The sequence below is a fragment of the Coenobita brevimanus genome, chromosome 96, assembly GCF_032717465.1.
Source record: "Coenobita brevimanus isolate Jiangsu-jjx chromosome 96, ASM3271746v2, whole genome shotgun sequence".
Classification (NCBI taxonomy): domain Eukaryota; kingdom Metazoa; phylum Arthropoda; class Malacostraca; order Decapoda; family Coenobitidae; genus Coenobita; species Coenobita brevimanus.
Window position 1 is genome coordinate 18,642,509 of NC_137049.1, and position 61,542 is coordinate 18,704,050.

Consider the following 61,542-nt stretch of genomic DNA (forward strand, 5'->3'; position numbering starts at 1 on the left):
ATCTATTTATTTATTTATTTGTTTACTTTGAAAGTGTTTGGTCCATTTTCTTGGAACGATATTTCAGGTACTCTCTCTCTCTCTCTCTCTCTCTCTCTCTCTCTCTCTCTCTCTCTGTAATTTCCTGGATCCTATTCTACCCATGTATAAGTGGGAAGAGTGGTGGTAATGGTTTCTCTCTCTCTCTCTCTCTCTCTCTCTCGAAACCCCACAAACACACAGCAGACCATCAAAGTAACTGTGAATTGATGCAGCTGCTTAACAGGCGGTGGAAGCTGCTGTTTGCTAGTGAAAAAGAACGTTACCCAAATTTACTCGCATCTACATACCATTAAAAGTCAATGAGCAGTAAAATCTATATCACACTGGACAAATTTTCTGATCATCCCTTTTCACTGACCTTATTATGAAAATCAACTGAAACAGAGTTAATTTTTACCGTGCACCCAGGCCACATCAATGGTACACCACTCCGGATGTGCAAATATTTTTATGGCAGACAGTGACACATTTCAAATACATCTCTCTCTCTCTCTCTCTCTCTCTCTCTCTCTCTCACACACATACACACACACACACACACACAGAAAAAAAAAGATGAAGATATTAAAATCTGAAACAGTTCAAGATTACATCAGAGTGAAGGAAGAGGCAGATAATGAATAATAACAAGATGAAAAGATTTATTTCGCAGACACGACGGGCTGGAATGGAAAATCTAACAAGGAATATAGCAGAGTGGAGAAAGATGGGAAAGGCCCTGGAGGTGAGGTGGGCCATCTCAAGCTGATGATAATGATGAGAAACCCTTCCTTGTTGTATTAAGCTCCCTGTCAATATCTTTAATAAACCCACTCCTCTTCCTCCGCTCTTCCCCTGGCAATATTCCTCTCTCTCCTCCTCTCCCTCCACTTCACTACTGGCCTTGCAGCTATTCCTCAAGATGACAGTCAACAAAAAGTTGATAATAATAACATATGGAAGAATTAGGCTCACTTTTTTTATGGGGACGTACAAGAATTTCGCTCTAACTTGTCCTGAAACAGCTCTCTCTCTCTCTCTCTCTCTCTCTCTCTCTCTTCTCTCCAAACACAACCCCACCAACCATTCCATCGACACACGGACGCATTTGCAAACACCCAATGGAACCACAATCACACCGCAGTACTTTATGGCACATCGATAAAAGATTTCTCATAAATAGTATCCAGTCCCAACCATTAACGTACGTGAAAGGTGTTTGGCCTGCTTGTATTGAGTGGCCTTGTTGCATACGTTATGAAGAGAGAGAGAGAGAGAGAGAGAGAGAGAGAGAGAGAGTCGTACTGCATTAAGGTAGATCAGATTAGGTTTGGTTAGCCCACGTTTGTTTAGATTACATCAAATTACCTTTGATCAGGTTTAATCGAGTAGGATTAATATAGGCCCAGTCAGATTTGGCAAGGTAAGACCCCATTCAAGTAAGGTGGGCTGGGCCAGGTAAATTTAGGATACAGGTTAAGTTCGGTTAAGCAAGGATGGGTAAGGTTAGTTTACGAGAAGTTAGACAAGATTAGGTTAGGCTGAGTTAGGTTTGGCTTGGTTAGGTTAGGTTAGGTTAGATTAGGTCATATCAGGTTAGGTTAGGTTAGGTTACATAAAGTTAGGTCAGGTCACGTTAGGTTAGTTTAGGTTAGGGTAAGATGTCATTTGAAGTTAGAATAAGTCTGATCAGTTCAGATAAAGTTAGGCTACATTAAGTTATATCAAATTAAAGTCAGCTTCAGTAAAGTTTGGTGAGGCATCTGGAACAAACAAAAAAAACACACAAAAAAAAACGAGAAAATAAAACAGAAGAAAGAGTCTGAAGGACAAAGGAAACTATAAAAGGAAAATACGTCAAAATTTAGGAGGGTGAAGAGAGAAACTGATAAAATAAAATTCCGAAAAAGTTGACGTGAAAGAACTGCTAATCAAAAAGAAACCATTTTATTTTACTGGCTGTCCTTGAAGAATGGGACTGAGAGGTGGGAGAAAGAGGAGGAAAAAGGGGGGAAAAGAGAACAAAAGGGGGGCAGGAGAAAAAGGAAAAGATAGAAGAAAAGATGAAAGATGGATAAGAAGAAAAGATGAATGGTGAAGATAAAAAAAAAGGGGAACGGTAGGCAAGAAGGTACACCAAACGAGAGACATGAAAAAGATGTGGAAAAATGGAAGGCTGAGAAATATGAGAGAGAAATGAGGAAAGATGAAATAAAAGGAAGATGCAAACAGCAGAAGAACGAGAGGAGCGGCTGGAAAAGACAAAAAAAAAGAGTGAGAAATGAGTGAGAAGACTGATGGAGACAACAAAGAAAAAGAAAGAAAATAAATATACGAAAGCGGGGAAAGCAACATGAAGCTAATGACTGTGCAGACGTAGAGAAAAAAGAAGGAGACATATGACTGATGAGAAGTCGGATAAACTAAACAGTTGATCTATGAAAGAGGGAAAGAGAAATTTGGGAGATGATGGACGCGTAGAGAAAGAAAAGGGCTGAGAGAGAGAGAGAGAGAGAGAGAGAGAGAGAGAGAGAGAGAGAGAGAGACAAGGTTAATAAATGATCAAGAGGAGGACAAAGTTACGTGTACAGAAGAGGGGAATAAAGAATGATAACCCGTGACAATGAGACGAAGAGAAAACAAAGAGAGAAGACAGTTAATATACGAACGAGGGACGAGCAATTAGGGAGATGATGATGATAGATACGGAGAGGAAGGAAGGAAGGTCAGAGAAGACATGAGAAAAGGAAAACAGAGATGATTAATGGGAGGAAGACGGAGGAAAAAAAAAAAGGAAGAAGAATGAGTTAGTATTCGAACAAGGGAAGAGAGCAATTAGGAGGAACATGATAAAGGAGGAGGAGGAGGAGGAGGAAGAGGAGGAGGAGGAGGAGGAGGAGGAGGAGGAGGAGGAGGAACGAAAAACAGAAAAGAAAGGAAAAGATGATGATAATGACGACAGTGATAGTGATGATAATGATGATAATTTTTTGGTTTAAAATGTAGTGTCTTTGTTTACCTACAATTTGTTATTCTCTAGGAGGGGTAAAACATTTTAGTCTAAAATCGCCGTCAGCTTTAACCCTTCCCTCCCATCCATTATTACCATCCCAACACAATCCCTTCCTCGCTTCTCCTCTCCCCTCACTCACTCCCTCTCCCTTCCCTCACTCGCTCTCTATGTCTCCAACGCCCCCCACTACCTCTCTCTCTCTCTCTCTCTCTCTCTCTCTCTCTCTCTTTCTCTCTCTCTCTCCCTCTCTATTTTACCTACACCCAGTCTTGTCTCGAAATATTAACTTCTAGCCCACGCATCCATAAAATTCACACTGTTCTCTGTTACATAATCAACTCGATTTTTCTCTTTCTCCTTTCCTGTGATAATATTCTCTCTCTCTCTCTCTCTCTCTCTCTCTCTCTCTCTCTCTCTCTCTCTCTCTCTCTCATTATTATTATTATTATTAGTATTAGTATTATTATTATGGAACCTTTTGCCCTCAGGCCCATCACAAAGCTCATTGATCTCGATTACATAACCAACTCTACTAATGTACCGATTCCATAATGCCTACCCATTCTAATATTTTACCTATCTCATAGTATCCTTCCAGACTATCCATTCCCATTCCCATCTAATCCCTCATCATAATTTACAGTGCCCTTCATTACCATCTCCTCTCCATCCTTTCACCTCTTTTGTTCTCTTGCGATATACCTTTCACCCTCCCTATTCGACGTTAGTGCAGTTGTGGTTGGCGCCTGAGGGGTGCCTTCACGTGGTGGCACAGATATGACCAGGGGGTGGAGCTGCTCGGTTATATAAATGTCCCTCAATCCCCTCCATATCCCCCAAAAGAAGGATGGTGGACTGCTGTAAATGGGCAACTATGGCCTTTAGTCCAAGGGCTTCGCGTTCAGATAGGCTTAGAACTGCTACTACTACTACTACTACTACTACTACTACTACTATCACCACCTCCACCACCATCATCATGAACCACCACCACCATTATCATCACGAACCACAACCATCATTACGATTAATAATCCCATTACAGTCTCCAAATAGTGTCAACTCTTTATGAAATCTTCTTAAACAACCCAGTAATATCCAATTGAGCTGGAAACGGTTCTCTTGTCGCTTCATTAGTTCAGAATCCGAGAAGTGTAAAGGACATCATTACCTAACGAGATACTGCCACAGTTAATGGTAATATTCAGGCGAGTTGGAAGGGTCTGTACCGTCACATTATTTGTTGGCTATCCTCACGTGTAGGATTACTGATCTTAGGTTAGGCTGAGTTACATCAAGTTAGGTTAGGTTAGATTAGGTAAGGATCTGTACATCTCCTTATAAATGTAGGTCTATTGCTACTTTCATCTCAGATATTACGGTATTTCATTTTGATCCCAGGTTCTTTCTTCATAAAGTTTTTTTTTCTGCCTCGCTTTACACACACACACACACACTCTCCCTTTCTCTCTCTCTTTGTGTATATATATATATAGCTTCCAGCCTTATCCATTCTTCTATATATACGCATATATATTTTTTACCCATCCTCTCCACCCACTTCTATTCTCATCCTGCCATATACTATATTCTAACCCTGACCCCCTCATACAATTCTCACTGCCCACCTTTACGTAACTGTCTCTATTCTCTCCCTAAACTTCCACATTTTTACGGTAATTATTCTTCTGCACGAAAAGGTGTGTGTGTGTGTGTGTGTGTGTGTGTGTGTGTGTGTGTGTGTGTGTGTGTGTGTGTGTGTGTGTGTGTGTGTGTGTGTGTGTGTGTGTGTGTGTGTGTGTGTGTGTGTGTGTGTGTGTATGAAAGAGCCTCTCCTTTCCAAACGCCCTCATCTTCATACAATATCCATCTCTCTCCTTTCAGAAATTATCAGTATCTGTTTTATTTTCCTTTACAAGCTAATTCCCTCTGATATGTTTCCCTAGTCTATCCCTTTTCTCTCTACCTATCCTGCTTTTATCTACCTCTAGCCTCACCTAAGAATAGTAACCATTAGCTCTCTCCCTCATAATCAATTACCCCCATCGCTTCTTTTTACGTAACTTGTTCTACCCTCGGCCCTACCTTGCTGTTCTACCTATGATTGTCTATTCTTGTTTCACCTATCCCTATCTTAATGCCTCTTCTGCTCAATTAGCCACTGACTTTATAATAATAATTCATCTTCTCTCCTTTAGACACTTCAGTCAACTGTTTCCTTTCCTTCTCTCTCTCTCTCTCTCTCTCTCTCTCTCTCTCTCACGGTTTCATTTCCTCACCCATCTAATCTTCCTCTAATACCTCTCTTGCGTTCATTCCCCTATCTCATTTGCCTCTTTTCTTGTAACTTCTCCCAGCATAACTTAAGTTTATCAAAATCTAGCCCACGTCCTCCTTATACACTACCCTCTGATTTTTTTTAAGCAATCCATCTCCATCCTCTACTTAAATCAGATCAAAATCCTGACGATCTTCTCTCCCTGCCTCTTCTATCGTCTCTCCCCTATATTTGTACTCTTTTCCTATTCACTATCCTATATCCCTATAATATTATCACTTCTCTCATTTACACACTATCAGTTAATTTTTCCCTCTCCTGCAAGTGGTCCCCTACTAGCTCACTCTAATCTGTCGTCCCACTGTCTCACAGTTTAGACAGAAATTACATTCTCTTTCTAACTCCTCACATCTGTGGCCTCACCTATCCCCCTCCTCAGAGATGTACCCCTGTTCTCCGTTACGTAATCAGCTCTATCCTCTACCGTACCTAGATCATATTCCTGACAATTTTCTCTTCCATCTACTCTCTCAATGTGATCCCTTTCTATCCACTAGCCCTCATCCTTACAATATTGCTGTTGCTCTCCTTTTCAGCAATTACCTCAACTGTTAGGTCAACTTTACCTTGCTTCTCTTCCTCAAATACCTCTCTACCCATCACTTTATCAATTTTCCCTCTTTCTATCCTTTACATTTTATCTATCTGCGCCTGGTCACACCCAGGGATAGGCAATATTTAGCCTTGTCCTTCATTATGCATAACCCCAATACTTCCCTTTATGTAACCAGGTCTATCCTCTTCCCAGTGGTTCTAATCTCTTCACTATTTCTGCCTTATCTCAAAACTAACGATTCTCTTTGTCCTTTACTTCTATCCACTAGATCACCTAATTTTTCTGTTATTTTTCTATCCCTATCTTTCTATCGACTAACCTCTCTCTCTAAGACTCCCCTTCTATCCCTTAGCCTTCGTCTTCGTAACAATCCGTCGTCTCTCCTTTACGCAATAAAATTAATCATGTCCTCCATCTTACCTTTAAAGTATTTATGACTTTTCCGCCCTATTTACACTACCGCCTTTCCTGTTTCTTTGTGTTTGCCATGTAATCTTTATGACCTGATCGTTGTTTATGTGTTTGAGAGAGAGAGAGAGAGAGAGAGAGAGAGAGAGAGAGAGAGAGAGAGAGAGAGAGAAGGCTGGAGGGTTGAGGCAGTGATATTAATGTTGTAGAGCGAATGTGTTGCGGGGGAAGAGGGTGGTACTGGGAGGGACAGAGGAGAAGAGACAGGAGAAGAGAAATAGGGGAGGAGGAAGAAAGAGAGAGAGAGAGAGAGAGAGAGAGAAAGAGAGAGAGAGAATATCGTGGTACTAGCCATATCAAATCGTTAAACATGAGGTGTTACCGAAATCTATACCAACAATACTTCAGCCCACAGGTCCATCTTAAAGTGATGGTACTTAATGTTACAGCAGTATCGTAGAAGGGGGAGAGGCTTGTTAGGTATCGTAGAAGGGGGAGAGGCTTATATCGTAGCAGGGGGAAAGTCTTATATCGTAGAAGGGGGAGAGTCTCATATTGTACAGGGGTGAGGGACTTGTATCGTAGAATGGGGAGAGGCCTGTATCGTAGAAGCGGGAGAGGCTTGTAATTCGAGAATCCACTTGTTATTAAATGGGTCTTGTCATGTAGAAGGTGGACAGATTAACTCCAGAGATAATAGGTCATAGTGTACCCCCCCCCTCTCTCTCTCTCTCTCTCTCTCTCTCCACGTGTAGGTAAGAGAGAGGGGTTGGTGTTGGAGGCGCTAGGGGAAGGAAGATCCACCGAGACGTGAATAAGTAAAGGCACACACTCACCTACCAACTAAACATTTAATCACAACCTATCTCTCCATCTACCTACCTACCTATGTCTATCTACCTACCTATATATCTATCGTCTGTGTAAGTAGAGTCACAAGAACCTGCCCACTCTAACGTTTAATCACACGTTTATGTTGGGAGTTTCAAGGCTAGAGGATATAAATAAACCTTTCTACCTATCTCCCTGGCTATCTATTTGTCTATCTATCTAATAACAGCTAAAGAGTATACGTCTGTTATGCCGAAGTGTAGTAGCTTGCCCATCTACCAGTCTGGGTAATTATATCTATCTACCTATCCACCTGTCTACTTAATCTACTCCTGTTCAGTCACAGATTTATACCTAAGCTTAGTATCCAGTGGCTAGAATGCATAAAACAAAGGTACAGGGTGCAGTGGCTTGTCTATCTACTTTATCTATCTATCTATCTATCCATTATGTCCCTACTCGCCAACGACCCCCTTCTATGCTTATTCACCACTCGACAAGTAACCAGTGAACTATAGATCTGTAAGCTAAGTAGTTATACATTTTAGTCAACGTGTACCTGCCTCGCTATCTATCGCTTTGTCCGTCTATCTGTGTACTTACTTATCCTTCTCCATCAATCTATCGTTCTATTCATCTATCTACATATCTATCACCTATCTATCTACCTATCTAATATGTTCCCAGTCACTATGAACCCCCTTTAACAATTAGAGTACTTCAGGCCTGTGAGAGTGGAGGCCTGTCTACAAGTATATATTCATCCATCTATCACCTGTCTATCGATCTACCTATCCCGTCCCTACTCAGTAACAACTCCTGGCTCTTCTGACATCACCTACACACTACATAAGGGGAAAAAACAAATATTCTAGATAATTTTCGCTGTATATTAAAGAAGTAGACGAACTATCAAGCCTAATGTGTTCACTTATTATACTGGAGAGGTTCATTTTAGGCCCAATTTAACATGACAAGACTTTAATCTGAGTGACGAATAATATTAGGCGCGGATAATATGACGCGGCAGGTGCGTACACACACACACACACACACACACACACACACACACACACACACACACACACACACACACACACACACACACAACGTCCGAAAAGTCACTCAAAAACTAAGCAAAATCATTCGACGTTAGAAGCACTAGTAACAGTAGTTGTGTCAGGTTAATCTGTAATGTGAGCCCCGTGGACCACAGGCTGAAGATACCTTTCTCCGGCAGTCTAGCATCTTCCTTTAGGGTGACAGGGAGGGAGAGGAGGGACATTTGTATAACTGGGCAGTATCAAGAATAAATCAATTCCTCCTTTAGGGATAGGAAGGGAGAAGAGGGACATTCGTATAACTGGACAGAAACAAGAATAAATTATTTTTTTAAAATGCGTCATCTCATCATAGTGAAAGGCTTTGGAGCTTAACCAGAACCTAATTACAATATATTTTTTCCAGCTGGTTTTTAGTTTCATTCATGGAGTGCAAATTTTTTCAATGTTAGTGGACACAGCAAAATCCATTCCGCATTTGCATGAAAAAATCTAACTCGCCAGTACAAATATGTATTTTTAAATCAAATCAGTGAGAGAGAGAGAGAGAGAGAGAGAGAGAGAGAGAGAGAGAGAGAGAGAGAGAGATTTAGGGTATAAAGGTTAGACAGAAATAACAGGTGAATGAGACAGATAAAAAAACAGACATACAGAAAGATAAATATGTAGCCAGAGAGATAGAAAGATAGAGATAGTTACAGACAGACTGATATAGAGAATGACAGACACAGACAAACACATAAAGGAGTGGAAAAAAAGCATGAGGGTCGAAATGGTGTGTGTTAGGGGACAGAATTATCACCCCTCAGGGACCAAGTTCATAATCAGAGAGGGGGACGTGGGGAGGAGGGGAGAAGAGAGGGAGAGGTTGTGAGGGTAGGAAGAGAGAGAGAGAGAGAGAGAGAGAGAGAGAGAGAGAGAGAGAGAGAGAGAGATGGGGGGGAGGGACAGGATAAGAGCTTAAGAGGAGCCATCAGTCTTGAACACATTAAGGTGAAAAAGACTTTGTGGGAAAGAACGTAAAGTGGGGATGAATGATGAGAGAGAGAGAGAGAGAGAGAGAGAGAGAGAGGAGGGGGGGGAGTAAAATCCCGCAAATAAACTGCGGGTATCTCAGTCCATTTCCTGATCCCGAAACCTTGAGAGAGAGAGAGAGAGAGAGAGAGAGAGAGAGAGAGAAAGGGGGAACATCTACAGAATGCAAAACTAAAAAGGGTGCATGAAATAGAGGCCGACAAAAAAAAAAAAAAAAAAAAAAAAAAAAGAGGGGAAGATCGATGACGAGGCAAAATGATAAAGGAGTGGGAAGCTGAGATAAATGGGGGGTGGGGTGTGTTTTCTCGTGTGCTTAGGGGGCTGTCTGACATATTCCTTAATTCCTTCCATCCTGTGACTTATTCTTTACTTTCTCCTTGTTATCGGTGCCGGAGGAGGACGCCTTCACGTAGTGGCACCGATATACCCTGGCGGCTCCACTGCCCAATTACACAGTTACAAACGTCCCTCACTCCTTGATTCATATCAATATACCATCTACTTGCCTGTCCTTTTAATGTCTATCGTCCAATCCTCAGAGACGCAACATTAATGCCCCTACTCAGTAACGACTCATTCCTCTGACGAAAAACCATTTATTAAAACAATTTCCTACCACAGAAGAAATCCATGCTAAATCAAATGAACAAGCCAAAAAATAAAGAACGAGGTAGTTAAGAGTGTTAGCGAAAAAGTCCCTATTCGGTAACGACTCCCTCTTCGACGACACACCATTCCCAGAATTCCCTGTCCTACCACACACAAAAGACCCCTATTTATTCCCCCCAACACAGTCCCACCACAAAGACTCCCTCACCTGTTCCACAACAATGTCCATCCACAGAAAACACGTATGCTACACCCAACGAGCATGCAAAAGTGTGTCGGCCTGCTGCGTAAGGGTGGTGGTATTCCTATCCCTACTCACTAACGACTGTGTGTGTGTGTGTGTGTGTGTGTGTGTGTGTGTGTGTGTGTGTGTGTGTGTGTGTGTGTGTGTGTGTGTGTGTGTGTGTGTGTGTGTGTGTGTGTGTGTGTGCCCTCAACATTGTCCTACCACAGAAAACATCCAACGAGCAAGCAAAAATATAAGGGCCTGCTGAGTGCCGCGATGGAGGTGGTGGTTGAGGGGGTGGGGGGGATGAAAAACGCACTCCCGCCCTGACATTTATTTGGGAAAAAGTTAGTTGGGACAGAAATCAACTAGAGTGGGGTGTAATATGAATGTGTGTGTGTGTGTGTGTGTGTGTGTGTGTGTGTGTGTGTGTGTGTGTGTGTGTGTGTGTGTGTGTGTGTGTGTGTGTGTGTGTGTGTGTGTGTGTGAGAGAGAGAGAGAGAGAGAGAGAGAGAGAGAGAAATAGGAAATGCTCTGAAAAGGGGAGAAAACGCTGGAAACGGGGAAATGACATGCTTAAAATACAGAGTGAAACTGGCTGACACTCGGAGAGAGAACGCTGGAAACAGGGAAATGAAACGCCTAAAACAGAGAAAGTGCTTGGCATAGGGAAAGCGCCAGACAAAGGCAGACCTGCGTGGAGGGCTGAATGCAGTAACAGGTGAGCATCTGACGTGCCAATTTGGACCCAGAGAATGAAAGTGTAGTGGGAGTGTGCAATAGGAGGAGGTACAAAAATAACAATATGGATGGACAAGGATGAAGGCAGGTGTGGACAGCTACGAGCAAAACTTAGCAAGCATTTCGCCCTGCCTTCCATATTTTTTATTCCTCCTCAAACGACAGACAATATCCTTCCTTCTCATACTGCTGTTGTGTATAGTTCATCTAACATATTCCACGCTTATAGCCGGCAGAAAATTGTTGGCTAACTTTTGCTCATGACTGTAGGTAGGAGATTAAGTAGATTAAGTAGCTAGGTAGAAAGGCATGTAGGTAGGAAGCTAGGTTAGATTAGCAGGAAGGTAGGGTAAAAGAATAGTAGGAGAATTATACCCAAAGACTGATGTTGGATTTAATGAAATAATACATTAATTTCGGCATGACCACCCTTTGCAAGAATATGTAAGAGAATGATAAACCGTTTATAGAAGAAAATAGAACAACAGCCACACAATACTCGAGGCATATAACAGAAAATGTAGCGCCAAAGTTTTTTAAGAAGATATAATTCTGGGTGAGTTATGGTGAGTAGCGCCATGTTTAACTTAGAGAGAGAGAGAGAGAAGGTACGGTAGCGACAAAGTTTTTTAAGAAGGATAATTCTGGGTGTGTTAGGGGGAAGTAGCGCAACGCTAAACTTGACGTAAGGGAGAAGAGTGAGAAAGAAAACTGCCAGCCCAAAAGTTTCTCGCGACAATAAGAGAAGGGCATTGTGTGTGTGTGTGTGTGTGTGTGTGTGTGTGTGTGTGTGTGTGTGTGTGTGTGTGTGTGTGTGTGTGTGTGTGTGTGTGTGTGTGAGAGAGAGAGAGAGAGAGAGAGAGAGAGAGAGAGAAATGGATGAACTGAATAAAATATACGCCATGAAGAAGTTAATGGGGTCTGAGCAACCACATCAGTACCAGAAATTTTACCTAAGCTTCATATAACCGTCTGCAGTCCTTAGGAATAAACTAAAATAACGTGTCATGGCACTGAACGAGTCAAGATGGGTGAATCAGACGCATATACTAAAACTTGCGTGTGTTGTGGGAAAGTGTGTCGAAGTGAGCATACTGGAGTTCTGGAAAAAGGGGTGAATGACACTGCAACAGACACATAAATTACACCCACACCCTTGTCATAAAACTTGAATATACTGTGAGAAAGTGTATGTTGAAATGAATATAAACCAGTGCTTGAACTGAGCTGAAGAGTTGTGACTGCTGGGTTGGTTATACTGACATCATAACATTATTCCAGCTATTATTATTATTATTATTATTACTATTATTATTATTATTATTACTATTATTATTATTATTATCATCCCAACCCTACTTCTATATAATCCCTAACGCCACATCCAGTGAGGGGTGGCTTGGACACAAGGAACTTCAGCTGTTTCTGTCCCAATTCAGTAACGACTTTCATTCTACACACCCCCTTATCCGCCCTTACATAGAAGGAAATGGACGTTCAGTGCAGGTTACTGAAGTCTTAGATAAAAGCAATGACATACTGTTCCTGTGTATATATTCTGTCTACAGAGAGAGAGAGAGAGAGAGAGAGTGTCATATGTGATAAGAGATCTGATTAGACAGTACTACCTCAAATGCACTGATAAAAATTGCTTAAGAAATCTGACTGAAAAAATATCAATAACTCGGAGCAAAAACACAACACAATGCACTATGCTTTAAGAATATGTAAAAACACTAACTTGAATCTGGAATAATAATAATAATAATAATAATAATAAACACCAGGATGTATATAATTTATAAAGAAATTAATTGAATTTGAATAAATGTTTTTGTGAACGCCACTGAATTGTTGAACTTTAACTAGGAAAATTATTCTAGTTTTACTTTCCTTTTGGAGTACCTGAGAGCCTGGGAGTATGTACTGTACAATTTAAATCTCTCTCTCTCTCTCTCTCTCTCTCTCTGTATTTATATTCCCAGACCTTATCATCCCTGACTGCATGCAGGGTAAACACAACCAAAACGCCTCCAAACTCCTCCATTACCAGCATCACTTCCTGCCACCTTCCTTCATGCATTCCACTGTATCATTCCACCTCCCTGGCCAATGCTTCTTTTGTTAGAGTGCACAGTCATGGACAAGAGTTCATGACATATTCTACCACTTCTATTTCTCACTTTCCTGGCTAATCTTCCCATGTTAAGACAAGCTTGATATATTTCTATACTCAAAAATTACTCCGATTTTTATGGATCTGGGAGAAAAGTGATAAGCAAGTCATAAATGTGAAGACAACATGGTGGAATAATAAGGCAATTTATGTCCCTGACTGTACCTTTCCACTTTATCACTGCACCTCTCTTCGGGCAATGTATGGAGAGTAAATAGAAGGCAACAAGTGTGATATTGGGGCTGGGCAATACTTTATGTTATAAGAGGGTAAACATAAGGGGAAGAGGGAGGAAGGCTTTGTCCAGCACTGTGTAAATAGTGGTTTGTGGTGCAAAAGGAGAAATGTTATCTAAGGTATTAATATGGCTCACACACAAACATCACACCCACGGACACACGCTGTGACCGCAGGGTAGAACGTCAAGTGTCCTTAATAAACCACATACAAAGAAATCCATGTGTAAGGTCTGGTGATGTCGAGAAAATGTCAATAAAAGTTTTCTATCCTGTACTCTGGCCTTTCTCACTTTCTCCTGCTAATTTTGGCTGAAGGGCAAGAGGTGTGAAAAATGAAGGTAGGGTTGCAAGAAGCAGGCCAAAATTGACCTGGGATGGGGTCATAGTGTGTGACCTCAGGGATAAGGGACTGAATTCTGGCCTTTGGTTCCTTCTTCCTTAAAAGAAAAAAAATAAATACAGAGGCTGCTAGAGATGAGGAAATGTGGACAGCTCCCATTTGGCGACCAAGGCCAATGCATTCAAACCATGTTGGAGCCTTTATAAACAAAACAAAATGAAACGATTAACCTCATCTCGGAGTCAGAGAATAGATACCATAGTCATACCCTAAAAATAAAGAAATACAAAGCATTAAAGCAAAAGAACTATTGGACAGCCTGCCCAGTGAAGCAGGTCAAACATGTTACCCACATAATCTTGCCTTTGAAATCCTGGCTCCAACTCACAAACAAAACCATCTGCAAATGTTATGCTAATTTATCATTCTACCTATCTACCTATCTATTATGCAATCCTTTATTACCCCATCAGAAGTGAAGGCCCAGGGCTAAGCTACTTAGTCCAGACACTGTATTTACTTCAAGAGTAACCAGATGCTCTTCCCTCAGCAATATTAGCCTATGAGCACAAGAAATCCTGAACATCCTTCAGACATAAACCCTTGGGAGTCACAACTGGTTAGAGCATCCTGACCCACTAAACCTAAACCAACAATGCCAATATACCATAGACTCCACCACTAATAAAAAGCACCCACTTAAAAATTCCTTCCAAATAAAACACACACAAAAAACATAAAATAAACCCAACATCATCAAAACAACAATCCCTCATAATGGCCTCCACCAATACTAAAGATAACAGGAATAGGTAACTGAATCCCCAGACTAACTCCTCCCCCCCCCACACACACAAAAAAAGTAACACCAAAAGATTCCATAACAGAAAAAAAAGGACCTCTGAAAACAGAATCCCTAAAAGTAACAGAAATCCACTGAAAATACAACACACACACACACACACACACACACACACACACACACACACACACACACACACAAAACTAAAAGGAGAATATCATATAAAAATCCCATACAACTCTGCAAATAGTCACCTAAATGGAAAAAAATAATCCTCAGTGCAAAAAAGAATCCCTTAACACAATAATCTCCGTAGAAAAATCCTCAAAAGCAAAAGTTACTCAAAATACTTACAGAAAGTTTCAAAAATACATTTACATACCAGTAATATCTCCTACCATGAAAATCCATTTATCTAACTATTTATCTAAAGCCAGACATCTTAATCCCAGAAAGGGTGACCACAAACAAATCTCCTCCATGTTACCCTGCCCTCTGATCAGGTTGCCTTCCAGGCAACTCACATCCCCTTTCCCATATACCTCTGCATCTCATCTTCTAATCAGAAAAAATCACACCAGTAAGTTCCTAATTCTCCCGAACAACATAAAAACAAAAACAAAAAAAAAACATAAAAAACATCCCTCATAATGGTCTCCACCCTCAAGAAGCGACATAACGAACAGATAATTCAATACATCAACTCCCTCCCCCTTCCCCTGCCTCCCCCCAAAAAAGTCAACAGATCCTCTGGTAGAAAAAAAAAAAAAGGAAAAAAACTCAATTTAAAAAGTCCCCTTAAAAACAGCCCTGAAAGAAAAAAATCATATGCAAGAACACAATCCACCAAAAGCAATCTTTTGAAACGAGAAACTCCATTGAAATAATAAAAACACCTAGAAAACTAAGATATGCCACGAGAATAAAGATATCCTTTAATGCAAAAAATGCCCTAAAAGAAACATTCCTACAACAAAACTTTGAAATCAAAATACTGTACTTGCATAGTACAGTTAGGTCTTGTTATACATTTGTTCGGCATGTGATAAATCAACAGAACGATGAACTACAAGTTGTACCCAGTTTTCCAATAATGCTGGCAAAACTCACTTTTACTATAATTCTGGTGGCTGGGCATAACAATCCTGTGCATACATGATGCCTCTCATGAAAGCCGATCACCAGACATTTGAGCCAGGATGATTGCTCAGTGTTTACATTCCATTAATGTCTCCCTATCATTAAATTTTGTGCATACGCCGCCAAGACACCATTGCTATAACTAAATAATAGTGGAATGGCGTAACAAATAGTGCAGTGTGTGATATAAAGTTATATCTTTTGTTGTGTGCAATACTGAAACTTGTGTCTTGGAATCACATCTGGCAAGGATGTTCCCCCTAGTGGAGAGCATGGTGCAAATGAATGCACCTAGGGCAAGTCTAAAAGGGAAAGTTTTTTTTTTTTTTTTTTTTTTTTTTTTTAGGTTCTTGGTTCCCTCCCTATCCCCACTGAACCCATGTTATATCAAACTTGGTGTATGATAAACTGTTATGTGACGAGCTTTCACTTAACGCAATGCTATCACATACCAAGGGGTGACTATCCGTAAATGTTAAAAAACTATAACGAAACAAAAAAAGCTACAACAGGTTACAGTATTCCTAAAATATGACTCTACAAGCTTAACCCAGGCTCCTCCCCCCTCCATAATAAATAAATTAATAAAAAAAATAATGTGACAAGTACAGGTACCAGTACATTTCCTCGTATTGGCTTTCATCTGCAAGCACAACAAAATGGGCTTATTTTTTAATGCCTTGACTCACCCCCACCCCCTAAAAGAAAATTGTGAAAAGCAAGCTGTTTTTCTGAAAGCTTTGTTAATGTATGCACTTGATTAGTCAGATAGAAGAAATATATCAGAAGGTTGTGAGAGAGAGACTTGCTGGATAACATTTGGAAGCAAGGAGAGGAAAGCTGGTTCAGTGTGGCATGGTTCAGTTCAGTCGGACTGTTTCACTTTGAGGACTGTATTCTAGTTTGAACTGGAGGCTTTGTAACAGATTTATTTCTAATTAATTTGCTGTGCATATCGCATCTTGATATTATCTTATCTATATGCAATATTCACAGTACCAGTACTGACAGATCACAGCCTTTTCCAGTACTGTATAAGGATATAAACTAGTCTGTAATATGCAAAATACATTGCTAGATACAATATGCTATAAAGCCTCCTATGCCACCTAGACTGCAGCCATACATCAGGGAAATTAATGGGTAGCTACACACTACACAGCGTTTGTGGTGAACAGAGCTGGACCGATCCAAATATAGACTAGTTATTTCAAAACATGTCACATGTGCACAGTGTAGCCTAATGCTGCACCCCACACATCACTAACACTTTTCTCATCATCTTAAGAAACTCTCCAACAAGTATTCCTTACCAGCTTATTTCTCTATCTGGTACAGTATATAACATCTTCTTGCATGGTATTAATATAATTTACATTGATATAAAATACATATTTAAGACATAATAGAACAGTAAGCCATAATATGCAATACTGATTGTTAAAGGGTGCTCATTTCAGTAGCACAGCCAAAGAGGTTGCCAGAAAGGCACTGGCCATGCCTGAAATATGCCTCACCATCCGAACACCCACCTCTAATTTCAAAGAAATACCCCTGAACCCTTTCTAAAAAGTTCTAATTGGTCCACCTCATAATACGGCTGAGCCACCCCTGGGCAACCTCTATCTATCTATCTATCTATCTATAGCCCGACGCCCTAATCCCGCAAAGGGTGGCCGCAGACAAAACGCCTCCAAGTCACTCTGTCACCCACCATTTGACTCCCCTCCCCCCAACTCACCCCCCCCCTCCCTCATATACCTCTCAACTCCATCCCTCCACCTCATCCTCGGTCTACCCCTCCCTCTCCCTCCCTCCACCTCACCCACATACACCCTCTTAGTCAGTCTTTCACTCCCCCTCCTCTCCACATGTCCAAACCACCTCAGTGTATTTCTCCTAATCTTTTCAACCACATCCACATCTACCCCACAACGTTCCTTCACTTCTTCATTCGTCAACCTGTCCCTCCATGTCACTCCACATGCTCCTCTCAAGTAACTCATTTCCACTGCTCTCACTCTTGACTTGTTCCCCTCTTGCAACCTCATTTTTTAAATTCTCGCTAAGCTCCTGCTACCTATGTTAACAAGAATGTGGCTCAAAATGTCATAATGTCTGCCTGCCATTCACACAGCTAAGAAAATACCAGTATACAACATTCCAAAAGTGGTTCACCCCAACCCTCAAGTCTGTATATAATTTCCGTGCCACAAGTCTGCCTAACAACACTTTACGCTGCTACACCTTATTACGGGATATGATAATGTATCAGCATGACAGATGATGCAAATGGTAATTACCGTTATTCAGCTTCACTGGACTGCCAAATTTCAGGATATTAGGAAAATCTAACAAGACCTAACATAACCATGAAAACTTAAAAAGACCTAATTTTGCCACGAATGCCACATATATTTTTTCATATTTTCACAAAGCTTAAGGATAAAGGACGTCAAAGTTGGAATCGAAGTCCAGTAGACCCTAGGATGTCAAAGTTGGAATCAAAATCCAGTGGACCCTCAGTTAACAAAGCTACAACAAATCCTCACTTTACCATACCCCATCAGACTGGGCACTGGATTTCACAAATACTTTGAGGTCCCCCGGACAAACTGTCGTATGTATCAGATACCTAACAGTGAGTGGGACAAACCACATGAGCCTTCCGGACAACTCTGGGCCCACCAGACATTTTTTTGCATTTAACGTATACTATTCGTTACATGGGACATATGACGCAGGCCTACCGGATCGCTTCCCACACACAGAGTGACCCAGAATGAAGTTACTAATAATGATGGTGGTTTTCCAACCCTTTGGGTTAGTCATGAAGAAGTGCAAAGACAATGGTGTAAAATTATGAGCCAAGTTAGTGTAAAATGGGTATAGTTTTCAATTATAGTACTAAATTATAGTATGCTATTCTCTTCATTTATTTTCCAATTATGGGCATAAAATCCCACTTCAGGGGAAGACCGTTGGACTCACCAGATTATCGACTTATTGGACTGGGCTTCCCCCAAATGATCTGGTAAAGGGTCTACTGTATTTTATTCTGTGAAGTTACGTCACCATGTTACCCAAAACTGCATTATCTGAGCATCATAAAGGCCTACCTACTACGAGCTACTCAGCCGAAATTATCCATACCCTTATCCTCTTGCATCTCTACCAAAATTACCCTATCAACTTCCTGTGGATCAGTAAGACCACATAAGTTTGGTATGAGCACAAAAACTATCTATCTATCTATATACCTAGGCTGCTTCCCCCAAGGAAAGGGAGGTAGCCGAGACAGGACGACACACTCCCCATTTACTCATCCATTCAAACACGTTCATTCACATCTTAGCCCCAAGGGGAGAACGGACAGATCCTCACCGCACCACACCGCACAAAGGTCAACTGCGCAATGCAATCAGTGACATCCGCAGCAGGGCCCGACAGCAGAGCTGGTTTACCCCTGCCACATCATAACAGACCCATTCCCTTACCCGCACCTGACCTGACTTGCTGATCAGACCAAATGCGGGAGAATATCCCCTCAGGGCTGCGTCATCACTTATTCATTCACAATTTCTCTATATTTATTTCTGTCACGCACAGCCACTCTTCCTTGCTCAACAGACATCCCTCTCGCATCCAGTGCTCTCTTCACACTGTCCATCCATCCTATTCATGGTCTTCCTCTCAGCCTTACACCTCTCACATCAGATCTAGTTATCTTTTTCACCAATCGCTCATTACCCATTCTCTCCATATGCCCAAACCATCGCAACACCCTCTGCCCAACTCTACCAGCCATCTCCCGAACAACTCCAGTTCTCCTTCGCACTTCATCATTTCGCACTCGATCCATGCGCGTCACTCCACACATACTCCTCAGACACCTCATCTCCATTACATTCAAACTTTTCCTCTCTGCTACACCCATATTCCATGTTTCAGCCCCATATAACGCAGTCGGTACCACAACACCCTCATACAACCTTCTCTTTACATCCGTTCTATGCGAACGACATCTAAACACTTTTTTAATTCCTCCCAGCACCTTTCCTACTTCATTTATTCTAAACTTCACTTCTGCATCTATTCTTCCATCATCAGCAACATGTGACCCTAGATATTTAAAACACTCTACCTCCTCAAGCAACTCGCCATTCAAAGCTATATTCATCCCCCTACCATCTACCAACCTCGTACACTTCATCACTTTACTCTTATTCTCATTTACTTTCAATTTCCTCCTTTCACACACCCTTCCAAACTCCTCTACCAACTGTCTCAATCTCTCCTCTGAATCAGCCACCAGTGCAGTATCATCTGCAAACAGCAGCTGCTTCAGATTCCACTCTCCACCATCAACATTCACCAGACTCAGACCTCCACTTAAAACTCTTGCATTCACCTCCCTTACAACACCATCCATGTAAATATTAAGCAGCCAAGGCGACATCACACATCCCTGTCGCAGCCCCACACTCACAGGAAACCAGTCACTCACAGCATTTCCCACTCTTACACACGCTCTATTTACATAAAAACTTTTCACTCCTTTTAGTAACCTACCATCAAGTCCATACAATCTTAAAACAGTCCACAAAGCCTCCCTATCAATTCTATCATACGTTTTCTCTAAATCCATGAATGCCCAAAACACATCCTTGCCTTTCGCTAAATACTTTTCACACACTTGTCTCACAGCAAACACCTGATCCACGCATCCCATCCCTCTCCTAAAGCCACACTACGCTTCACCAATCACTCCCTCTGTACCCTCTCTAACTCTCATAATTAACACTCTACCATAAACCTTACCTACAACACTCAACAGACTTATACCCCTAAAGCTAGTACATTCATACTTATCACCCTTGCCTTTATACAACGGGACCACACAAGCACTTGCCCAGTCAATTGGCACCATACCTTTCACAAAGCACACATTCAACAATCTTACTAACCAGTCAACAATGGTCACTCCACCACCTTTCAGGCATTCCACAGCACACCCATCCATACCTGCAGCTTTCCCTGTTTTCATCTCCTTTACTGCCTTCTCCACTTCCTCTTTCGTGATCAAAGAATCATTCAACTCTCCCAACACATTTATTCCTTGCACCCTTCCATCTGCCACAATCTCAGCCACCCTTTCCTCCTCTACATTTAACAATCTTTCAAAATATTCTGCCCATCTCTTCCTTACTGCATCCATCTCAATTAACATCCTTCCATCCTCGGCTTTTACTCGTTCTTCCTTCGCAGACTCTCCCTTTCGCACCCTTTTCACCTCCTTCCAAAACATTTCCTTATTCTGTTGAAAATTCTCTGTAAGTCGCCTACCCCACCTCTCATCTGCTGCCATTTTAGCATTACGCACAGCCCTTCTCGCCCTATTCCTCTTTTCCTTATACCTTTCATATGACATCTCATCCTTCCTCTGCAGCCACACTTCATATGCACGTCTCTTCTCAGCCACAGCCATACTTACTTCCTCGCACCACCATTCACTTCCTTTTCTTACACCACCACCCACACGTCTCACACCACACACCTCTTCTGCATGCCCCACCACAGCACTCTTAAACAACTGCCATTCCTCCTCCACACTGCCATTTTCCTGATCTTTCAGTGCGTTCCACTCATCTTTCAATTTCTCCTGATACTCTATCTTTTTCTCTCTTTTATCCAACTCACTCACTTTCAAAACCTCCCTGCCACACCTAACCCTCCTAGCTCTCACCCATCTCTTACCTACTCTTAACTTTCCCTCCACCAGGTAGTGGTCAGACATACCTCCACCCTCCCCTCTCAGAACTCTCACATCCAACAATCTTCCTATTACATTCCTCGACACAACCACATAGTCCATCAAAGCTCTATCAACAACCCTTACACCCTCCTGTCTCACCCATGTATACTTATAAATATCTTTCTTCTCAAACAGCGTATTTCCAATCACCATCTCTCGCTCAACACACATCGCTATCATTCGTTCCCCATTTTCATTTCTTCCAGGCACACCATGCATACCAACTACACCTTCAACTGCTACATTACCCACTCTAGCATTCAGATCTCCCATCATTACCACATTCACATTCGCTCCAAAACTCTGCAGACACTCATCAACATCATTCCAGAAAGACTCACTCTCTTCTTCATCCTTTTCACTACCAGGCCCATATGCACTCACAAACACCCACAACTCACGGTCAAATTTTGCTTTCACCCACATCAGTCTCGATGACACCTCCTTCCATTCGATCACACACTGCTGTACTTCCGGACTCACTAACAAGGCCACACCTTCTCTTGCCCTTCCTCTATCAACACCTGACAATCTTCCATTCACACTTCCAAACATAGACTCTCCCTTCCCTTTCATCTTCGTTTCACTCAAAGCTAACACATCCAACTTTCTTCTCACAAACATTCTTCCAATCTCCTCCCTTTTAGCCTCAATTGTACTACATCCATGCACATTCATAGACCCAATCTTCAGGGTACGGGGATAACTCCATCCCCCAACCCTTTCTCTGGCCTGTCTCTTTTTAGGAACTAAAAAACAGAGGAGGGGGTCCCTAGTCCCCTCACCCCGCCCCTTTTAGTCGCCTTTTACGACACGCTAATTCAAGGTAAGAACAACAAAATACAGTAGGACTTTTTCCCACAATGACCTTTAGCGTTCCTGTAGAAATGTTGCAATGCATTACCAAGGGATGCTGCATTGAAATTTACTGACAGTGGCTACCAGCTTCACCATAAATGCCTAGATTTCTGTTCTCAAAAAACAAACTGCTAAATAGTATGATTTGTCCACCTTAACCTGGAAACTGTCAGCTTTTCTCAGTGTATCTTGTATAGCTCAATGACTTTGCTCTGCATCCTTTCCACTGCAATTCTTTGTGATTGATACCTGTACTATACTTCGGTATTAATGTCTTTAGACAAACTGCAGGACACTTCCCATTAACAACTGATGAAAGAGGTATATGAGAGAGGGAGATGTGAGCTGGAAGCAGGGAAGTGAAATAGCGGGGGCAAGGCAACATGGAGGCAATTTGTTTGTGGCCACCCCTTGCAAGATTAAGGTGTCTGGCAGTAGATAAAAAGACAGAGTATCTTTCATACTTGTAAATTCATTCTGACACTTGTAAATTCATTCATTCTGCAGCTCTGCAGAAATATCATTTATGTTACCAAAGATCGCATAATTCATTCACGACACCCAAATTCTGCAAAAGTAACATGTTATTCAGGGGCACGGAGTTCGGTTTGTTTGATGTCAGTGATGGTGTCCAACAAACTCATTTGTTTCCAAACTGTTCTGGTTAGTCAGGTTCGGTTAAATTGTTAGGCCTGATTGAATTACGTGAGGTCAGGTTAGCAGAGACAAACGACTAATGATGAGCTGACTTTGAAGCGGAATCGGCTTAAAAGTCCAATATGGGAGGTGGCCGTGTATCATGGTTTGCATGTAAAATTGGTTTTATGGCTGGTATCTTGAAGATTACAACTTTCCACAACTTTTTAAAGCTATCACAACAATAACTACTGGATCTCTACAGTTAATGGAGAAAGAAATGCAACTGTAAATTTTATGCATGGAAGCTCTCCTGTAGTTTCACCATTTCTTGTTCCAGCACAGCATTTAAGATTGAAATTAGCAGTTTTGGGCCAAGTTAAAGTGGACTAAATGTTAACCTAGCCCAGTATTAACTAGGCACCAGTCTCCTACTAATCTTTGAGAACAGGTACAAACATACATTATCATGAGACTAGGAAAAATTAATGATACACATAACAGCAATTGCAAAACATAACAAATAAAGGTAAACACAATTTGGTCATTTTCCAAAAATGTCATTATTCCACTCTAAATACATTTCTTCTTTCCTTTAATTTGCATCATTTTATAATACTGGACGGCAGTAGTGGGAAATACATTTTTTTACCCTTGAAATTGGCTTAAAACTCCAAAAATTATAGGTGCACAACGCTGAAAGTGTCTTCTTCTTCTTCCAGATGTAAATAAAAGGACAAGATTGAAGAAAATGGAATCTCAAGCCACCCAAACCTACCCTAACCAACCTAACTTTATTTAGTTTATATTTATTTTAACCAATCTATCAACCTACAGTATATTATAATGAAAAAGTTTTACTTATTCCTGCGTTAAGTTCCGCTGTGCCCAGGACTACAAAAACTATTTCATGCTACCTCCAAACGATTTGATTTAGCATTTGAGATATTTTGCAATTAATGGGTAATCGAAGGCTATACTTAACCTCCGTAATTCATATATCTGCACAGCTGAATACAAGAGCCAAGTTAACCGAAATGAAAAGGATAACTGCTTATTTTGGCACGGGCGCAAGCGAGTATGACTAGGCAATAAATTATTTCTGTACCTCACTGAAAGAAAAACCAAGTGAACTGGTTTTAAATAATGGCATTTCTGGAAAATGGCAATATTTCAATTACATATATAGGAAAATCGTCATCATCATCATCAATATCAAGGCCGAATTCTCTATCAATAATGAAGCAGACAGGAAGTACAAACGAAAAAAAAAAAAACGAAATTTTGAAATGATAATGACGATGCGAAGCAAGAACATTTGCAACCTCATCAACCCAAAGACGTGTTAATTGATTTTACTTAGCTGTACCGTCAGACAATTAAAATTAACATGATAAACGTCCTCAGGTGGAAAAGGTTAAACACAATCACCATTAACACACCTACGCTAGGCCCAGCATCCTGTTTTTGCAACTTGTCTCAGTCTGCAACCATCACAGTTTCAATCACCAGCTCGAATTTTCATTTTTTCCTTCCTCTTCTTGTAGACGAGGTATGCAGTTCCTTCTCTTAGCTTCCGTACGCAAATCTGTTGAGAGAGTAAGTTCAGAATCTCTTGATCTTGGGTTACAGGAAAGCTAAAGTCAAAATGTCACTCACTTCGTATATTTCTTGATGCAGGGGCTGTTCCACTAGTTTTACACAACACTCGTCTCTACTGTCACACAGTCAAGCTTCCGAGAGCTCAAAGTCAGGTTAAAAGCACTTTCATATACGAATTAAACTAAAATTTCGATTCCGACACGCACAGCATACCTGTCCGACGCCAGGCAAGGTGGTCGATGAAAAAAAAAAAAAAATGGAACACCTACCGTAATTAAATAAACCACAAACTACAACAAACCTTTCTTTATCGCTCTGAACACTATTATTATAATTTCGACGTGCAATGAAATGTAGCCGTTAATTACTTTATGGGTTACTTAACATAATGAATTACGTTGTTATAGAGAGAACTTACTTTCCCTTCTGCAGTTCAAGAGACGCCATGTATTCCGTTTTCGAGATGGTCTTCCTAGGCACCGAAACCACAACTGCAGCTTCTGGATGAACTTTGTCACTTAATGTACTTTATTATGCAATAATTGTGACGGCTTGCATTTGATCAGGCCATGAGCAATGCTAAATCCATTATTTTTTTTTTACATTTCCGGCAAACTAACAGAGACAGCCAAACAATCCTCGAACTAGGAAAAGCGAAAGTGACCCAGAACCATATTTAATAATTATCTTTACCAATATGTTGAATATGTTGGTTTCCATGGGTACTCTTTATTATAAAGCAGCTCTTTTCGTGTGTTTCTGAATGATTTTTGTTCTGTTTTGGTTGTGAAAAGCATGCAATTTGTATTAATGATGAAAAGAATATAAATCAGGAATCTCACAGACATCTTAAGCTAAAGAAAACTTGTAAATACGAAACGAGCCTTGCACAACCCAGTGTTTCGTTCATAAGGGAGGTAGCTGGGTAGGTCGACGAATTGCGAATGCACTGAGTACTGAACTGATAATACAGCTTATCACGTCTGCAAGCCAGGTGAATTAGTTAATGCTATAAACAGATAAGCAGATAGAATAGCCATCACCAAGGGTATGACAAATATGCATTAAACACATCTGAATACTTATAATGCTCTGAAAATCGTAAACTTAGAAATGTGGAATGTGAACTTACCGGTCTGCTTCGCGACCTTCAGTACTCTCGTCAATGCAGTACTTCTTCAGTTTTGATGGCCTGTTTCTGAAAATACAAAGAAATCGTCAAAGGTAGAAGCAGCTAAGACAAACAACGTACGATTTTATGTTACCAGTGCTAGAAAACAAAGGTACTAACTCGAAATATCCCCCTATAGGTTCAAGCCGTGCTTCAAAACAGTGGTGATGCTGGCGGCAGTGTATGCGGTGTTCGTTCCCCTTAATCTGGCGATTTTCGTCCTTTTGCAGCCTATTTCACGTAGCTCAATGGCAAAGACAATACTAAGACTCTGTTTCCTTTCCAAAAACTTTTTCACAACTGACATCATACTGAAGTGTTAATCTTTTATTACAACTCAGCATTCAAGATAGAGAAATGGTAGTTTTAGGTCAAGTTAAAGTAAAAAGAAGAACAAGTAGTACAGTAGTTGGTTTCCTATGGGCTCCCTCCTTCCACTGGCATATAGCTATAGGGGGCAGTTAGACCCTTTGTCCTCCCCCCCTCCCCACTCGAAATTTCAAATTATTTAATGTCTAAACAATGTTTCGCATTCTGCCTCCCTTGAAAAAAAAAAAAAAAAAAAAGGAAATAGGACAGCTCCCCCCATTCACTGATACGCCACTGCCTTCTACGCTCCATCCCAGACTCAAACCCAGCTGTTGTTACATTTTTATACGATGTTTTTTTTCTTTTTTGTCTCTTTGGCAGGCAGATACCTGTATCTCCAACACCTCCCATCATCCCTGCAGACCTGAACACCATTATGCCTATCATTATATAAATGAATAAATAAATAAAGTCTTTCAGAGGTAAATAAGCCGACACAGATGAGGCACATTGTTGGTGCAAGAAAGAGGGCATAAAATAGTATATGTCTCGCACTCTTTGGATGCAAATGTCTAGTAACTACAGTGACGGTGAAAATGAGGAAATGAAATGCATGATTATTACTATTTTGCGTGTGTTTTTACCGCCTAAGTTGCCATACGCTACATCTATTTATCCACCTATAGCCAGACTCCTTAATTCCATAAGAGGTGCCCTGAAACAAATCGCCTTCTCTCGCACTGTCCCCTGCCATTTCGCTGCCCTTCCCCCAACTTACACCCTCCTCTCTCATATACCTCCCCATTCCATCCTTCCATCTAATCGTCAGTCTCCCCCTCCCTTCCCCCCTTCCTCCTCACTCACACTCTCCATCCCCATTATATAGCTGAATAAATTACTTGTACGCTTGATGTGCACTAGTTCCAATTGGTCTAGGAGTCTCCTCATTAACCCCTTCACTACTAGGACGCTTATTTTTTGAAAGACCCGTATTCACGTCATGTACGGCAGCCTCCTAACACCTCCTCCTTACCGATTTATTTTTGGATACGACCAGCTAATATCGTTTTTATATGTTATTTAAGCAGAGTATCGTGATATCAGAATGATTTCAGTAACACAGAAGAGGACGACAAAGTGTATTAACCAAAATGAATCGCTTAGGAAGAGGTGTTCGGGAGCTTCCATAACCAACGAAATTACGGGCCCTGAGCACCATGGCCAACCCTGGGGCCCTCCCATACCCCGGGCTATGGGGGGGACTCCAAAATGGCAATAAAGGACTGACTGTTACCATTTTTCCTTTACGTATGAATGCGTTTTACATACACCTGTGGGAGAGTCAGTCAATGCTCATCTTTCACTAACCTAACTACACTGGTTTTATGGCCTAAATTTGCCATTTCCCCATTTTGAATGCTAAGTTGCGACAACAGATTAGCACTAGAAATGATGCTAGTCACGAAGGAGTGCTATGAGAAGTAACCTAAGTGGAGCTGTAGTAGTTTTATAAATGATGCTAGTCACGAAGAAGTGTTATGAGAAGTAAGTGGAGCTGTAGTAGCCTTATAATTGATGCTAGTCACGAAGAGGTGCTATGAGAAGTAAGTGGAGCTGTAGTAGTCTTATTCTGGCACTGAGCTACGGGAAATAAGATGTAACAAGGACGAAAATCGGCGCCAAGTTAGTGTGAAAGGACTATAGTCAGATCGGAGTTAGTGTTGTTTTAGACGTAATATGTTTGGGAGTTGTGACCATGTGAATAAATTTGCCGTTCATCTCCACACAGCTGTTTGGAATGAGCCCCGCCTGATTTGCATAGCGGCTTTTGCTGTGTGAGGGAGGTATGAGTGGAGGGAGGGTGTTGGTGTAGGTGGGTGAGTGAGTGGAAGGTTGTGTGTGTGTGTGTGTGTGTGTGTGTGTGTGTGTGTGTGTGTGTAGAGGGGGGTAGGTGGGTGAGTATGTAGGTGGGTGAGTAGGTGAGAGGTTGAGTATGGAACAGACAGACAAACAGAGAAAGATGTGAAAGATAAGGAACGCACGGAGAATGACAATGAAGTTAACAGAGTGCAGTTCGAGGCAAAGTTTTAAGAGAGAGAGAGAGAGAGGAAGTTTTGAGGTCTTTTTTGTCGAGGTTACTACAACTAGACCATGTACAGGCTATGCTTGAGTTGGCAGGTATGACTATATCGTATACGTCTCATCCATCGTAAATAACCTAAGTGCAATTACACCTTTTGAATTTTATTTTTATACTGTATTTATTTATCTATTTATTTATTTATACTGCCACGTGCCTGTATTCAGATTAGGGGACCCTAGAAATTATTGGGTTTGAGACAATCTACACACACACACACACACACACACACACACACACACACACACACACACACACACACACATTAAATCTATGGAACATGTTTAAAGTCCATTTTAAATTCTGAAAAGGAGAAGAATCTATTTTTCAGCTCCAGTATAATTATGTTTTCCTTCCATTTTGTATGTATCACCAACAAATGCCTTAGCTGATTTTGAACTTTGAAAGGAAAAGACGTAGTTTTCTGTTCTACAGCAACAAGCTTCTTTTCAATCTACACACTAGCCAATTCTTATTTCTGAAAAGTTTTTCTTCTACTCTAAAATGAGTTTTCTCTCACGTACCGTGTCATCCCTTCCTTTTTTTTCTTCTTCCTGCATCAGTTACCATTGTACCTCTTCACTTTTTTTTGTGCTCCCATCTTTTTCTTTTACCATTTTTCTTCGCTTCCATGCCGTTTTTCTCAGTTTCCCCGCCATTCTCTCCACAGTTTTACCTTGGTTTGGTTCATTTGCGGCTGATGTTTCCCGCGCCCTTGTCACCACGGCCATCCCAGCATTCCCCTCTGCCCCGACGATCACACCCAGCGTTTGTCTTTTGCCTCTGGCTGCGAATTTGTTGACTTTTCTTATTTCTGGGATCGCATTTGTTGACCTGGTTATTATTTTTACTTGTGGGGGCGTCCTACATCTTTTTTCTTCACTTGGTACGTGAGGGAGCCCACCATCAACTCACTCGATGTAATGCTGCCTTTGTTAATCACATGAACAAATGGTACCTGGTGGTTTAGTTGGTTCGGGCACTATTACCGGATGGGGCACATACGGGTTTACATCCGAGAAACAGTGGGGTTTATGGTACTGTTTACACAATGCCACTCAGGGAAGTGTGAGGCTGGTCACCCTCGCTTTAAATGCCCACTGAGTAGCCTATCTCTGGGCCACTACGCTCCGGATGGGGCAAAGGATTGGATGACAAATGGTAAATGAAATTTTTTGTGTGACATCCGCAGGCTTTTCTTATGCTGTTTTTCAGGTCACCAATTTGTAAACTATCGGTTTCTGTTTCCGGTGCTGTGTTCGTAGACTCATTATCTTCCTCTAGGCTCGTGGATTTTGTATCAAAGAATGACTTTTTTTTTTCTGAGTCCATATTTTCCCTCTCTTTGCTCTTTCCTCCAGATGGTTTAATTCGGCTTGGACGATGAGTTTCGCAGTGATGAAGTTGATTCGTTCGTTATCTTTCCTTTCTCCTACATTTTCCTTTTTATTTCTCTTTTTTATTTCCTAACTCTCTGCCTGAACCTGCAGATGTCATCGTTTTCTATGGCTTCTCTGAGTTCTCTTCCTCCCACTATATATTTTAAAATTTTCTCCTGAAATTCTACAGCTCTTCTTTCCCCTACTTTTTTTTTAACTTCTATATAGGGCTCGTCCTCCTCAAGATGTTCTGTCATGCGCTACGTCATGTACCTGAGGGAGGGGAGGAATATGGAGGAATATGTGTGGGGATGAGGGAGAGAGGGGATGTGGAAGTGGAGGGGGGAGAGAGGGATGTGTATGGAGAGATGGGGGAAAGGGGGGATGTGGAAGGGGAGGAGAAGGAGGAGGGGACTATTTGGGAGGGTGCGGCGTGTGGGTAGCCCTCATGTCGCATCTCAAATTCACAATACATTCTCAGACGTCCGTGTACCAATGCCACTCACCTTTTACACACACACACACACACACACACACACACACACACACACACACACTCCTACCCCGCCCGCCAAACCTACCCACACACTCTTAATCTTTATTTTCCATGCATGTTGGCCCTGGCTCCTTCTGTATTCATCCTTATTCTCATCCTTATCCTCGTCACTCACCTTTGATACAACATTCTTCCACCCAGCCCGCATCGCCTCATACATCCTCACATCATCTAGCCTTTATCTTGAAATTCATCTGTATCTTATTCCGTTCAATACAGGACATTCCCAAATCAATTACAACTACGAGTCCATTTGTTCTAGTAATAATTCTCTCTCTCTCTCTCTCTCTCTCTCTCTCTCTCTCTCTTAGTCAGTGGTCGTGCCCCCTCCACAGTGATGTTTACCAGCAGGTCAGCATATCACTCAACCGGGTCGCCTGTACAAACAAAGGAAGGGGGAAGCTCTACCAAGTTCGGATTTTTCCTAAACTCACGTTTTTCAACGTTTTTCTCGGCTGAGGAAAATCGTCAGGAGTTAAAGTAAAATTCATAAGCCTTTCAGTGAGATGTTGACTGTACTTTATTGATTCTTCCCACCTTCAAACAATTTAAGTACGAAGCTGTTTAGGAATATGATGTTGAGGGTTTTACTACATAAAGTTAGTTTACGTCCTAATAAACAGAAAGATAAACACTTTGATAGATTTCCATACTACAAAGGCATAATATTTTACTATGTAAGAATGTATCGTAACCAGATATTCCTGCAGCATTTCTCCCTCATTCCTCCCTGTCACGAATAAATTGACAGACAGACAGACAGACAGGCAGGTTGTTAGATAGACAAAGAAAGACAGAGATAGACCGACGGACAAAGAATGACATAATTAGACAGAAACAGGCATATTTCAACAGTATCTGTCAACAAAAGCATAATATTAACTTTTCAGAAATGATAATCCTGTAACCAAGTGTTTCTCAGCACCACCATCTTCGCCTCATTCCTGCCCGTCATGATATTAGGGACTAAACTGGTGGTAAGTGCTGGTTGGTGGCTCATTGTGTGTATTTATGGTGGTGGAGGCCATCAGAGCGGCTGTTAGGCGCGGGGAGCAAGGCCCTAGTTACCCGAGACACCAGATTCACGGTAACTGGTAATCTGGTAATCTTCTTAATCCTGCCACTAAGAGGGGCCTTGCCAAAGCTTAATAAAATGATTAAGCGGAAGCAAAATTACGGTAAAAAAAAAAAAAAATGCCCTCGTATTGAACGAGTAATTGTATCCCCCAGTCAGCGATGTCACCATGTTTACTGCAGCATCACAGCACCCAGGCCACTTTGCACTGTGCAGTTATACACACACAACAGGCCTACAATAAAGGCAAGCCTATTGATACTAAAGGTTCAGTATGGTACACTATACTGTACGCTGGATACCAAGTGTTACAACAACGTTCAACATTCTAAGAAAATGCTGACTCTGAAAATTTATTTCTAACTCCCTCCTACGATAGACCTTTAAAAGCTTAAACTATATTTAGTATATATTTCCAAAGTTGAATGAAGTTAATCGGTTACAAGAATTAGTTTCAAAGGACGCTGTCGTACGTGGGGGTTAACCATGTCAGTATCATGGTCTTCATTATCTTACACCTGCTAACAACAGACACATTTATTGACCTCTGAGCAGACTTTTAGAACTGGAGGGGTTAGACATACTCTTCAATAACCCCTTCACTAGTAAGGAGCTCTGTAATATCATTACATGTATGTGGCCGTAGCAAAAACATAAAGGTGTTGCTGATCTGCAAGGGCTAACGTAAATCTGTACCCGGTATTGTCTCTGACCTCTTCAATGGGAAAGGTCTCATTAAGCTGGACAAAACTTATAGGTGACAACAGGAGTAAATGAAAAAAAGATTAGAAAAGAAATAGGAAGGGGAGTACAATGTACCAAAGCGGTTAATCTGTCGTCCACTGTGTTTATATTACGAACAAGTACCCTGGATTATCTTTAAAACTACAGCTATTTGAATAATGTTACCCATCTGCTAGTACCCAACCCATTTGTTACTGAGTAGTGGGGTTAGGGTGGTAGTGGTGGTGGTGGTATGATCTGCTGCTGCTGCTAATGATGATGATGATGATGACGATAGTGACTAAATACTCATCGCTCTTTACCGGGTTCCAGTATCAAAGAGTATACACGTATCACCAGAATGTATCTCCTTTACTGCTTCAGCTCTTGTCTTTCCATTCTGAGACTCAACCAGTAGTTGTTTGTGAAGGGATGATATTGCCCTCACCGATTTTCGTTTTGAATCGAGTGTTCGATTTGCCTTAGGTGGGGGGCTTATTTAAAAGGGAGAAATGTAACTGGAAGTATAGCGATGGCAGGCGTTCGTCAAAACCTGGGTGTGCTGTACGGTAAGTTTATTAGCATCGCATGTTGTGGCGTCAACAGGTCTTGGACATCATTCTGTGTTTCTTGGATATTGCCATCTAACCTTTGAGGTTCATATGAAAGTTCCTGTGTAGTTCAAACACTGACAAGGGTCTGGTTATCTTTAGATCCAGGTTTACCTTGGTCTGTTACATCTGAAGGGACAAAATCGATTTCTTCGAATATGTTCCGGTTGAGTGGGTATATCCCCGCTTTCCTAAAGCCATTTGCTGCAATTTGGGCCATTGTTGATTTGAGAGAGGCGTTTCCAAACAAGGTGGCTAGTTGAAACATTCTGGCACATCTTCCAGGATGCTGTTTTAACCAGCGCTCAATCTCTTGAGTATAGCATGTAGAATGTGGCTTCATAACTGCAACATCTAAAGGTTGCAGCTTGTTGGTATTATCACACAAGATGGATGGGTAATATGAACCACCTTGAGGTAAAATGGCACAGTGTTCCGTTTTACCCCACATGCAAGTGGGCTGTTTTGCCCAAGGGGTGCTCTGAATGTAAACAAACTTCACCGCCGTCCATTTGCAAGAAAATAACTTCATTTGTCAGCCTGAATCACACACTACAGTGAAGTAATCGTGCAAAATTAATTAAGATTAAACGCACTATATCCCTGGACAACATTGTTTTTCAAAATACTTACCATTAGATCAGAGGGTGTTGAAAAAAATTAAGAACCTCTCACGAGCAATCAGAACGTGGCGCCCTTCCTTCTCATGACAGCCATCAGCTGATGGCGGGGGGGGGGGGAACAGTTACATGATGCTGCCACCAGATGTCAGCTGCTACTAGCAAAGCCAAGAAGAGTGGTCCATATTACCCACATGGGCCTTTTTGCATCACATTCCCCCACTTCCTCGGGTTGAAAGGATTAAGATGATCTACAATACAGTCGGCAAGCTACATCGCAGCAGAAGAGACGTCACGCAAGTGTGGATTAACCCTCCGACATCGACAGATACCTAACCCATTATATTCTTAGTAACACCAGATGACTTCATTCAACTCTACCCTTCTTCATTTGATGCGCTTAAAAGATCTCCACGAACCCTCTACTTACGACAGAAATCGCAGTCATTTTTCATTACATTTTTCCAGGCGATTTCATTCGGCTTACGAGTGTCTTGTGATCGTCTAAGAGTAAAAAGAATCTTACCTCCACAAACCCCTCAACGACGACGGAACATTTGACCATTTTAATCTTACTACCACCACACGATTTTTCCACCAACACAAGAGTGAAGCACCATCACATAAAGTTCCGCACTCTCTCTCTCTCTCTCTCTCTCTTTAGGTTGGGTAGTAGTTAGTAGCTGCAACACCAGGCTCATCTGGACGTGAACCCAGTGGGCTGCAGGCTACAGTTGCTATTCTCCTGCCTTCCATCATTCTCCTCTGGGGTTACAGGGAGGGAGTTGAGGGACATTTGTATAACCGGGTAGTTCCGCCACCCTGTTACAGCGGTGCCAGCACGTGAAGGTGTCCCTTTCCAGAACATGTGACTGGATAAACATCACATTCAATACCACAGCGTTTGCCACTAGCTGTCCAAGTTTTCTACAGTATACACAAGGTAGAAAACGAAATAGTTGGCAATAACGGCAACCATAGCATAACTTCAAGCCAAATTGTCAAACATAAAACATGGTCGGGAATATTAACTTAAGTAGAATTAAATAACACATAAACCTATACAATCGAGTCTGTATACATCGCATTAATTCAACTGCATTTACTTTGGCCATGTTCAGACAATGGAGAAAGAGAGATTGAAATGGAGAGTGTGAGTGAAGTGGAAGGGGTGACCGAGGATGCGATGGAGGGATGGGGTAGAAGGGGAAAAAGGAGCATGAAAAGGAGGGATGTGGTGGAGGGGAAGACCGAAGATGCGATGATGGGATGGAAAGATGCCTGAGAAAGGGTGTGTGTGTGTGTGTGTGTGTGTGTGTGTGTGTCAACTGGGATGAAGGTAGCCTGATAGCAGAGAACAGGGTGACATGATGGGGATTAGTTTGTGGCCACTTTTACCAGGATTAAGGCGATTGGCTATAAACGGATACAACATTTTGCTTTACCAGTTTTAAAAGAATTACTGATATAAAACAAATGTGTTTTTAAGATATCATTTACAGGAAAAGATGACTATATATGGAACTGCTTTTCCACGTCTTGCTTAGAGAGAGAGACAGACAGACAGACAGACAGACAGAAACTTCCGCTATTGGAAAATTTGCTAACATTTTCTTTTTCCTATACCGGTTGTCTCTGATATACGTCCCTTTGGACTAATTCACTCAGTCAACCAATTGCAATAATAAATTCGTAATATTTATCACAGGATTAAAACATTGTTATAACCCATCCATCCTGCATCCATCCACAGATTCTTTCATCCACCTACCCATCCATCCAACGATTCATTCACCATCCATCCACCCATTCATCCACCTATCAATCCATCCACCTATCCATACATCCATTCATTCACAGTACACATCATATACCGTGCTTTACAGGCTCATTATTCTCCGCGCATCCCAGCCCATGAAACCAGGGTCACGGCGATTTTTCACTCATTTAATGCGATGTAGTAGTAGTAGTAGTATTCGTTGTTGTTGTTGTGGCTGTTGTAAACCCAGGCTCATTTGAACGTTAACCCGGGAGCTTGCAGGCTGAAGTTGCCCCTCGCCTGAAGCTAGACAGGGAGGGAGTTGAGGGAATTTGTATAACCAGATATATAACCAATTAGTGGAGCTGGTGGGCTACATCGGTGTCATCACATGAAGGCATCGCCCCCCAGTGTCACCCTGCCTTTAGACTGGCTGGAACTGCAGCAACAGATAACAGGCCCCCCGATGCTACTGTTGCCGAATGAGAAGCATTAAGATATAACTGGCTACACAAAACTCCAAAAATATCTACACATAACGTCATCATCACTACAGATATCGCTAAAAGTGGATGATATAGATGACTTGGTTCAAAATTTGTATCGAAACAGGTGTAAATATCCTTAGATCCAGTGGCTTAACTACTAGCATCCTTGCGGTTCGGCGCCCTTTGCCACAGACAGATAATATGTTATCTATGATTCTGACTATGACTAAGCGGCTACTCTTGTCAGAGCTAAATACGGCCGTCTACAGTTAACACGCACATTTTTTCCCACAAAGCGTAAGTAGGTCATTTCAGTGTGTTGTTATAGTTGTTGTGGCCCGAAGTTCATCTGAATGCAAACCGGGTGGACCGCAGGCTAAAGTCGTCGTTTTCCTGCAGTTCACCATTTGTAATATGCAGAGTATGTGTACCCCATCTACCTCCATCTCCCCTTCACATCACCACTGTTCATTAACCTCTCCATTGCCAGATATTTCCTCTAAGGTGACAAGAAGAGAACTTCTGGGGGGTCAAATGGCTAATCTAAGCATTCTCCTCCTCTTCTTTTTCCTCCTTCTCCTCCTCCTCTTTCTTTACGAACATTTCGGCTAAGAGAGACTAAAGATGAGTAAAGGAATGCTGAACAAGTGAACATGAGTTGACCTAAGACTTGCCTCCTCTGCTTCCTTCCATACATTTCAGCTTGAGAGGAAAATACTGAAGATGAGCGAAGGAAATGCCGAAAACGAGTGAGAATGAACTGATGTCTTCCTTCCACACATTTCAGTTCGAAGGGAATACTGAAAAATGAATAAGTCAGAGTACTCCAACCTTGACATCGCCAAGCACTACGCGGCAACTCGACCAGCGCCCCCTACCAGCCTTATCTCTGCAGTTATCGACTTTCTCAGGCAGAAGCAGGTGAGATAACAGATAACAGTCCTATAGTTACCAAGGTGCCCTTAGTTGTTGATACGGGAGACAGTAAACCACCCTAGTCTACTGAAGTTGGGTTTGAATAATGATGATGATGATGATGATGATGAATGAATGAATAGGCCTACATGTTTGTGGTGTAGGCAAGATGATGATGATGACTGGGTACGGTGTGGGCAAGATAATGATGATGATGATGACTAGATTATGTGTGTGTGTGTGTGTGTGTGTGTGTGTGTGTGTGTGTGTGTGTGTGTGTGTGTGTGTGTGTGTGTTGAGATCATAAGTTAGAATAATGCTTCTGCTGTTGATGATGATGATGATGATGATGATGATGATGATGATGATGGTGATGATGATGATGATGATGATGATGATGACGATAATGATGAAGGTGATGACGATGATGATAATAAGAGTAATGATGATAATGACAGTGATGTTAATGACAATGATGATGATGATGAATACGTGAATGAATATTTGTGCAGGATGCAGGAAACAGTAAGCCGCTGAAGCTGTGTGTGGACGTGGGCTGCGGGTCTGGGCAGAACACCACGCTCTATGCTAACCACTTCCAGCAAGTGATTGGACTGGATACAAGTCCTGATCAGCTGGCGGCCGCACGAACCAAGAACACCTACCCCAATGTTGTGTATCAGTGGGTGTCTTATGGCTCTTTCACCTGAACTTAGCCATTTTCATCTCTGGCTGCCATTTTAACATAGCTCAGTGGCAGAGACAGTGCCACAGCAGAATATCCTTTTCATAACACTTCTTTGTGACTAGCATCATATTCTAGTGTTCATTTACTGGCGCAGGTTAGCATTCAAGCTGGAGAGATGGCAATTTTTGGTCATCAAAGTGAAAAGATTATAGTGATAATTGATGCCTTTAACTTCTACCCTTAGAAGACATTGCCCCTCTTCTTCTCTTTAGGCTACCCCTATTAAATTTTCAACTATAAGTGGGTGTCTTAGTAAAAGTGATTGTCTCAGCACTCTCACCTAGGCTTCTTTAACTCACTCAGCTGCATATAATCGCTTGCATATGTCGGTGAAAAGATTTGATTATCGTCCTGGTTTTGTAAGCAACTCAGTGACTGAACTGCACCTGTCAGAGAGGCCAGTGCTGATGACATGCCATTCGAGGACGCTTCAGTTGATCTCATCACCTGCTGCGAGGCCATCCACTGGTTTAACATCGAGGCCTTCTTCTCAGAGGTAAGTGGCATGTGTTGCAATGCAGGTTATTAAAATTATCTTACCCACATTGGATGCTAGAAAGGGTTGCCTTCACGTGGTGGCACTGGTATACCAGAACATTTTCTCTGCCAGGTTAAGCAACTATCCCTCAACTCCTTCCCTACCCCCCAAATGGAGGATCGTGGGTACTGGACAGGGGCAACTTTATCCATCAGTCCACTGGGTTCATGTTTCTGATGTGCCTGGGGCTGCACCTGCTCCTGTTACACCTACACCGGCAGCGCAAGGCGGGGTATATTGTTTTCTGTCCTGTGCCACACCTGTTGTCATATCCTACAGAACCTATTGAACTATCACAGTCAAAAGTTCTCCGACACTATCCAGTTGGCTGTAGTTGTTGAAGATGTTTCATAAAATTGTTCCATGAAATATCATGATGTGACAGCATTATGATGCACACAGAAAATAGTATGGAAAGGAAAAATACTCTAATGTGCGAGGAAGAATGAGAATCATGGAAATCTGGACACAGTGTTGGTAGACGATTGCTGAAGAACTTTTGTTCATTAAAGTACCACAGACATACAACTAAAACTGTGCAATATTTATTCTCAGGCAAGACGAGTTTTGCGGCCTGGTGGGGTGCTAGCGGTCTGTGGCTACTGGATCCCATCAATCCTGTACGAGGGCAAGGACCTGGGATACATCATTGATGAGGTAACAGCCATTCCTTCCATACCTCAGGGATAAGGGACTGAATAAGCAAGCTGCCAGAGATCGAGCAGCATGGAGAGCCGCCATTAGGTGATCTAGGCTGACGCATGCAAGCATGTTGGAGGCTTCAAAAACGAACGAACGAATGAACCCTGTTCAGTTCAGTTGATGGCAAAGTGCAGTCAGACTGGTGGGTGATTTGGCAGGTATTCAAAGAAACTCATGCCTGCCTCTTACCTGACACTCATGACATACAGTATTTTATGTAACCATTTGGTATTAAAGTTGTGAGAGTGGTCCAGTTCTACCCGGTAAGAACAAACCAACTAGTATATCAGCAACAAATACCCAGTTATCCCTCATGTTTCTCTCTCCACAGAGTAAATTTCAGGCTCCCGCATCTTCCTTTTTGTCCTATCGCCAATAAAAGTCTTGTTGGCTCCCCAGCTTCTCTCCAAACACTTTTATTTCAGTCTGTTACACCTTCCTACTTGTGCTGTTGGCAAAGAAAGTCCTGTTATCTCTCCCACTTCTCTCCCTACTTTGATTTAAGTCTGGCAAAACTTCAGCAACCAACACTAATGAGGTGGATCTGATTCTGATATCACCACACTAATTTTCACAGTCCACGGGGCAAGAGAGACAAAAGAAGTGCAGGACTCGGATCGTCAACAGTATGGTTTCCCTCCATCCTATTACTCCTAATGTCCCATAGCGCCATACTTTGACTGTACTGTAAAGTACATTTTCTCAAGGGATCTCTACATGGAAATCTGTCCATCTTAACTGCTGCTTTGTGCCATATCCTGTAAACGGTGGCCTTGACTAAAGTATCTGCATGCATTTTTACCAATCAATTAAAACTTTCTCGAGACATGTTGCCTTCCCTCAGATACTTTCCCATATTACCCTTCCACCTCATTCACTGTCTCACTTGTCTCCTTCACCCCCTCACTCACGTATACTCTCACAGTCAACAGTTACTATCGACTTGCTCAACATGGCCAACCTCAACACCACCCTGTCAATGAATCATTTGTCCTTCTACTTCTTATCACTCCGCATGTAATATCTCGACTCAAAAGCTCTCAGTCTTGATTTAAGTCCCCCAAACACTGTCCAGGTTTGACTACTGTACATTAGTGTTTGAACTAATAAACTCTCTCAAAAAAAAAAAAAAAAAAAAAAAAAAAAAAAACTATTCCCAAGCTCACATTCCTACATTAGTGATTGAATTGATAAACTCTCAAAAACAACATTCTCTATTCCCAAACTCACATTCCTATTTTCAACCAATATTATAGAGGTTAATAGAGAAGATGGAAGGAGCACTTTGAAGATTTGTTGAAAGTAGAGAGTGAGAGCAGTGCGAGTATAAGTGGCTAGGCAATGGCTGGGAGAAGAAGAGATGAGAAAAGGGAGGAGGAGATCAGTAGGGCGGAAGTAGTAGAAGCAATGAAGAAGATCAAGATGGGAAAGGCCCCGTGAATTGATGGAGTGTGTGGTGAAATGCTGAAGTATGGGGGTGAGACTGTTGTGAAGTGGATATGGAAGTTGTGTAGAATGGCTTGGGAAGAGGGAAGGGTTCCAGAGGACTGGAAATCAGGTATAATTATTCCTTTTTACAAAGGAAAAGGGGAGAGAGAATTATGTGGCAACCATAGGGGTATTTGCCTTCTTAGTGTGAATGGAAAAATATATGGTAGAGTACTCATTGATAGGGTTAGGCATATAACAGAGGAGCTAGTTGGAGAAGAACACGGGGGATTTAGGAAGGGAAAACAGTGTGTAGATCAGATATTTGTTCTAAGATGTCTAGTGGAGACACATCTAAAGAAGGGAAAGAAAGTGTATGCTGCCTTCATAAACTTATGGAGAAAGCTTATGACAGAATAGATAGGCAAGGCATGTGGAAGGTACCGGTATTAAGAATATATGGAGTGGAAGGGAAATTGTTGAATGCTGTGAAGAGTATGTATGAAAGAGCTAGGGCTACGGTGCGAGTGGATGGTAAGCTGAGTGAGTTCTTTGATCTAAATGTGGGACTGAAACAGGGATGTGTGATGTCTCCATGGCTGTTTATTATATACATGGATGGAGTTGTGAAGGTGAAAGGTAGGGCAGTGGATGTGGGAGTGACTCTAATGTATGAGGGCGAGATGTGGAAGATTCCAGTGTTGCTGTTTGCTGATGATACAGTATTGTTGTGCAAAGATGAATGGGAATTGCAAGATTTGGTGAATGAATTGGGACAGTGTGTAGGAAGAGGAATCTGAAAATTTATGTAAACAAGAATAAAGTTATGGTGTTTGGGAGAAATGAAGTCACAGAATGCACAGTGAGGTTGGATGGTGAGGATATGGATATGGAGAATGTGAGTGCGTTCAAGTACTTGGATAGTGTGATGTGTAAGATGGAACTTTGGGGGATGACGTGCTTGAAAGGGTAGAGCTGGGAAGGAAGGTGGTTGGTTCACTGAAAGCAGTGATGAGAAATAGGGAGGTGAGTATGGAAGTTAAGAAGTCACTGCATGACAGTATTGTGATCCCTACCCTGACGTATGGAAGCGAAGCATGGACCTTGCTAAAGGGGAACAAGTCAAGCGTGGGAGCAGTGGAAAAGAGTTACTAGAGAGGAGCATGTAGAATGACATGGAGGGACAGGTTGACGAATTAGGTGAAGGAACGTTGTGAGGTGGATGTGGATGTGGTTGAGAAAATTAGGAGAAATACACCGAGGTGGTTTGGACATGTGGAGAGAATGCAGAATGAAAGACTGACTAAGAGGGTGCATGTAGGTGAAGTGGAGGGAGGGAAAGGGAGGGGAAGACCGAGGATGAGGTGGAGGGATGGAGTCAAGAGGTATATGAGGGAGGGGGGAGTGAGTTGGGAGGAGGGTAGTCAAATAGTGAGTGACAGAGTGACTTGGAGGCGTTTTATCTGTGGCCACCCTTTGCGGGATTAGGGCATCAGGCTATAGATTGATAGATAATAACCTGTGGCCTTATTCTCATGCAAGATCTTTATTCTACAGTGACCGATGATGATGATGATGATGATGATGTTGCAGATGTTTTGCTCCTGGGAGGAAGTCTGGATCCCTGGTATTCATTACCTCAGAGACAACTATGCCAACTTGCCCAACCTTTTCCAGGAACAGGTGATGATCAGGTGGGTAGATGATAATTAGACAGGTAACAGGTGATCAGGTGGGTAGGCAGTGATCAGGTGGTAATTAGGTGGTTATGTGGTCATTAAGTGGGAAGGTGGTTATTAGGTGAGTAGGTAGTCATCAGGTAGGTAAGCATTCATTAGGTGGGTAGGTGGTTATCAGGTGGGTAGGTGGTCATTAGGTGAGTAGGTGATAGTCATTAAGTGTACTTATAATTATGACTTCCTATACTAACAGCACCTCTAATGAATGCTGTGCATACTAAACAGTACTCATTACAGTTATACTTGGCCTAAAATTGTTCTTCATATTTAAAGCTCATTTGTTGCACCACATTAACCCTAGCGTACAAAAGATGTACTAGTCATAAAAAGGTGCTACAGAAAGGATGTAGAACCATAGTGTAATCTGCATTTCAGCTGCATAAAATGTGTCACAAAAGGATGAAAAAGGTGAAAGAACTGTAAGTGTACTTCTGATGATGACTGCCGACACTGTATGTATCCCCCAGGGCATCCGAAGGCAAGTTCCTGGTGGAGAGGGAAGGCATCATCAATAACATCAAGAAAGTGATCCTGTCCCTGGTCTTGTACTGGAGGGCCAGGAACAAGTACGGCCAGCAGAAGACTGACCAGGACGTGGAATCTGCCATAAGCAGGTACAGTCAGGGAAAATGGTCCTACTCCAGTTCTTATTTATGCAGAAATGAAACTCTTTACTTACCATCCTCTAACGTTTGATGGGCAGGGCCAATGACATCACTCCAATTTTTGGCTCAAGAGAGTAGAAACCCTTTACTTAATCCAGTAAACCCTCAGTATAACGAACTAACTGGTACCAGACTCTTAACATTAAAGCCGAAAGTTCATTAAAGCTGAACACCAACCTGTTCGGTAATTTGTCAGGTGTCGTGGCTTTTACTGAACAAAGATCGTTAATACAGAGCATCGTTCGGCCATACACTCATACACAATAAAATACAGCCAGGTCTAAAAGGCTCTTTTTCTCAATAAACACTCTGCTGTATTTACTAACTTATGTGTTTATTCTTACCTTTCTGGAAGCAATTACACTGCAAATAAAGACAGCAAGTAGGCCTTGGCTGAATCTATGTTCATTCGTCATTCAGTACTTACAAGGAAAATGTGGATAAACAAAACTCACGTTGTACATTAACTGCTACATTAAATACTACATATTAGATAATATCACAGCAAACGGGACAGAACAGCTGCATGCACATTAATCATAAAAAAACTGCATTCCAACACTCACACAGAGTCAGTGATAACCACCACAATACTGCACTATACTGTACACTGCCTATACACTATTGTTCATTCGTCATTTGGTATTTACAGGGAAAGTGTGGGTAAAGAAAACTCACTATGTATTAACAGTTCCAATACAGTAAATACTATAATACATATAATCAACTGCAATGCAAACAGTACAGGACAGCTGCATGTCCGGTACATTAAAAAAAAAAAAAAAAAAAAAAAAAAAAAAATGCATTCCACCACTCGCACAAAGTCAATGATAACGACCGCAATACTGCACTAAACACTGCCTATACATTACACTACTTTACAGTACATCACTCCAGCCCATGACATCATCTGGCACATCTGGTTCAACACAGGACATGCGAAGGAACACAGGTGTGTATGCGAGCGTGCGTGCGTGCATGTGTGTGTGTGTGTGTGTGTGTGTGTGTGTGTGTGTGTGTGTGTGTGTGTGTGTGTGTGTGTGTGTGTGTGTGTGTGTGTGTGTGTGTGTGTGTGTGTGTGTGTGTGCAGGGATGCCACGTTGGTCAGTGTTTCCCACATATCCATTCTTTTCCCTGACAAAAGTTGATAAAGAACATAACATTCCGCCAGCTCAAGGTAGTTGTTAAAACCGAAATTCGTTAAAAGATGGTTCAGTATATCAGGAGTTTATTGTACTTTATTCTAAAAAGCTTGTTGGGCAGGGACAAAACCTCATTCCAATCATTGGTTTTTAAAAACTGAAACTCTTTACGTAATATTTTGATGAACATGGCACTGAGTTTCAAAATTCAGTTATTCTACTGATTTGATTTAGTATTTGTGCTCCATACCGTTTGGTCAGAAAAAAAAAAAAAAAAAAAAAAAAAAAAAATCTGTCGAACATAATAATAATTGCAACCAGACGATGCCTTTTTCGTTTACTCTAGCTGCCTCCAAGTCAATGACATAACCTGCATATACTGATAAAGAGATATAAACAGACAGTGAGATAGGAGAGAGTGATTTGGATAACCTCCAAATGACTGACATATATACAGATGAAGAAATATAGATACAGTACACATATATCAATAAACTGATAGATAAATTGCAAACAGACAGAGACAAAGATATATACAGTCTAGCCTCATTATGCAATAGGGTTGCATCAAGTGAAGACCTACTGCATAACAAACTATCGCATTATGAGGTCGATATGAAATGGTTTCAATGGGATTTGGGAAGGTGACCTTAACCGTTAAGCCTAAAGTAACCAAAAAAATCTCTACCACCCATCTGAAGTTTGTCCTATGCCAGTACAAGTTGTTACCAAGCTCCCCCTCCCCCTCAAGGTTGGGGGATAGTTGGAAGGCCTAGATCACTCCACACAAAAAGATACAGTATCACTTCACTTAATTATCACAGACTGCAATATGTGTTAAGCACTTGCACAGTCATTTGCCAGTAGCAATGGTGTTTCAGTGACATTTCATGCACAAAATAGAATGAAAGGCAATGATGACAGCCAATGTAAACACTGGGTGGCAATCTTGACTGCTCTCAGCTTAGAAGAAGCCAGTTAAAAGGATGATGGTTACGTAAGGCTGACGTGATTCCCAAGTCACAAGCTTCAGTATTTTACATACAAAAGTGTATCATTTCACTGAATACTGCACACTGCATTACTTGTTATGCACTTGCACTGTTATCTGGTGAAAACAATGGTGTTTCAGTGACCTTTCATGCACACAGTAGAACAAAAGGCAACGATCACAGCCACTGTAAACACTGAGTGACCATTTTGGCTTGCGTGTGTCACTGCGTCCACACGAGATTCTTGGATGTGGCTGTTGAAACTATTGTTGCAGCAAAAATGCAAATAATTTTAAAGCGTCGTACTGAGACAGGGTATAAGTGCTGAATTGTCATTGTAGCAATTTATCACATGCATTGAATATATGAGAACTGATAATAGCATCAACTGTCTTTTTCCCAGAATTAAGGAGGCCATGGGAAGCAAGAATGATCAGCAGCCAGTCAAGATCCAATTCAGCTACTTCCTCAGAATGTGGCACAAACCTTCAAACTGATCACATGGTTGAAATTGTGTCAAACAACAATAAACATAAAGAAATATATGATGAAATGATAATATAAGACCGGACATTACAAGCCTGACACAGCAAAGGTAAATACAATTAGGTAAAAACAGCCGAGTAGGTAAGGAACACACACACACACACACACACACACACACACACACACTCACATATGATCCCAATCCACTGATGAGTTTACAATATACAGTAATTTTGACTCTACTAAAATTAACATCATTCAGCAGTATATGCAACAGGTACACTGTTGCTACTGTTTCATCGACTTCAGATGTTTATCTACATGAATAAAAGAGCCACATTGTTCGTTTGTCCTTCAATCATGCCCAAACCAAGGGCAAGAGACCCCCAGACCCACATATATTCTGAATCAGGGTGACCCAAGGATGGTTTTAGGGAGGTCAAATTTCAGACCTGGGTCATTTGAGGTCACCAGCAGAGTGTTCACTTTTTTGGCCTGGGCAATGCTGGGTACCCCTGCTAGTGTGTGTGTGTGTGTGTGTGTGTGTGTGTGTGTGTGTGTGTGTGTGTGTGTGTGTGTATGTATATATATATATATATATATATATATATATATGTATACTGTGTGGTTTCATCTTGTAATAATAAAGGATTTCTGCCTTTAAACTGTGCTTGATTTTGATCATGATGAGTTAATGGCTATTCTAAGGTTCTTGTTAATGATGCTTTCTCTGCACCATACAGTAAGACTTCCTCCTGCATGGGTTTCACTTCAGCCTGTCATGGAATCATGCAATTCCTGAACCTAAAGTATACCATTATCTTCCTTTTGCTACATCAATTAGATTTAGCATAATTATCTTCTGTAAAAGTCCAGATGTTACTCATCAGAGCTTATTTTCAATGGGTGATGAGTTTATTCCTCACATAATGCCACACAGGTGGATGCAACTGGTCATTCTCTCCTAAAACATCTGGGCTAAGTAGTCTACCCCAAGTACCATAGGCTATACTCCTGACAGGGCAAAAAAGGACTGGATTATAAATACATGGATGAAAAAATTAAGGAATTACATACAGTACTGGTGCTGTGATGAGGAGGGGTAGATTGGGATGGTTTGAGTATGTTGAGAGGATGGAGGATGACAATAAGGCGCGGAGGGTGAGAATGTGAACATCAGGGGTAGAGTTGCGAGAGGCAGACCAACACAGATCTGGGATGAGGTCACAGAGTGTGACCTCAGGAATAACAGACTGAACAGGGAGGCTGCCAGAGATCAAGCAGCATGGCATGCCACCATTATGTGACCAAGGCCAACACATGCAAAGCATGCCGAAGCCTTTATAAATGGTATGATATGATATGAACTCCATAAAATGCAGCATGTGGCACAAGTCAATGTCCAACTCATCTGCAATATGGGTAAACCATACTGGAAAAATCATAACTTCATACAACCTTACATGACACTACAATTCTGACCACTGCAATCAACAATGCACATTTCTACACCATTCCACACCTTCATAACCAAACATTCTCTCATACTATCCCACACATCCCAGCACACTCTTAGTTAGGAAATATGAAATAAGTTTTCTTCTTGCAGTACTAATAAAGCATGAAAAGGTGAAGATTTAAAAAATGGTTCAAACTCAGAGATGGCTACACATGATGTGGGGAGAGACTGGCCCCCACTGCCCACAGCCTCCTATACGTACAGGCAATAGATAGATAGATAGATGGATACAGAGAAACAGACAGACTGATGGACTGATAGATACAGATAGAAAGATGCAAAGATGTATAAATAAATAGAAAAAAGTGAACAGACAGAAAGACAGATATTGGTAACCAGAGAAAGAGAGAAAAGATGGGCAGAAAAGTAAATAAACATTCAAATATATGCTAATAGTTCAAATGGCAGATTAAAAGTGACATGTAAACAATACATTTATTATTTAGATATGTATAAAAAAAAACTGGTAACTCTCATCTCTGCTTCCACCATTACCTGCATCTCTCTTGGTCAGGTCTGTCCCTGTGTCTGGCCATTGCAATACTCCACAATCACTGAAAATAAAAAAATGAACAGTATTAATACCTGTCCTAATCTCAGTCTTTTCAACAAAAGGTCATACATTCTATCAACCAAAATTTGTAACAGTGCTTGCATTACATAATGCTTCTCTGCTTCTCTTGCTGGAGTACAATGGTAACAATACAGAATTTAAGAATTTAAAGCTGTTTTTATCTTCAATTTATCATGCTGGAATATACAGTAAATATTGGATTAAAACTGTAGCAACTAACTGGCAGATGACTTCATGACAGACAGGCAACTCTCTGTACATACTCTTAACATGGCTTCACCAATTTTAGTACAGTTGTCTGCCCACATCAGGCACGTGCAAGTCAACCATTATAATGCATACACATCTATCAATAGTACACTGAAGAAATAAACATTATGTTAAAATATTAGAATAATAGTGATGCTTTGTACAAGAACTCAAATCCTGCATCATCATCATCATCATCATCATCATAGTCATCATCATCATCATCATCATCATCATCATCATTATCATCATCATCATCATCATCATCCCTACCTCATATTCCCAACTAAGGATGGGATGAGGCAGAGTTCAGGAGGCATTAAAAATGAAAATATGACAGAGGAAGAACTAATTAACAGCATGTCCAGTGGATGAAATGGGTCACACACCCATTCACTCACAATTCAAATCTGAGACTTCTGACTCCACATCACAGGCAGAACTTACTTTTTGCTATATTCTTGTAAGCATGTGTGACAGGTGATTCTGGGTGGTCAGTGAGGTAGTTTTGTCCTTGATCACAGGCCTGAGCAACCCGTGGGTCTAGTGGCAATTGGCCAAGAAGTGGCAGGCCTGTATCTGCTGCCAGCTGTGTTCCTCCACCTGTGGTGGCTGGAAATATGACTGTCTCAACCTGAAAACCCACCATCATCATCAACTTCACCTTCATCACTGTCACCATCATCATCAACATTATTATCAATACCCTGACCCTATTTCACATTCGTACATGGTGAAGCCATCAGTCTGAAAATAATATAATTACTAAATTCATTATAATCAACAGTATCATCATCATCATATTTGTGAAGGGTCAATCTTTAAATTAATAAGTGATAATAATGATAACAATACAGGCAATAATAATAATAAAAATCTTCATCATCATCATCATTGTCATCATCATCATCATTATATTCACCATCAATATCCTAAACTTATTTTCAGTTCATAAATGGGAAATATCATCCTGAAAGTAATGTATAAGTATGAGAAAAGAAGGTATCAGTATGAGATTAGAAGGTGTGGAAGGTGATGGGGGTAGGGAACTGACAAGGACTGATTTTGCTGGATGAGGGAGCTATGTATGAAGCAGTCTGGCCCTCCATTTTTAAATGAGATGGTTTGTGGAAAGAATGTGTGGCAGGTACCTGCGAAGCACAGTTATAAGAAATAATACAAAAAATACAGTAGACCCTCAATTTCAAATGATACCTCGATAGACCAGATATTGAATTTAACAGACACAAAGGAGCCACCAGACTTACATCAGCTAACTCGAACAATGTCCACTGAATGGAGAACAATGGGGAGCAATAATGAATTTCATGAAGTAGTGCAATAACACGAATGTGAAATATACTGCAAAAGGATGAAATTATGGGCCACGTTAGTGAAAAATGGATATAGTTTTCATTTTTTTGTACTGTAATAGAATATGCTATTGTGTTCATTATTTTCAACATGTGCTCAAAATCCCATGTGGGGGGGGGGGAAGACCTTCAGAAAAAACTGGACTATTGGCTTTATCAGATCAGACTTCTGCCCAATTGGTAGTCCATCATGGAGAGAGTCTATTGTACATTGAGATGATTAGGCCTGTAAAATGGAACAAGGACCTCTGAAGCTAGACAGATGCATGAATGAGCTTCTGGCCACTTCATTGCTTATGAACGCTGAGGTTAGAGTTATGATAGGCAGACTTAAAAAGGTTGTGACAAAGCCATAATGTATGACTGCGAGGATACTGGACTGAAGAAAGAGGCTGATAAGAGATTGAGCAGTGTGGAGAACTGTCATTAGGTGACTAAGGTCAATGCATACAAACGTGTTGGACCCTTTTTAAATGAAAGAACAAACTAAACCTCGAGGTGCAAACAAGAATAAGGGTAATTTGTTCTTTTACATTATTACTAGGGATGCAAAAAAGAAATACACTAAATATTTTCTAATGCAAATTTCATTTGAGATTCTCCATTTCATGAAATACACAATCTTCTAAACCAATACTGAAAATGCATTAACTCACCTTGCATTTTGGGCAAACAAAAGTGGTCATATTCTCCACAATCCCAATCACTGGAATGTTTACTTTATGGCAGAAGGTGATTTCCTTGCGCACATCCAGAAGAGCCACTTCCTGATGAAGAAATATGATGCTAGGAGAATTTATGATAATAGGTTATACATACATACATACATACATACATATATACATACATATCTATCTATCTATCTATCTTTATATATCCATTCATCCATCCATCATCCAATTCTACGTTTCCCCATGAGCAGCATAGAAGCTATATACATATATATATATATATATATATATATATATATATATATATATATATATATATATATATATATAATATATATATATATATATATATATATATATATATATATATATATATATATATATATATATACAGGTATACTGGCATTCCTCAGTAAACTTCTTTTACTGCAAGTTGCTTCATAATGAAAATGTTGGAGTTTTAACATACACAGTATTTCCACCAAAAACTGCCAATAAATAAATATAAGGTGATGATTATAATAATAATAACATCAGAGCCAAGTATTTTTTGTGCTTATAACCTTACCCATGAACCAGAAACATGGATTTACATAACCTTTCTTTATCCTGCCTTACTCCACTGAATGCAGTTGGGGAGGTACTCCTTCATGTGGTGTCATCGATATAACTAGGCAACTCTGCTACCAAGTTATACAAATAGTTTTTCTTGGCAGTATCAACATTATCTGAGATGCTTTACCTGACACTGAACTATAAATAGTACTGTGCACTGTTTCTATCACATCTGTATGTAAAATAAGGTCTAATCCTCTTTAATCTTTCAACACGAGAAATTTTCCATTGGCTGAATAAGACAATTTTGTTGTAGAATGGACACAATAAAAACATTATCGTACTGAATGTTACTTGAGCTTACTACTAACCTGTTCATTATGACAGGTCTCCCTTCACACCTTCAGTCTGATGATGTAGCTTCTTCCTTATTCATGCAATTTACAGATGATTTTATTTAGCCTAAGAGAAACTTTTCAAGCACAAGGAGTTAGACACAACTTCCATTTTTACCTTCACTACACGGGCACTCTCCCCTCCCCAAAATTAAATCCTCTGAAGGTTGAGGAAAAAAAAATAGACTGAAAATGTTACTATGAGTAGAACATATAATTTCATAACACGAGTTAAGATACAGTACAGGTACCTGAAAAACAGCAAGGCTATCATTTGCTGGGGTTAGTACAAAGCAGTTAAAGACCCATCATACTCCTCCCACAGTGCAGAATCAAAGCAGACAATAGATTTGATATGCATTGATAAATAAACAGTTAGACAATTAGATCATATACTAACCTGAGGTGTGGTGACAACAACAGCAGCAAGGGGAGGTGCAGCCGAAAGGTACTGGACAATACTTAGATGCTCATCACTTGTGCCTGGGGGGGTGTCCACAATAAGGTAGTCAAGTGTACCCCAATCCACATCTCGGAGGAACTGCTTGATCATACCTTATGCAATTGCAAAAACAAGATTCACTGACATTACTGTAGGCAGAAGCCACCTTCCTGTACAGTCTCAATTGTTATTTAGTTCACGATAAATCACTGAGAAATAAAGTTTTATTGGTATCTAAACCGTTGATTTGCCAGTTCGCACTGGTTTACATTCATCTGCTACATACTGTAGTGCTGTTACAGAATGTATCCATTACTTATAATGATTGCTTTTTATCCCCTTGATCATAATTTGTTTCTTACTTACATCATAATCTTAATACGGTACTGCACTACCACAATCATCTATATCTAATTGGAGTGTCTGATCATACCTTAATTATGCAAACAAGATTCATTGACATTACTGACCATATCAATATATTATTTCACTGCTTTACCATACTACTGCTACACCAGGTCATCAAGACTGTTCATCTTTGGATGAGCCTGGGACCACAACAAAACAACAGGATAACAAAGAAAACAAGTAAAGATACCATTTTTCTTTGGTCCTCTCCAAATGACTGCATCATCTGGGCTGTTCAAAAGGAATCCAATTGACATCACGGCAAGATTTTCTGCGACATACTGAAAAAAGAAAATGGTATTGCACCATGATAGAAGGGATTAAGCAGCATATAGAACTGCATTCTGTAAAATGTAAAATACAGTATAACACAAGCCACTTCCTCTGTAAATGCCTGGAGTTATAATTAAAACCCAAATAAAAGGAACGATTCAAATCTGGTTAGCTCTTCTAGTGCTCTACAACACTGAACTCTTCAATTTGACAACTTTTTATTGCACAGTAATTATAATTTAACTACCAACAGACAATTCCAGTAACTTAAGAAAAGATTCCCTCATACAGCAGAGGGTGGATATGATCTCATTAACATTTTCAATACAGCAACAACTTTTAAAATTTTATTTTGAATACCTCTAGACAATTTTTATCAGCCTACATGAAATTTCCCGGACAGACTGCAAATAACCCTCTCAATCAGACAGGCCACTCCTAAGCTACATAAAACTGTCAAATTAAAGGGCTTTATACTTGCCTCTAACCATTCAGCCAGTGAGGTCATCCCTAGAAATAATAATGACATCCTGCATTAACCAGATAAGGTAAAAGAAGATAACACTGGATTATAAGGGTTAAAGATTTTAATATTTCTCATTTTCTAAGGGGAAAAAAAAAAGGTAACAAAGGTCAGATGCCTGCTAATAAATGTACTAAACAGCTAAGGAATGTAATTCAAGCACAGTATCAATGTAACCAGAAACATGAAAGGGTGGTGTACAATAGCAATTATGCATCTCCTGTTGAAAAAAAGTTATCTTTATTCACTTCTAAACCCTGCTATGCAAATATACTTTTAAAATGAGATCTGCAAGTATACCCTACGAATGAAAATAATGGCACAGGGTTCAAATATACAAGAGACAGATACTTACAATGGGTGACCAGCCAGCCCCAGAAGAGTGGACCTTCTCTTCTTCTGCTCCAAGAACCCGGGGCTGTGATGGTCCACAAATATCTATGTCCAGCACTCCAACCTGATACACAAAAGGATAACATTAATGCCATGCACAAGTAAATACAGCATCAGCACCATCATCATCATCATCATCATCATCATCATCATAATCTTGATATCTTTTACCACCTAATAATCAACATAATCATCATCATCATCTCGATCACTTTTCCGACCCAAGGATGATACAACATGGTATACCTTGAACTGTACCTGTGGGTAACACAAAAGCTGAAACAACACAGTTTTAACTATGGCTAAAACAACAATATTAGAAATATATTATTGTTATGTGTGTGTGCATTTAATCCTCTTCTCTCCACATCACTCCTATTTCCCTCCTTCCCTCAATGCCACACACACACACACACACACACACACACACAGTATAAAAACACCCACTTCAATTAGGCAGAAATGCAATTAACCTTAAAATAAAACTCAACTGACTCAGAGCAGGAGGAATGAAGGTGAAAGTTCAGTTCTATTTATAAATAAAACCCCTTCATTACAAGTACCTACTCCCATGGTGGTGGTGGTGGTGGTGGTGGTGGTGGTGGTGGTGGTGGTGGTGGTGGTGGTGGTGGTGGTGGTGGTGATGATGATGATGATGATGATGATGATGATGATGATGATGATGATGATGATGATGGTAATGATGATGGTAATGATGATGATGATGATGATGATGATGATGATGATGATGACGATGATGATGCCCTAAGATCATGGTGTTAAACCACCTGACAGTGGGCTCAAATTTGCCCTTTTGCAGTTCACCACCATCCTCCTTTCAAGGGATAGGGAGGGAGGTGTGGGGTGTCTGTGTAACCTGGCCTGTCTAGTTATATCAGTCTGTGTGTGTGTGTGTGTGTGTGTGTGTGTGTGTGTGTGTGTGTGTGTGTGTGTGTGTGTGTGTGTGTGTGTGTGTGTGTGTGTGTGTGTGTGTAATATGCGTGACCTACCCCAGCCTGCGTGACCTGCCTTGGCCTCCCCTCCCCTCCCCTCCCCTCCCCTTCATCACTCCCTTTCCACCTCCTCCCTCTCCCTCCCCTTTTTATCACTCCCTCCCCCCCTCGCTTCAACGCTATAATTTGTCTTCTTTCTTTGTGCCTTTGTTTTTGGTCTGAGTTATTGAAAAGGGCATTGTATTCCATTTTATTCTCTTTTACCAATTACTAACTCACTCACTCATTCACATACATACAGTACATACATACATACACAGTGCATACATATGAATTTTCTCTCTTCCCCTCTCTCTCTCTCTCTCTCTCTCTCTCTCTCTCTCTCTCTCTCACACACACACACACACACACACACACAGAATTACCAAGACACCTGTGATATAAATAAGCAACTCGATGGCCAGACAGACTGTTCAATATATTCAGGGATAAAGGTAATCTCATTTTAGCTCTCTGGAGAAACCAGACAGATAGACAGATAAATAGGGAGATAGATATATAGGCAGGCAGAAATGTACTAAAGAGTACTCGTACATAAATGAGTACATATAAGCGCGCGCGAACAACTTCCTTGTGTTGAATTCCGGCAGTAAAGGAAGTTAAAAAAAAAAAAAAATCACGGTACTAAAAGCTTAATGATGACTGTTTCCGATAAATAACTGCTCAAAATAAGTGAATAAATACGGTATAATAAAAGTATGACCTGAAAGATGAGTTGGCTAGTGATAATGGTTAATTTGATCCACTATGCCGGGATGATGGATGGATGGTTGGATAGGTAGATAAATGAATAAAGGGAGGGAAGATGGAGGAAGGTACAAAATAAACAGGGTGAGAGGAAGACAAGGGGAAAAGGAGACAAGGAGGAAGGCACGATGGAGGATGGGATACAGGAAGATAAGGAAGGAGAGACAAGACGAAAACAGAAAGCAAACAGAGAAAGGTCGACACGAAGTAAGGAGGAAAGTAAAGCGGGTTGGAGGGAAAGGAGGGAGAAAGGAAACATGGGAAATAGTGAGAGAAGGAAAAAGCGAAGGAAGGACTGAAGAAGATAATGGGAACAGGGTGAGAGGAAAACAAGAAGGGCAGGAGGGAGAAACGGAGATAAATGAAACAAGGAAAAGAAAAGAGAAGGGCGGAAGAAGACAGAGGGGAGGGGGGAGGGAAGAAGACAAGGAGGGAGGGAGAAAGAAAGTATAAAGAAGAGAGGGTGGAAGGGAGGAGGGAGAGAAGGGGGAAAGGAGGTAGGTAGGTAGGTAGGTAGGTGGGATGGTGGGTAGGTAGATAGGTGAGGATAGTGTAGGTAGGTAGGCAGGGGTCAGGCAACCACGATATACGCTAGTGTGGTTCAGACTTTCACCTCACACGCTACACCTTACCTGCTGCTGTACCGTTCTTTTATATTAAGGTACCGTTCTTTAATATTGTCGTACCGTTCTTTCATCTTGCTGCACCATTCTTTCATCTTGATATACTGTTTTTACCTTGATGTACTTTTTTTTTTTATCTTACTGTACCGTTCTTTCATTCTGCTGTACCATTCTTTCATCCTTCTCTACCATTCTTTCATATTGCTGCATCGTTCTTGCATCTAACTGTACCGTTCTCCCTTGTGTGGTTCTGTCTCTCTTCATACACTGCTAATCCTTCCCTCACCCTCCTGCTGTACTGTTCATTTCTGCTACAGTATCGTCGTCCCCTGCCCCCCCCCCCTGCTTCTGTACCGTCGTTTTTGTACTGTTATATCCCCGGCTGTGCCATCTACCTCTACCTCTGCACCGTTCATTCCTCTTGGTGTACCGTTCATTCTGCTACTACACCATTCACTAATCTTGCAGTACCATTCATCTAGCTTTCTACATCACATACCCTTGTTACGGTACCATGCTTTCCACTTCTTCTTTCCTTCCCTGCTGTACCATACCTACTCACTGCTGCATCCTTCCTCCTACTGCTGCACGTTTCATCCCTACTACATCAGCGCCTTACACCGTTCCCTTGCTGTACTGCTGTATCCTGCTGCTGTACCGGTTTCTTCTGTACCGTTCCCTGCTGTACCGTTTCCCTGTACCATCTCCCCTACCTTGGCCGCTCCTAAACTGCCCTAAGGTAAGCAGTTTTTCCTGTATTACTCTGTTTACACTGCTCGCTATTTACACCGTACATGCACAAGCGCACATGAACGTAAGTGAAGTACACACGCATGCATACAGACATACACATGCTTACACAGACATACACATGCTTACATACAAACATATACATATTTACATATACACATACATACTATACATATAAACAAACATACATAATTATACACTTACATATGTAAATCTTTTACACCCACACACACACCCACACACACACACACACACACACATCCACAGCGCAGCGGTCAATATTTCCTCGCTAATCACCAATAATGAAACAGGGTAAAAGCTCCCTTCATTAGGTTAGAACCCAAGACCTGTAAACGGATTACTGACCCCGCGACAGTACAATTAACTTTATCAGTTCCGTGACGTATATTTTTCCTTTTATTCTTGCTACTTCCTGCCTGTTTTATTCACCTTAGGAAAGGCCTCTCGTACTGAAGGGGTTAATGAGGACTATATCAAATCTCGTAAAAAAAAAAAAAAAACTAATCGTCAGGTGAAATAAAATCGTCTGGAAATAGGAAAATAAAATGAAAATTCGCCATCGGAGTGAACTGGTTAATTAGGAAGGTGCAGGACCTGATCGATGTTTCTCAGTATATTTCGTTTGTGTCTATAGTTTCTTCACATCAACTTGGCGGAGATTTTCGCCCTTTTCCATAAACCAATAACATAATAAAACAATACTATGGCCCTGCAGTCTTTCCATTGCATTTTTTTTTTTAAAGATTTGCACCATTTTCTTGTGTTAATCTCTTGTTTTTGTTCTGTATTCGAGAGAAAGAGAGAGAGAGAGAGAGAGAGAGAGAGAGAGAGAGAGAGAGAGAGAGAGAGAGGTGGAAGAAACTCGTAACACAAAGAAAAACAGCATAAGAGAATGAGGTATGATAGAGAATGAGATGGAATGTGGATGGGTGAACGAGGAGGAAGGAGAGAGGGAGGGGAGCGGGAAGGTGGAGAGAAAAGATGGAGAAAGTGGATGGAAGGAAGAGGAAGAAGGGTTGGAGGAAGGGGGGGTGAGGGGGAGAGAAGGGGGGAGGGGGAGAGAAGGGGTAAGGAAAAAGGGATGAGAGGGAGGTGAAACTTGAAGGAAAAGGGGATGAGAAGGAAGGAAAACACGAAGGAAAGGGGGATGAGGGTGGGAAGACACGAGAAAGGCGGAGGGAAAGGACGGAGGAAGTGAAGGAAAAGCTGGAGGAGGGATGGGAGGGGGAGGGAAAGGAGGGGGAGGGAAAGGAGGAGCAGGGATAGGAGGAGTAGAATGGGTGAAGGAGGAGAGAGAAAAGGGAGGGGGTGATGATTTAAGGTGGAGAGAAGTGGAGGTGAGGGAGGGAGGAGGGGTAGAGAGGGTGAGAAGAAAGAATTGAAATGAAGAGAAAGAGTGGAGGAAGAGGAGGGATGGGAGGGGGAGATGGAGAGAAGACGTGAATAAGGAGGAGAGAAAAGGCGGAGGGATGTGGAGGAGTAGGGAAGGGAGGAAGGATGGGGGGAAGAGGAGGAGAGAAGACGAGGCTAAGGTGGAGCGAAAGGGTGGAGGGAAGTGAAGTAGGAGGGAAGGATCAATAGTCATGCAGGACACCGCTGTTAGGTCATTCCCCCCCCTCCCTCCCTATTCTTTCTTCTTCTTCTTTATCATTCCCTTCCCCCCCCCCTTCATTTCCTTCCCCAACCCCCTCATCTGCCCCTCTCCTTCCCTTCCCTCTCCCATCTATGTCACTTTCCTCTGTGTTTCTCTTCCTCTCTTCTGTGTTCATATGACAATAAAAATACCCATCACCTACCACCACCAATAATAACAATAATAATAATGATATTTTGATACCTCCTTGTTACCTGTGTTACCTCCCATTACTTGTGTTACCTACCCTGTAACTTGTTATCCCTCTGTTGACTGTTATACTCCTGTTACTTGTGTTACTTCCCTATTACCTATGTCTTCTTCCCTCTTACCTGTGTTACCTCCCATGCTACCTGTGTTGCATTCCTGAAATAAGTTATTCTCTACCTGCTGCACTGAATGTACCTATGCAAAAGTTGGGAGTAAAATGGTGATATTTTTTTCCATCATCATCAGTCATCACCTTCATTATCATCGCCATCATCAGTTTCATCACCATTATCATCATCATCATGAAAATCCAATTTCCTTCTTTCTTTGCCAGACACCTTAATCCCATATGGGATGGCCACAAACAAATCACCTCCATGTCACCCTGTCCCCCACCACTAGTGCAGAGTTCTGTAGATGTCTGTGAGCATCGTGCTCTGAGAGTAAATGCAGAAAAGACTAAAGTGATGGTTACTGAGAGAGAAGGTGACTTCCAATACCTGGGTACAGTAACAGAAAAGAGAGGAAAATGTGCACAAGAAGTGGAAAGTACAGTGACACAAGGAAGGAAAGTAGCTGGTGCTATGAGGGCATTGACAAGAAACAGAGGCTTGAGTGTTGTAGCTGCACGAGGCTTACATGAAGGAGTGTTAGTGCCAACTTTAACATACAGATGTGAGACTATGGTGTGGCATGAAAATGAAAAGTTAAGAGTATAAGCAGTGGAGATGGGACTGCTGAAGAATACATGTAGAGTACAGAGAGTGGATAGGATACAGAATAATGTGATACGTGAAAGATGCAGAGTGAGGAAGAGTGTGGAGACCAGAATTGAAGAGAGTGTACTGAGATGGTTTTGTCATGTGGAGAGAATGGATAACAAAACAGTGGTGAAAAAGGTATATCTGAGTGAATCTGAAGGAGGGAGGAGGTGAGGTAGGCCAAGAAGAAGGTGGAGAGATATGGTGGACAAGCGTGTGAGGAAGTTAGGTATAGAACTTGGTGAGGCTACGGGACTGACAAGAGATCAAGCTGGCAGGATGAATTTTGTGCGGAGCAGTGCATAACAAGGGATTTGGCAGCTGTTTTTTAATGTGACAGCATTCAGACTGGCTCTATCGGATAGATACCGTATATGTGAAGCTACAGAACGTAGTGATTTTTTGGGGGGGCCTATATTATGAAGCCAGGATTTCAAGGGCTTGAATGATGAGTGAATGGAAGTGTGGCCCATTGAGCTGGGCAAACTTTAGCTGTCTGGACGCTGCTACTCCTCACCCTGCCCTAGAGTGGGAAAGGAGGTCTGGATGATGGTGGTGGTGGTGATGATGATGATGATGATGATGATGATAATGATGATGATGATGATAATGATGATGATGATAATGATGATGATAATGATGATGATGATGATAATGATGATGATGATGATGATGATAATGATGATGATGATGATGAGTCTTACAAGACAGGGAAATGATTAAGTACAGGGACCGTAAAACAGCTGTATGACCTTAATAACTAATACATAACGATATAGGCCACCCAAATTATGGCACCTAGTGGTTTAGTGGGTAATTATGGCACTCCAATTGGATTGAGCTGGTGCAGGTTTATATCCAAGGGTTGGTTGGGGTTAACTGTTCATGTATTGCCACTCAGGGGTGAGTGAGACTGGTCACCCTCATCTTAAATGTAAGGACCAACTTGCCTGGCCCTGGGCTCCTCATGGGGCAAGATATGGAAGTATGGAGCTACATTCAAATTACACATAAAAAGCACCTTGGAGTGCCTACACCAGGATGCTACTGTTGTTTTGGCCCTAAGCTTATCTGGACGTGAACCCAGTGGACCACAGACTTAGCTGCCCCTCTCCTGCAGTTTATCTGCATAACCAGCTCCTTTTAAGTCAGTGCATCTGCATGATGGTGCTCCTCCCCTGCATTACTATACTGGGAAAAATAAACAGTCAGCTTTGTTCTTACGACTGGTTGTGGGGAATACACATAAGAAATACAGAAATGTGTTTTGGCAAAGATATGTTGGTGGGAGGCCTAGCAAATTCTCTCAATTATAATTATTTCAGTTTGGTAAGGTGTAATGATTTGGAAAAGAGAAACAATTAACAGCACAATAATATAAGGTAATGGCTGCAAGAAGATAATGATCTAATTTCAGCCCAGTACTTCTGACTTATCCTTGCACAATTCAATCTGATAACAACACAAGTTTTTAAAGCTATAATCTACCTAAAAGAAATACCGTAGCTAAAGGAAGTCCTTATTAGAAGCAACCCTTTTGACATACCATACTTTTTTGCTATTGAGTCTTCAGTAAAGTGAAGAAAATTTCCCCATTAAAGTCCTATTGCTACCTACAAAGTTAATAAACCAATTTCCCCAATGTACATTACTGGTTGAACTGTACAAGAAAAAAAGCTTTGGTACTGTATTTTTTTTACACATCCTTGACATACAGTATAACAAAAACTTACTGCAATATACTCTTGGCACATCCTTGTAGCTACAGTTATATCACATAACTATCCACCTTCTTTAGATATGGCATAAATAAAAGAAGATACTGTAGGACATGTAATGACGGAGAGAGTTTTAGATATGAGCATAAGAGTGCCCATTGATGTACAGTCTTGTTAAATTATACTAGTACTGTAACTTATGTTACACTGGTATTGTAAGTTAGTTTTCCATGCTGTGCTTACCTCAGTAGAAGGGTCATGTGCCAGTGCCCGAGCAATCATGGCTGTAATGGTAGACTTGCCCACACCTCCCTTCCCAGATAACACCAAAATCTTGTTCTTCACGCTGGCCAGACGTTCCTTTACTTCATCAAGGTCTGTATAAAGACAAAAGTATCTCATCAACGAATACATTTATGATATCTCCTTTGTCTTCCAGAAAAAGTAACTGTAATGAAAATACTTACTACTGTGTTTGTATATGATAATCTAAACACTTATTCAGTTTTAGAATTTCCAAATTTCATTTTTAGCATTCCACAAGAATATGGCAGTGTTTCTGCATAACTGCTCTTCACTGATAGATCAACTGGCTTTCAGAGTACACAGCTCAGTTAAACACTGCTGTAATAGAAGTGGCATGAAACACTTCCTTCGTAACAAGTGCTTCACAATACATTGCTTTTCATACAATACTGTTTGTGACTTACCCTCATAATGACTGGGTGAAAGAATATAAAGACAAAACAAGAAATTATGTCATACACTGTACCTGGGTCAGGAGCACTGGCAGCTCCAGAGGCACATATCTGCTGGTTGGGACATCCGGCACAGGCATCGGCACGACCTGCTGCCTCACTCTTAGTGCCGGGACAGTCTGCCACCAATATAAAACATTATCATCATCATCATTCTCAATTCAAGCTGTATACAGTCTCTTACTCAAACACCTACCACTGACAATATAACTTCTTATATAAAATAACAAACTTCCCACATTCACAAATTGTAGCCATCGAGAAACTGCAGAAAACTAATGCAAATACAAAAAGTTTGATCAATTTAACTTGAATGAAAGCGTTAAAAAAACGTAATATGATAGGGCTGAGCAACGTAAGCTCCAATCCTTCACTAAAAACCTACGTTCAGGTGCATTCTCTGGCACAGAGCTCATGTTTGTTTACACTATCAGCTGGGCCGCTTGCGAAAAAGTGACTCTCGCCTTGCGCACTGCGGTATTTCAGAGCGATCAATATGACCTTACGATGGAGGGTTTCTACTATACATTACTCTGGGTAATCATCATTGAAAATGGTCGGATAATAAACTTTCCTTTCATTAGACTTGATCAACTGTGCTTGCAATCGCTCAAATTCCTCGACACGCCCACAAACAGTTTTAGTTCCGCCAGTGTTACAATATATAGCTGAAGTATAACACTGAAAAGAGCCTGAAAGATATATATCATTTGATGTACTACTGCGTATAATTCATTGCGTATTCTTAGTGGCTTGTAACTGACTAATCAAGCCCATTCACTGACCACGTACAAAACCTGCAACGTGCCACCATGACCGAGAGTTAGTGGAGCCACCAAAGCGCAGTCGAAATCGTTCTTTTGTGAACTAATATGGAACAAAGCAGTCGAAATCGTTCTTTTGTGAACTAATATGGAACAAAGCAGTCGAAATCGTTCTTTTGTGAACTAATATGGAACAAAGCAGTCGAAATCGTTCTTTTGTGAACTAATTTGGAACAAGCTCTTTTCAGACCACTCCATGAATTGCTGCATCCATTTATTAAGGTCATAGGAGTCATGTACCCATGCTCTGACCAGTCACAGCAATCTCGGTCTATTTTTGTCATTTTTTTTCTTTCAGATCGACTTTGACATACACTAAGGTCAGTTCAAGATCATTCATATGTAGCTCCATTTAGTCCATCCAGTCGTTTCTTTCAGGGTTATTCAGGACTAATTAAGCCCAGTAAGCCCAATCAGAACGGGCTACTTAACCCACTGGTGCTTAGGGACTTCAAAAGGACGGAAGTAACCATTTT

The 61,542-nt window shown here is 41.2% G+C and overlaps 2 protein-coding genes across 2 annotated transcripts; one reads left to right on the forward strand and one right to left on the reverse strand.

Annotated features, from left to right (window-relative positions):
- The first annotated feature begins 36,085 nt into the window (after window positions 1–36,085).
- LOC145413479 (putative methyltransferase DDB_G0268948) lies at window positions 36,086–44,644 on the forward strand. Its single transcript, XM_080283175.1, has 7 exons — window positions 36,086–36,199; window positions 36,706–36,875; window positions 37,335–37,437; window positions 38,035–38,136; window positions 41,287–41,303; window positions 41,816–41,962; window positions 44,551–44,644. Exons 1-7 carry the CDS (start codon window positions 36,086–36,088, stop codon window positions 44,642–44,644), a joined length of 747 nt encoding a protein of 248 aa, XP_080139301.1.
- A 1,931-nt stretch (window positions 44,645–46,575) lies between these two features.
- Window positions 46,576–60,678, reverse strand: Nubp1 (NUBP iron-sulfur cluster assembly factor 1). Its single transcript, XM_080283229.1, has 9 exons — window positions 60,628–60,678; window positions 60,257–60,361; window positions 59,728–59,861; window positions 51,971–52,072; window positions 51,010–51,100; window positions 50,370–50,524; window positions 49,005–49,115; window positions 47,423–47,609; window positions 46,576–46,706 (listed from the first exon to the last, which is right to left on the reverse strand). The coding sequence occupies exons 1-9, from the start codon at window positions 60,656–60,658 to the stop codon at window positions 46,663–46,665; spliced, it is 960 nt and encodes a 319-aa protein (XP_080139355.1). The 5' UTR covers window positions 60,659–60,678; the 3' UTR covers window positions 46,576–46,662.
- Window positions 60,679–61,542: the final 864 nt, after the last annotated feature.

Bases quoted from the DNA above. Each gene is read 5' to 3' on its own strand.
- LOC145413479 (XM_080283175.1), top strand. From the start codon at position 36,086: ATGAATAAGTCAGAGTACTCCAACCTTGACATCGCCAAGCACTACGCG. The intron at 36,876-37,334 runs GTGGGTGTCTTA...TGCACCTGTCAG, and splicing joins TACCCCAATGTTGTGTATCA to AGAGGCCAGTGCTGATGACA. The intron at 41,963-44,550 runs GTACAGTCAGGG...TCTTTTTCCCAG, and splicing joins GTGGAATCTGCCATAAGCAG to AATTAAGGAGGCCATGGGAA.
- Nubp1 (XM_080283229.1), bottom strand. From the start codon at position 60,658: ATGAGCTCTGTGCCAGAGAATGCACCTGAAC. The intron at 50,525-51,009 runs GTATCTTTACTT...CAATTGCATAAG, and splicing joins GAGAGGACCAAAGAAAAATG to GTATGATCAAGCAGTTCCTC. The intron at 49,116-50,369 runs GTTAGTATATGA...TTTCTTCATCAG, and splicing joins TTGTTGTCACCACACCTCAG to GAAGTGGCTCTTCTGGATGT.